This window comes from Tympanuchus pallidicinctus, unplaced genomic scaffold (genome assembly GCF_026119805.1).
Source record: "Tympanuchus pallidicinctus isolate F22 unplaced genomic scaffold, pur_lepc_1.0 scaffold20, whole genome shotgun sequence".
Classification (NCBI taxonomy): Eukaryota; Metazoa; Chordata; class Aves; order Galliformes; family Phasianidae; genus Tympanuchus; species Tympanuchus pallidicinctus.
This window is the reverse complement of record NW_026294722.1, coordinates 11,076,333-11,144,248: the sequence shown is the minus strand read 5'-3', so window position 1 is coordinate 11,144,248 and position 67,916 is coordinate 11,076,333. Positions and strand designations below refer to the sequence as shown.

At 49.4% G+C, this 67,916-nt stretch overlaps 6 protein-coding genes across 35 annotated transcripts in view; 5 read left to right on the top strand and 1 right to left on the bottom strand.

Moving 5' to 3' along the window:
- The first annotated feature begins 13,274 nt into the window (after positions 1-13,274).
- SLC32A1 (solute carrier family 32 member 1) lies at positions 13,275-20,294 on the top strand. Of its 2 annotated transcripts, none has more exons than XM_052684059.1 (3): positions 13,275-14,156; positions 16,637-17,406; positions 18,131-20,294. In XM_052684059.1, exons 2-3 carry the CDS (start codon positions 17,029-17,031, stop codon positions 19,316-19,318), a joined length of 1,566 nt encoding a protein of 521 aa, XP_052540019.1. In that variant the 5' UTR covers positions 13,275-14,156; positions 16,637-17,028; the 3' UTR covers positions 19,319-20,294. The 2 variants fall into 2 exon arrangements, with proteins under 2 accessions (XP_052540019.1, XP_052540020.1); XM_052684060.1 differs by lacking the exon at positions 13,275-14,156 and adding an exon at positions 14,258-14,373.
- Positions 20,295-21,705: 1,411 nt separating this feature from the next.
- LOC128080817 (serine/threonine-protein kinase Sgk2-like) lies at positions 21,706-35,924 on the top strand. 6 transcript variants are annotated; one of them, XM_052683508.1, is made up of 16 exons: positions 21,706-21,802; positions 23,830-23,915; positions 24,857-24,929; positions 27,636-27,705; positions 28,634-28,691; positions 29,184-29,233; positions 29,780-29,837; positions 30,403-30,486; positions 30,782-30,913; positions 31,717-31,829; positions 32,291-32,327; positions 32,875-32,961; positions 33,492-33,587; positions 33,848-34,003; positions 34,411-34,500; positions 34,716-35,924. In XM_052683508.1, the coding sequence occupies exons 2-16, from the start codon at positions 23,865-23,867 to the stop codon at positions 34,869-34,871; spliced, it is 1,311 nt and encodes a 436-aa protein (XP_052539468.1). In that variant the 5' UTR covers positions 21,706-21,802; positions 23,830-23,864; the 3' UTR covers positions 34,872-35,924. The 6 variants fall into 6 exon arrangements, with proteins under 6 accessions (XP_052539468.1, XP_052539471.1, XP_052539472.1 ...); XM_052683511.1 differs by lacking the exon at positions 24,857-24,929 and having other exon boundaries at positions 21,712-21,802; XM_052683512.1 differs by lacking the exons at positions 23,830-23,915; positions 24,857-24,929 and having other exon boundaries at positions 21,734-21,802.
- Positions 35,925-36,035: 111 nt separating this feature from the next.
- Positions 36,036-65,228, top strand: IFT52 (intraflagellar transport 52). 24 transcript variants are annotated; one of them, XM_052683490.1, is made up of 14 exons: positions 36,036-36,221; positions 55,248-55,335; positions 56,157-56,286; positions 57,029-57,104; positions 57,191-57,262; positions 57,805-57,931; positions 58,802-58,957; positions 59,745-59,831; positions 60,439-60,507; positions 61,262-61,416; positions 62,513-62,600; positions 63,729-63,837; positions 64,322-64,467; positions 65,014-65,228. In XM_052683490.1, the coding sequence occupies exons 1-14, from the start codon at positions 36,055-36,057 to the stop codon at positions 65,053-65,055; spliced, it is 1,512 nt and encodes a 503-aa protein (XP_052539450.1). In that variant the 5' UTR covers positions 36,036-36,054; the 3' UTR covers positions 65,056-65,228. The 24 variants fall into 24 exon arrangements, with proteins under 24 accessions (XP_052539450.1, XP_052539445.1, XP_052539446.1 ...); XM_052683485.1 differs by lacking the exon at positions 55,248-55,335 and adding an exon at positions 36,527-36,614; XM_052683486.1 differs by lacking the exons at positions 55,248-55,335; positions 56,157-56,286 and adding exons at positions 36,527-36,614; positions 37,436-37,565.
- On the top strand, positions 47,362-54,258 carry LOC128080819 (serine/threonine-protein kinase Sgk2-like). The gene is given in 10 exon segments (XM_052683514.1): positions 47,362-47,463; positions 47,759-47,890; positions 48,694-48,806; positions 49,268-49,304; positions 49,852-49,938; positions 50,243-50,338; positions 50,599-50,715; positions 52,687-52,725; positions 53,133-53,222; positions 53,438-54,258. Coding segments are annotated over 10 exon segments (969 nt in total). The 3' UTR covers positions 53,594-54,258.
- A 2,162-nt stretch (positions 65,229-67,390) lies between the features above and the next one.
- Positions 67,391-67,916, top strand: part of MYBL2 (MYB proto-oncogene like 2) — a 16,892-nt gene continuing 16,366 nt past the window's right edge. The window contains exon 1 of the mRNA XM_052683479.1: positions 67,391-67,508. The gene's annotated coding sequence lies outside the window, so the exon portion shown is untranslated. The remainder of the gene's footprint in view (positions 67,509-67,916) is intronic.
- LOC128080818 (uncharacterized) overlaps positions 67,520-67,916 on the bottom strand; it is a 1,913-nt gene continuing 1,516 nt past the window's right edge. Inside the window, exon 2 of the mRNA XM_052683513.1 lies at positions 67,520-67,916. This exon is cut by the window's right edge and continues 660 nt beyond it. Coding sequence (XP_052539473.1) covers positions 67,871-67,916 — 46 coding nt within the window. The 3' untranslated portion in view covers positions 67,520-67,870.

Genomic DNA, 67,916 nt, shown 5'->3' with positions numbered 1-67,916 from the left:
GCATCCCATGGCAGAGCTCTGCAGCAGCCTTCCACCTGTGAGCTCCTCCCAGACTGTCCAATTCCAGCACTTGATAAGATCAGCATTGATAACAGGCCTTGCCCTGCTTGCATTTCCTTGCTGGAAAGGCTTAAGCCTGCAGCATCTGCACCCAGGAGGGACTGAAGCCCCATGAGGGGTCGGTTTGGTTCTGGTGTTGGTCTCACGATGAGAAGGGACTGAAGCCAAACCTGTGGCACAGCGTAATTTTGGGACAGCTGCAAGTGGAGTTGCAGGGAGAGCAGAGGATAACCCATCCCACAGCCTCTCCTCACCCGGGTGCATTTGGCCACGCTTTGGGGCCGTGGCTCAGTGCCCTGTGTTGTTCCCTACATGACAAACAAGCACTTCTTCCTCCCGTGCTTGCTTACAGTCAGGAGACAAAGCTGCGATCATTGTTTTTATCTGCTCCTATCTGCTCTTCTTGATAGATTAACATCACACTTCTGGCTGCTCTAATTTGATGAGGAACGTGTGGTATTGGTGTCTAGAAATCAGAGTGGTGGGTGCTTTACAAACATCTCGATGTCTAAAAATAACTGCAGTGCTGCTCAGGCATTTCAAGCAGAAGAACATGCAATGAAAGCCCAGCAATGCTTGAGGGAATGGCAAACTTTCCATTTAAGGCAGTATTATTTAATTGGATAATCTGATTAAATATATAGGTTATGTGAGGACTTGATTCCAACTCCCCTTAGAAACTGCTGCACACATGTGAAAATGGAGTAACAGCCAACTGCGTGCCAGGGAGAATGGCAGTAAATGCTGTTCTTGATGCAATGGCTCTGGCGAATCAGAGGCAGATGCGTTCTGCTATTTGGATAAAGGGCTCTCCACACAAATAGCTTTATGAACTGCTGTGAATTGTCCTTTCCCAAAGTAACTGATTAAATCTGAGTCATCAGACTTGAATTTGCCGTGTTTTCTTTATCCTTTTATTTATTCACTGGGATTGTGTGCCAAATGTACTCCTGTGATGACGCGGCAATGGACCTAACTGAAAGTCATGGAGGTTGCTGTTTGATCTCTGGTTTTGGCAGCAGTCGTGCCCTGCTCCTGTGAGTTAAGCACAGTGAATACATTTGCCCTGCTGTTCTCCTGTCCCGAAGCAAGGGGTTTGCCATACCCTATGGCTGGCGCTTTATTAGCATAGCTTAATGGCCAGCTATAAATAGAAATGCAGGGGGATGCAGATGGAGACCTGCCTGCCTGGGTCCCTGCCTGCGGTCGGTCTCTGTTTTTTTCCCTCTCTCTCTTTTCCACAGCGATAAATAGTTAAAAGGCAATTACAATGTTAATTTGTCGTGTTAATGTGCTGCAGCAGGAAGCGAGGGAACGCGCGGGCGGCCGCAGGACCCATCAGTTCCCATTAACCAGCCTGGCTGCCGGGGGAGTTCTGTGCTGTGCAGAGACACGGCCGGCGTGTTATCAAGTCTGACACTGCAAACGATGCAATCATGGTCAAGTGTCCCAGAAGGACCACGGTGCTGAATAAAGATAAAGCCACTCAGCACTTTCTTTCTTCGCTGAGGTCATTGGTAAGGGAAGGATATCATTAGCCCAGCAATAAATCTCACTCCTGAGGCTTCTCTTTTTGGCTTTCTCTCCCACAACTTCTGTTTTGCACTTTGAGGGCAGTGCTGGGATGGGGGTGGCACCCAGTCTGTGGCTTCATCCCCAGGGGGAGGCACCGTGGCCTTGCGGTGAGCATCTGCCAACTGTGCCAGGTCGCTCCTCTGCAGCTTGTTGCTGCCAGATGTCGTCCTTTGCAAATCTTGTGAGCATCCCGTGCTCCCCAGCATCCACTGGGATGCCCTGTCCCTCATCTGTCCTCACCACAGAGCCTAATGGAGACCCTGGGGCAGTGTCAGGGCTTGGATGCTTTGGAGAGACAAGGTTTCTCAGCCCTGTCTGGCCAAGGAGAGTTCCAGCGCCCTTTGCAGGGCTCTTGGTGACTCCTGGGCTCCATCAGCAGCCATAAAGCCAATGTTCAAGTGTGTGGGGGATCCTTGAAGGGAATGTCACATCCTCCCTCAAGGATCCCCATTTTCTTTGTGTCATATCCCAGCTTTCCTCCCCACGAAGGTTATGAGGCTGTGACAATTCCTCTTGCCTTTCTATGAAGGCATTTGCTGAGGATGAAGAAGAGCAGCTCTCCAGGTTGGGGACATGCTGTAGGACGTTATCATCCTGTGGCCAGAGGATGGCTGGGCATTGCCAGGCTTTAAATGTTTGGTGAGAATTAGGAGAGCTCCCCTGGCATTGTCTATCTCCATTGCTCCCTTGCGTAGTGAGTTTTATTGGAAGAATTTACAGCAGAATTTTCACTGGATATTAAAGGATATTAATGTGAGATTTGCAAACCCGGACTATGGGCAAACATAGCAATACTCAGATAAAACCCCACGCTGTATGTTGAGACCTGAAATATTATTCTTAGTTTCAGCATGGAGCAACACCCAGCTGATCTCTTCATGGCTCCTAGGCTGCTTTTGTTGTGTTTTAGCACCCCACTCTGAGCACATGAGACGTGTAATGTTTGAGAGTGCCGGCACCTGAGCGCAAATCATGGCTTTTGGCTCACACGTTTGTTCTCTTTCCCTGTCCTTGCTGATGGAGTAAACTTGCAGTATTCCATGTAGAGTGGTCAGGCACTGGAATGGGCTGCCCAGGGAGGTGGTGGAGTTGCCGACCCTGGAGGTGTTCAAGGAATGTTTGGATTTTGTGTCGAGGATTTTGTGTTTAGTGAGAACTATTGGTGATAGGTGGATGGTTGGACTGGATGATCTTGTAGGTGTTTTCCAACCTTGGTGTTTCTGTGATTTCTGTGATTCTGTGATTTCCTGAATGATAAAACAGCCTTAATCAAATGGTTTTTGGTCAGGACATACATGCATAGAGGAAACCAGCCTGCAAACCAGATGACTTGTTACTGAAAGAAGCACCCCTTTTACAGAAGGAGCTAACCTTCTGAGGTATTAAAACTCATTAGCCTCTCCCATTTAGGGAAGAAAAAAAAGGCTTTTAAACATCAATTTAGAATCCATTTGCAAGCTCTCTCAAGGCCTTTTATTGCCACTTAGATCCTGTGAGAGTTCTCACTAATAAACAGCCCAAAACTGCAGAAAAGCAGTTATGGTCTTTGTGGGAAATGGAATTTCTGATTTATTTATTTGTTTATTTGAACTAAAATGGATATTGGTTTATTATGTTAGCAATTGATAATAAAACATCTTTCGGGGTTCCTGTGAAGAGGACAGAGAGAGAATTACCAAATGCCAAAGCCCCAAAGGACAAAAGGCACATTCCTGCTCCTCGCAGCCCTGGCCCAGCACTGTGCTCCCCAGAGAGGATGGGCAAAATGTACTGGCACTAAAATAAATATTATTAAGTTGAAGGTTATTTATTTTCATAGAAAATCATAGAATCACGGCACAGTCTGGGTTGGCAGTGTAGCTCTTTAACCACCTGTAGATGCATTGATGCTCTTCTTTCCCTATTCTGTGACTCGATGTTCTGAGACTGGGTTGTTCAGGGGTCCAATGACCCAAAAATGCAGATACTGCCAATTGAGTTTGGATTTTGAACATAGCAGTCGTTTCATAACGCTAAAATCCACTTAAAATCCGGTGCATCTTGAGTTGAGTGTATAACAAAGAGCTGTACTCTGTTATGGCCATGTCCTCCTCAATTAAAACAAGAAATGTTGCTATTCATTTGCTCATTAGTCTTTCCATGTGTAGGAGACATGAGGAAAAGGAGTGTTGGTAGGAAAACTGTATTCTGGATTTGCTTAGAGATGCTGAATTATGGCTCTAGGCATAAAATCAGCTCTGATGCCTTTGGTTGCCTATGGGCTTCCATTTGCGATGGTCATGAAGCTCTTTGAATGCTTGAGTATTTTCTTAGCAAGAAAGTTATGCTGGACTTTGGCACCCTCTATGAAAGGCAGTAGGCAATGTGCTGGTGTGAGTGTGAAAGCTGAATGTGTTTAAAAAGCATTAGTAAAGACTGTCTGTGTCCCACTGGCATCTGCAGGAGTAGTATTTAATCCTCAAAAATAAATAAACAAATGAATATGCATACATATATATAGAGAGAGAAAGCCCTAAGAAGAAGGGCAGAGGAAGTAGGAACATCAACACAACGTTCCTGCTTTACAAAGGTGATGTACTGAGATGCCTCCATATACTTTCTTTCCCCTTACTGCCCGCTGCTGGGACAACTTGGGCTCTGCCCGCTTTATCACCCAAACGCAGCCTGTGTTCCCAATGCTGGATCTGTGTGAAGCTGTTCTGTATGGAAGAGTCTCAAGTTAAGAGTTAAGAGACCCAAGGTGGGTGTAAGTTGAAATCCCACAGGGAAAAGCCATCTTGTTTGTGGTCTCAGTGAAAACAGTGGCTGCAGTGCAGTGCCGGCGTCCTCATGGAGGCCATGCTGGGCTCACACACCTGCACCACTGCTTGCCCTTTGGTTGAACAGACAAAAACAAGGATCAAACCGGGGTGTTGCTTTTACGTATCTTCCCAATAACATCCTGCTTATGGGTGGCGGATCGACGCAATAGTAAGGTCCATCCTTTGCAAATGATGGTTATTTTATTTTTCTTCACGTAGATTTAAATACCCTGCTGTATTGGCCAAAAGAGACAGATTGTCCCCTCCTTGGTGCTCTGTGGAGCCACACAGCTGGTGTGGATTTTAATATCATCATCCTCAATTTAAAAAAATTAAGCCAATTTTAGACGAGAAATAAAAAAGGATTTTTCACCCCCTCTCCCCCCCCCTTAAGATGTTATAAATAGGAAAACATCATCAACAAACTCCGTCACTGTGCAAGAGCCTAATTTCTTCCTCTCCACTGGGATCTGGTGTGTTTTTCAGCCTCTGTCATTAATTGTGCTGTATTGTGTGCATTTTCTGCTTCACTAGTTAGTCAGATAGGCAGCAAATGGAGTCGGCTCTAGGTCACGGAACACAAAAAGCCAACTCCTGCTGTCTCCCAGTCAGGTAGAGATATTGAATTGAGCTTCACATAATTGAAAACATTAGCAGGCTGGAAAATAAGCCAATTCTTAAACACAGGGAAAAAGAAAAAAAAAAAAAAAAGGAGAAGGTCTGAAATTCCTGATGGAGCTGATCCAAGTCCCACTGAAAGCTACAGAAATTCTGCCATCTCTTGCGATGGGATCAGGTTGAGGTGACTGGGAGGAGGCGCTGAGAGCACAATGATACAGCACAAATAAAATAAAATTCCCCAAAACCTGTGAAGAAAATAAGGTTTAGTATTCCTATATTTTTTTGTATAGACATGCTGAGGCATGGGGGAAAAAGAAAAGGTTTTTGACTGTTGTTATTTTTGAACTGGATGCTAGTGACTTTTCCTTATCCTCAAATAGAGTTCATCGATGCATTTTATTTATCCTATCCTGAGCTTTTTCTTTTCTTTTTATTTCTTTTTCCAGCTTGATGCCCAGAACTTGCTTGTAGTCTATTTCTGACCAAGGGATTTCTGCAGGGCAGACAGTGCCCCCTGTTCCACGGTGGGCACTGCCCTGCCTGTGGGCTTCTGACTGACACCTGCACCTCCAGCTCATCCCAGTGTCACAGCTTCACCCTGGGCTGGGTGGGACTTCTGTGCCAGACTCCCATTGTGGGGCCTTTTTTAAGCTTATTCCTAATAAACTTGGGTGAGTAGGTAAATATTTCAATGCCTTTATGTGCATAGGGTATACCTTTAGCACAGTGTAGCTGTAAGCTGTCCATCTTTTTTGGTTTTGTGGTTTGAGTCAGTGGTGACAGAGCTCACTCTGGCTGTAGGAGTGTGCAGAGGAAGAGGCTATAATGCCTCAGAATGCTTTGCTTCTTATTTACAACATAACACTGTTATAGGAGGAAGCCAAAGACTGCATTCAGGCCGAGTATATGCTGCAGGTAGGGCAGAAAGCAGCAGCTCCCAGCTGCTCTACATGGAGCATCTCCGGGTCCCTTCATACAGACTCATTCCTGGTGTTAAAATACAGGGCAGGAGGAAACAGGGAGGGAAAGAGGCTCGATTTTCTGTGCAGACAGATTTCTTCTGGGATAACTATAGCATTTCTTCCCGCTGAGCACCATGCAGCATTCAGCATAACCTTGCACTTTACACTGCAGCGTGCAAATATCAGAACTCTGTGCCTGGCCTCCTCAGTGCCATGACACCAGCAGCCAATACGTGCATTTTAATTAGAATTAATTTGCATGTGCTTTCTTCCAAATCTCCTTAGATCTAAGGAGTGCAGAAGAACCGTCGTGGCTGTGCAAAGCGTGTAAGGAAAGGAGCTGTACAAGGGTACAAGGGTGGTGGAGCGTCCCTTATCGGGTGCCAGTGCTGGCAGATGCATCCTCAGGGACGTGTGTTGGGAATGGCAGGAGCAGTGACGTGCTCTGAGCAGAGGAGATAAGGCGAGGAATAATTCCTCATTGCCTCCTGCTGCTTTGGGCTCGCTATCTTACATCATCACACCCCCTGCTCTGTGTGTGCGCAGTGTTCGGCGCTCCGGCCCCACAATGCCTGTGCAGCGTATCAGCAGCACAGCAAAATGTCTTAGGTTTGGTGCTCTGAATCTGCTCAGCTCCACGGCTCTGAAAGGGGTGAGTGTCAGCTTGCTGCTCTGTGTTATTGGCCCCAGAAGAGTGATAGGATTCTCTGAACAAAGAGCCACCGGGGTGCACGTGGATGGATGTGGATGAGTGGCTGCAGCTCCTGCCCAGCAGCAGATCAGTGCTCCAGAAGGAACCCAGAGGAGAGAGGAACAACTCTTTCCCTGTGGAAAAGTAAAAAGGAGTATTCACTGTATTTATACATATAGCAGTCTCTTGTTGGTACAGGGCATACCCGTACATTTTGTCAACTTCCCCTTTTAAAGGACAATCCATTTCGTTACAGCTCTGGCAATAAGGTTGTTTCTTCCAAAGCAGTGCTCTGCAGCAGAGTGCCTGCCCACTTCACAACCTCACGTTATAGTGGGCTGTAAATCCAGAGCTGATGAAATCGGTGTGAGGTGTTAAATGCAGCTTTGGATTTTACTCAGTGTCTCTCTACAGCCCACCTCAGAGCTGCATTCCCATCTCTGACAGCTAACTGCTGGGGAGGACAAGAGGGAAGCACAGCTATTATGAAGGTAAATATATTTAATGCTGTTGACGACGCAAGCAGAAATCCCTCATCTGTGGTGATGCAGAGGGCAGATGGGAACATCTGAAAATAGCTTCATGGGATTCTGTTACTGCTGCACACCTCACTGCTGCCTAGCACTGGTTGTGCAGCACGTGGGCTGTGAGGATCTCAGAGAAACAGCTGTTAGCAAGTCACCTTCATTAGGTTTCAGAGTAAACACCACATCGGGGTGAATAAGGTCATTCACACTGCTCAGGGAATAGTGGAAGGTGTTGATTTTAGGCTCTGTAAAGATTTCAGGAAGGTGAAAATGACTCTGCCCTGACCAGGCTGCATGCTTCTGCTCCTGGTGCTGGGGCACAGCAGCAGCTCTGTGCATGCAGTGCCTGTGCTGTGATCCTCTGGGACTGTGGTGGATGGCTCCTGGCTCCAGCCCTGTGCTTCTATGGCTGCTGAAGCCTTGGTGTGCTCCCCTGCTCCGTGGGTAGCTGTGTCATCTTCTGAAACAGGCTGCCTTGTATTCCAGGCCACATAAGCTACTACATGTACATATAGTACTATAGGACTAAAATCTGAGGCTGATGCATCCACTTGGAAATATGAGGTTAAAATAATGCTTTTCAGTGCTGTCACTAGGACACGGGGTTGGAGCCTGGCAAATTTTGTTTGTGTGTGTTCTCACACTGGCAGAATGAATTTGTCACTCACTGAAAATCAGAAGAAGCTACCCAAGAATAACAAGGAACTGGGGAAAGGAAAACAAAGAGAGAGAAAGAAATACAGATTTTGTTCATAAGATACAACTTGAATTCTTATAAAGCCTTGGATGAGATGTAAGAAGTGCAAATATTTGCTCTGCCTCTGACCTTCTCAGGCAAATAGTGCATCAGGCCCTGGCGGGCTGCAGGCATCACACTGTAGGGAAGTGAGAAGTCAACGAGCAGCAGCTGACTGCTGCAGGAATCCTGTGAATTCCCTGAGTTCCAGCACAGGGAGAGGCTCTTATGTGGATGGATGTGCCCATCTTTGAGCCCCATCTGTCCCAATGAGACATGCCCTCCCTGCACAGCTGAGAGACCACTGGGTCTGCTGGCACCTGCTTTGCCTCCATAAGAAACCTCCCTTATCAAACCTCTTTATGTCTAGGAAGTAATTATTATGCTTAAAGGGCTTCAATGGCAGTATGGGGTCAGCCCGAGATGCACAGCGAATGTGGAGGACTGGGCACCGTGGATGGGCTTGCCACCATTACAACAGAGTTGCAAAGGTGTTTGCAAAACAAGTCACAATGCATAGCTCTCCAAGAATAGGAAGCTCTTTTGTACAAATTCTGAAACAGTTGCCCTCGTATTCAGATTTACTGTAAACTTTACAAAGCTCAAAAGGAAAACATTCCCTGGGTTAATAGTTTTTTCGGCACCAAAATTGGTTCATTTTTGTACAGTCATCCATCACTGCTGCTGGGGACAGATTTGTTCTCAGTGCAAGTCTAGAAGTGAAATTTTAACATCTTGGGCTGTCCCATCACTACTACAGAGAATGGTTTTTGATGTTTTGAGCTGAGAAATGACCCCTTAACAAACGTCGGTAGCGTGTGCTATTGCTTTGCTGTAGGCAGCTGTCTTGGCCTGCCCGTGGATGCAATGGGGTGGCACTCATGCAGGGGGTTATGCAGGGGGTGGCACTCATTGGAGCTGGACAGGGTGAGAATCACTCTGGGTTTATCCACCGCCTTGGGAAGTGATGGTACCCCTGACACAAGCAGCTGGGTTAGAAGGACACGTGTCACCACAGCTCCTGGCTCCTCACTGCGTCCCCCCTGTCCCTCAAGCACCCCAGTCTCGAGTCGGCATCCCCATTGGCAGCTGTCTTCATAATGATGCCATTCATGAGCAATCTTCCAGGATTAGAAGTGAACTGTGGCTGCTGCAGCTTCCACCTTTGCCGCATAGCAACGAGAGTGGAAAGTCAATTAATTACCTTCTCGCTGGAATCCGGGGGCCCTTTCGTCCCCGGCTCAGCCATGTGTGTAATGGGAAGGGAGCGCGGCAGGCTGCGGCTGGCCAGCGGGGAATTGCATGACAGAGTGAACGATGAGCTCGAGGACAGGAGAGGGAGGGCATGGGGGAAATCCTACAGGTTCATTCAAAAAGTAAGAGGCCGCTGATTAGCCAATTATTGGCTCATTTCCCCTCTTTCGGCACCAGTGACGGCTCCATGGACACCTCTGAGGGCACCACCTGAGCTCCAGCAGCAAACATGACTTGGTTGCAGCGCTGGTCTGCTTGCAGCCGGGCCTTCCAGAAGTTTCTTCCCAAAGCAATGCTCCTATTTGGGTTGCCATCACCTCTGACAATCTCTGTTCACTTGCTTTCAGAGATGGTTTCACAGCGACCACCTTATTTTTCTTCTGGGTTGTTTTTAATAGGCAGAGTTAATGGAAATAAATGTTTTAAAGGTTGACTTTCCTAAAAAAAGATTTACTGATGAGTACAAACAGAACTGAGGAACCATGGGTGACGATCTGAACCAGCCCTAGGTTTTACTCAGAGCAAGAGCACATGCTTCTCCTATGGCTTGTGTGGGACACAGGGACTTGCAAAGTCACAGTGAGCAGGAGTCCTTGAACAGAGTCTCAGTCTGAGTCAATCTGGAGAAATGAAGGAAGGTAAGGATATTTTAATGTCAATTTGTCAGATCCAGCAGCTTTGGACCTGTCTGTGGTTGCCTGTTGGAGTCAATTCATGTTGTCCTCCACCTGCCTGCCTTAGCAGTGCCCCTCAGGTTGGGAGCAGGGATGTCGTGAGTGACACCTGGGATGGGAAAGTGGCTGCGGGAGGGGAACACGTCCTGAGGGTCTTTGAATCACAGAACCACAGAATGTCCCAAAACAGGAGAGATTCACAAAGATCACGGGGTCCAACCCCCTGCTCCACGTGTGACCACCCAAACCCTATGGCTGTAAGCTGTGTCCCAGTACTCCCTGTTCCGTGCCATGCCCACCGCCCTCTGGGGCAGAACCTTTCCCTCACAGCCAGCCTGAGGGAGAGAGCCAGCCCCAATGCAATTTAATGAATACCTCAATCCTAAGATGGAGCATTTCAGCACAGGAACAAAGTTCACTTGGCGCTCACTTGGCACATCCTCACCTTCAAGCTGGCAGTGCTCTGTTTTCAGGTGCTCCAGAAGTGGCAGTAGCTTTCAGTCTCACTGCTAATTTATCCCAGCCTTAATTTACGTGTGTGCAGGGGGGCTAATCACACATTTACCTTCCCTGCTGGCTTTTTTTTCTGAGATTTTTATGCTCTCCAAATTTCTTTCTTTCTTTTTTTTTTATAAATCAAATTAGCTAAATTGCTTAAGAAGCACTTTTCTATTAAAAGAAGATACTGTTATGGTGCCTGAAGGTTTACTATGAGAACTGTCCTTTTAATAGTAACACTTTGAGGTTATGAACTGCTGTCTTCTCTTCCAAGTTTCAGGGTTTTGTGCCTGCTTAGGGTTCCCCCGAGAAATGAATATTCCAGAATGCACTTGCAGAGGTCTAAACCAAGTTATAAATGACTGAAAAGTCATAAATATGGCTAAAAGAGTGGCTCTGGAGTGTGGAGCGAATGGCTGCCTCCTGCTTTCCAGTGAAGCTGGGAGAAGAGCAGAAATGCTGCTTTGGTGCAGGGGGAGCACTGCAGGGTGCTGCGTGGTCACTGTTTTGCTGGGATCTTTGCTGGGCTGGGGATTTGTAATGGTAAAACAGAGTCAGCATGAGAGAGAAGAGAATAAAAATATATCCCACAAGATGATGATGATGATGATGGTTTTCAGGCTGGAAGACAAGGGCATTTACAAAGGAATCAGCCTTGGGGTTCAGCCCTTTTTGTCCCTGTGATGTAGACCTGAATGTCTGCACACAACACGGTGCTGAACTGCAGCTCTGGGCAGAGGAGAGGTGGGCCCACCTCCCCACACCTGGGTGAGGACACAGCTGCCCACGCCGGCCCTGCGATCCTGATCTGAAACACTGATAGAAGAACTTTCCAGGTCGGAGTGTTTTAGAATTTCTACAGAAAGGCTCCACGTGGGCTCTAAGCTGTGAGCCCTGTGAGTGCACCCAGAATCAGCAGGGAGTGCCTGCAGTACGGCGTGCTGCTCTGCTGTGCGGGCGTGCAGCAATGGGTGAAGGCTCCAAACTGCTCATTTCTCCATGCCATGAAGGAAATAAGTGGTTCTCTACTGCTTGAATTGGACATGTAGCTGTATTCCCTGTATTTATCCCCAGACAGATGCAGGCAGGCTGGTTCTGCTGTGTGCTGAGCCCTGTTTTGGCTGCTGGAAGCCCGCTAGCCTCACCTCTGCACTCAGCAGTGTTGCACCATGTTTTGCTCCTTGCTTTTCCTTAGACACCACAGTGCCTTTGCACAGCGCCTTACAGTGCTGGCTGCATCCCTTTCGTGGCTGTATTTTTGGCCTCTAGCAGGACAGAACTCACGGCATCAGCACACAGAGACTGCAGATCTGGAAACAGCAGGGGGTGCAGAGCTGTGCTCAGAGCCGCAATTCACCACCACCACCACTCCCTGCATGGCTTTATTGCACCCTGTGCCATCCCAAAACCCCAGGCGAGGTCCTGCTAAGGGAAAGCACAGAAGCTTGTGCCCGCTGCTGTCCCTTGGTGCCCTCAGCTGAGCCGCCAGCAATATCAGAGCAGGGGGCTGCGTGTTCCCAGTGTGCCGGAGGTGCTGCGGGAGCGGAGGGCACTGCGCTGTGTGCTTGCTGTGCCTATTGCAGCAGCAGGCATGAAATGGAAAGGGAAAGCGAGCGGATGGGGGGTGGACCCTGCTGACATTGAGCCCCAAAGGCAAAAGGCTGCTAGAGCAGTGCTCTGCTCAGCTGCACAGGTCTAAAATAATATGAATTAAAAAAATAAAGAAAATAAAGCACACACTGAGCATGTGACTGAGCCCTGATTTGTGTAAAATAACCAGGAAATAAAATCCCCAAGAGAGCTTAACTTCATGCCGGGGGAAAACAGCGGATCTGGGAGCAGGGAGAGTGTTCATTTGTTCTGGAAAGCAGCTCTGACTCTACAGCTGTAGAGGAGAAGTGCTTTGTGCATGAAAATTGAAATGAAAATCTTGGCACGCATGAGGGATGCTTCTCCTGGTTCCTAGTCGGTTCCTACGAAACCCTTCAGCTCATACACACACGTATTGAATTTGACAGTGATGAAGTTTACTTGTTTTGTCAATGGAAATGCAGTTAAGCTCATGGGAACAATACAGTTTGTGGGAATTCGACGCTGCAGGTAACCAAGGACTTTCACTTCATTTTCATGACAGCAATAAAGGCAAACCCTGGGCTAGATTTAATTCCAATTAATCGGAAGCATTGTTGAGGAGGTGTTGTGGTCAGATGATAGCAAGTGTTTGGTCTGTAGATGTGACTGCTGATCGGGGCTGGGCTGGGATGTGCAAATCACAGAAATCCCTGCGCAGCCACCTCCCACAGTACAGATCAGAAGCTGATCTGTATTTATTTTGTAAATAGTGAGCTTGGAGTCTTGCTGAGTAAAGTCTAAAGAAGCCTTTACTTTGTTTTCATGGATTGTTCAGGTGAATTCTCCCCTGGGCACAGTCCCAAGCCGTGCTCACTGGTGATGTCCGTTCCCGGCCCCTCATCTCTTTGTTTGACATCTCTCCAATTTAGGCAGCCATTTTGCATTCAGTTAAAGAAAAAACACAAACGAACGATTAAATGAGGAGGAGGCACCCATCGTGGGCATGAGTGCTGATGGCCGGGTCAGGAGGGAGCAACGTGGGGCAGAGCTGTTCTCTCGGTGCCACGGGGCTGCTTGAAGGCTCAGGGCGCTGTGCTGAAGCATCCTCTCTCCCTCCCCACCACCTCACAGCCACCGCTGCTTTTCCTTCCCTATCCTCCCGAAAGTCCCCGAGCTATTAAGTAGGTCACGAGAGCTGGTCCCCATCCAGCAGTTTGTCTAATTGCCTTTTTATAGTCGCACCGTGCCGCTCTTCATTATGCTGTCAGCGCTGCGGGAGGACGGGGCAAGGAGTGAGCGGAGCTGGGGGCGACGGTTGCGGGCGAGGGGAGCGCGTGGGGCTGCGGCCATTGCTTTGCTAAGGACACACGGGTGGGTCTGGGAGGGGATGCGGCCGAGGAGAGCTTTGGTAGGGTGAGGTTTCTCCCCCCCTGGCCTTCTCCTTGCAGTGATGAGACGCTCAGCAGCTGCTCTTGGGGGTTTCTATGGAGTTTCGTGCCACGAGGAAAGGATGTGTGCGGGGATCGGGGCGCTGCACCCAGGACCTGCGTGGGCTGCGGGGCGAGGTTGAGCATGCAGGGGTTGCTTTCGATCCCTTTCTTTCTTATGGCTGTATTTCATTTTCAGACGTGGTTTGCAATGTGCTGTGTTTGAGGAAGAGCGCAGCTCACTGAAAGCCATAGGAATGAAATGCTTTGAGGTGCGGGGGCCTGGCCCGGGGAGCAGCCCCTCCTGGCCCGGGTAATTGCGCTGCTATGGTGCCCCGCAGCTCGGAGAGGGGCTGGCAGCGAGGGCTGCAGAAGCAGAGCCTGCTTAAGCTCAGCCTTTCCTGCCTCCCTCAAACGATTTTTAAGCACGAGTAGCTCTTTTCCCTTCACTTTGTTAATCAGAAATCCCAGCCCTAACCCCTGAGCCTGTTCTGTGCAGATAAGGCAGCGTCTCTCCTCCATCTGCACCTGCAGCCAGGGGGTCCGGGAGGGCTGCTCCCCCGGGGCTGCTCCTCGAGCGGTGCCGGGACCCCACACCCCTCCCTTCTGCGGGGGAAACGACGCCCGAAGCCCCCAGCGCCAGGCAGAGGGAGCGCCCGGCAGCCGAAGAGCAGGAGCTGCAGCTCGTTGCTGTGCTGCTTTTAGCTCCATCTGAGATTTGCGGCTCAAACGCTCCCCCGAGACCCGCTAACCTTTGGGTAAGGTTTGGCTCCGTGATCTTGCTTGGGTTAAATAGGAATTAGGGGGGGCACAGGAGAGACGCGGCTGCAGCCCCGCACCCCCATCCCCACATCCTCCATCCCCGCAGCCTCCATCCCCGCATCCTTCCATTCCCCATCCCCGCATCTCCCCATCCCACGTACCCATTCCTCCCAGTCCCACTCCCGGCGGAGCAGCGCGCTGCGAGCAGCAGAGGTAAATGCCTCCTCTCCATCTCTCCGTACCTCTCCTTTTCTTCTCTTCCTCTGCCTCTCTCCTCCTTTTCCTTCCTTTTTCTCTTTTTATTTCGCCTCCTTTCGCTGCGTTCTATCCCTATTTTCAGCCGCCGGCAGAAGTTCGGGGCGATTTTTTATTTCCAGGAGCAGCCGAACAAAATCTCCTTCTCCCACCTTCGGACGCGAGGCAGCGATCGGGGCTGCCCTGGCTGCGGTCCCCACGGGGCCGGGGGAGGGTGTGTGTGTGTGTGTGTGTGGGGGGGGGGGGGGCTCAGCGATGCCCCAGAAGCGGGGGGGAATTTCGGAGTCGAAGAAGAGCCCCGGCGGCCCGCATCCCTCCTGTGCCCGCAGCGTTGAGCCCGCCGGCACCCCTCACCCTCCCCGTTTATCTCCGTGTCTCGGCACGTGTACGCCGGGGCTGTGAGGCGTTTGTGGGGGTACCGCTGTATCCAACAGTGGCACAAAGCCCCGCGCCCCTGCCCAGAAGGCAGCCCCCGGGCCGGCGCTGCCTTGGGACACGTTTGTCCCCCACCGGACCGGGGTCATTTTCAGGCTCCGTGGACTTTTTCCGGTGTTTTTAATAATGATGATGATCGTCATTGTTTTAATGATGTTTCTAAATAGGTTTCCCGAGCCCGACGCACCGTGCGGGGCCTCAGCGGTGCAGGGCCGGGGCTCTGCGGGGCGAGAGGTGGGGAGGAGGGGGGAAATGCCCCAATGTCCCCGCAGCACGCAGCGAGTTGGGCGAATTTTCGTTGTTTCGTCCCTGACGCCCTCTGCGCCCCCCGAACATCGATCTTCGCGTCTTTTGCGATAAACTCATCGCAGGTTACGTGGGAAATCATAACAATAATAACGAAAATTTTCTAATAATCTCCGCATGAAAGCCGAGGTGTTCATCTGCGCAGTCTGATGGTCCGGCTTTTCCTGGTTTTTTTTTGGTTTTTTTTTCTTTGTTTCTCGACCTATTTGTGCACTGATTTGTGTTAATCCCCGCCCCGGCGCAGCGCGATTCCCATTGGGGTCTGGCCCGGAGGGTAACGGCGACCGAAAGACCCCCGTGAGGCGCAGCCCCTCTGCGACGACGGCTCTTTTTGACGCATTTCATCCGCTTTGCACCTAATTCCCCTCCTGCTTCCGTCAGAATGAAAATAAATAAATAAATAAATAAATAAAATAAGGGGGGGTCGGTGGCGGCGGTATTTGAGGCGTTTTCTGGAAGCTCCGCTCCGTGCCGCACCCCAACCGCAGCCCTCCCCTCTGCCCCCTCCTTCCCATTCCAAAGAACGGCATCAGGAAATCATTCAGCGTTGTGTTTTCCGTTGTCTGTAGTAAAACAGAAATGCTCGTTGTAACCTCCGAAAAGCAGCGAACCAAACAGGCGCTCCCCCCCACCTCCACTCGGGAACGTCTATTTATTTATTTATTTGTTTATTTATTTGTTTGTTTTCTTCTCCCGATCCACAAAACCTCGGCGATCCCAACGCAGTGCCGCAGCGCTGCTGTTTCCCACCAGCCCCGAACCCCAAATGCCGTCGCTCCCCCCGCGCCTTCCCGGATCTCCCGTGGCCGATATGTGCAGTGCGGGCTGCGCACCTCGGGGATAATTAAACAAAGAACACTCGCGAAGGGCTTTTCTGTTCAATATCAGTATGTGTGTTCAGGGGAGCAGAACGGAAAAATTAATTTTTATGAGGAAAAATGGGAAATGGCTCCGCGAGACGGAGCGGAGCCCGAGGAACGCCCCGGTGCCGCCCGCGGAGCAGTGCGGGGCAGAGCGAAGCCCGGGCGCGGAGCGGAGCAGAGCAGGACCGCAGCCGTCGGTGCTGCCGCTGCGTTCCCGAAGCGGTGCTTCTCCCGGTGCCTCAGGGCTCCGATGGGGGTGCGAGGGGTTTTGGGTGGAAAAACGACAAGGGAGGGGCTGCGAGGAGGCGAAATTCGTTGAGAATCTGTCGAGAGCCGTCTGTCCGCACCTTCAGTGGGGCCGTATTCCCTCTGCTGCTCGGTTCGCGGGGGGAAGGGGCTAGGAGCAGGGCTTCTGGGCTGCGGGTCAGGGGTTGCGGAGGGCTGCGGGGGGCTGCGGGGGGCTGCGGGGCCGGGGGGAGCCGCGCTGCGGCGCTGCTGGCGGGACCCGGCGGGCGTGGGTGTCACCGTGCCGGGGGGGGGGAGGCTGGGCTTGGCCGGGGCCGCTGGTACCTCCCCCAGAAATGCAGCAATCCTCTCCCCTCTCTTCTCTCCGCGAGGTGGGCGCACTGCGATGGAGACGCGGCTCTCTCCGCCAGGGGTTTGCGCCGGCCGCCCGCTGACAGCCGTCGGTTGCTGACAGCCGCAGACCTGTGACCACCGCAGCTCGGCGACAGCCGCCGTCCGGGAGGGACCGGCGGAAAGGAGCGGAGCGGCGCGAAGCGGGGCGGGAGGGCCCGCGGCTTCCCGCAGCGGTGGCATGCCCCAGGGCAGCCTGCAGCGCAGCCGTTCGCCCTGCGCTCGGGAGCGGAGGTAGCGGCTCGGCAGAGCTTCCCTCAGCCGCCGCCGCCGTCGCCCTTCTCCCGGCGCCGAGGTCTCGGCCTCCGCCTAGCCGCCCGCCCACCCCGTCGGGTCTCTGCGTCTCCACGGCCCTCCGAGCCCGACAGCCGCCATGGCCACGCTCCTCCGCAGCAAGCTGTCCAACGTGGCCACCTCGGTGTCCAACAAGTCCCAGGCGAAGATGAGCGGCATGTTCGCCAGGATGGGCTTCCAGGCGGCCACGGACGAGGAGGCGGTGGGCTTCGCTCACTGCGACGACCTGGACATGGAGCACCGGCAGGGGCTGCAGATGGACATCCTCAAGTCCGAAGGCGGTGAGGAGGGCGGCGAGCAGCCCCTGGAGGGGGACATCCATTACCAGCGGGACGGCACCGGGCCGCTGCCGCCCTCCGCCTCCAAGGACGCGGGGGTCTGTTCCGAGCTGTCCGGGCAGGGCAAGCCCAAGATCACGGCGTGGGAGGCGGGCTGGAACGTCACCAACGCCATCCAGGTACGGCCGGGCACCCGCTGCCACCCGCGCCGGGACGCGAGCCCCGATCCCAGCTCCGTTCCCATCCCCGGGCTCAGCCTTCGTCCCCTTCAGCAGTGACGGGGTGCAACACCCTTTGGCAGAAAAAGAATGGAAAAAAGAAAGGGGAAAAAAGAATAGAAGAAGAGAAAGCGGGGGAATAGGGAAAAAAAGAAAAATGGGGGAAAGAGGGGAAAAAAAAAAAAAAAAAAGGGAAACAATAATCTCCCTTCCCCAAATTCAAAACAAAATGTCTGTATCGCTTTGCTCTGCCGGCCCCCACGGCAGCATGCGGGATGGGGGGGCTGAGGAGGGATCTGTGCTGGTCCCCCCCGCGATAGGATGGCACTGCAGGGTGATGGGTTCTTGGTGCACGGAGGGTGGTGGGAACACACAGGGTGGAGATTTGGGTAAAAGCTGGTGCTTGCTTGTTGTGGGTGCTCTGGGGTGGATGCTGCGGGTGTGCATGGGTGTGATAGGTGTGATAGGTGTGATAGGTGTGATAGGTGTGATAGGTGTGACGGAGTGGGCGGCATGTTGGAGAGAGAAGGGTGTGCGTGTCATCGTGAGCACACGGTGTGACTGTGGGGCTGTGGGCTGTGCCATTGGTGTCACTGCATGTGGCTGAGGCAGCGGGTGTGCGCCTGCTCACTGCCTGGCCCCTCCATCAGGAGAGCAACACGGTTTCCATTTTGTCTCTTTCTAGGGGATGTTTGTGCTGGGCCTGCCCTATGCTATCCTTCATGGTGGATACCTAGGACTCTTTTTAATAATTTTCGCCGCGGTGGTTTGCTGCTACACTGGAAAAATCCTTATTGCCTGTCTTTATGAAGAGAATGAGGATGGGGAGATAGTCAGGGTGAGAGACTCCTACGTGGACATAGCAAACGCGTGCTGCGCGCCTCGCTTCCCCACGCTGGGGGGCAGAATTGTGAATGTGGCTCAGATCATTGAACTGGTCATGACCTGCATCCTCTACGTGGTGGTCAGTGGGAACCTGATGTACAACAGCTTCCCTAACCTGCCCGTATCCCAGAAGTCGTGGTCCATTATTGCCACAGCCGTTCTCCTGCCTTGCGCGTTCTTGAAGAACCTGAAGGCAGTCTCCAAGTTCAGCTTGCTCTGCACATTGGCCCACTTTGTGATCAACATCTTGGTGATCGCCTACTGCCTCTCCCGGGCACGCGACTGGGCGTGGGACAAGGTCAAGTTCTACATAGATGTGAAGAAGTTTCCCATCTCCATTGGCATCATTGTCTTCAGCTACACCTCCCAGATCTTTCTGCCTTCCCTGGAGGGGAACATGCAGAACCCCAAGGAGTTCCATTGCATGATGAACTGGACGCACATAGCAGCTTGCATCCTTAAAGGACTCTTTGCCTTGGTTGCCTATCTGACCTGGGCTGACGAGACCAAGGAGGTCATCACAGACAACTTGCCATCCACCATTAGGGCAGTAGTCAACATTTTCTTGGTGGCCAAAGCCTTGCTCTCCTACCCCTTGCCGTTTTTTGCAGCTGTGGAGGTCCTGGAGCGATCCCTTTTCCAGGATGGAAACAGGGCGTTCTTCCCCAACTGCTACGGAGGTGACGGGCGGCTCAAGTCCTGGGGGCTCACTCTCAGGTGTGCCCTGGTGGTGTTCACCCTGCTCATGGCTATCTACGTCCCACACTTTGCCCTCTTGATGGGTCTCACTGGGAGCCTCACGGGTGCGGGCCTCTGTTTCCTGCTCCCCAGTCTTTTCCACCTCAAGCTCTTGTGGAGGAAGCTCTTGTGGCACCACGTCTTCTTTGACGTCGCCATTTTCGTTATAGGAGGGATCTGCAGTGTCTCCGGGTTCATCCACTCTTTAGAAGGCCTCATAGAGGCATTTAGAACCAATGCTGAAGACTAAGGAGGGGCCAGAGCTGGTGGCAGTAGAATAGCATCGAACATCCGCATAGCCGTGAGATTCTGCGTCCCTTCAAGGAGGAGTCATTACTTTCGTTACATCCAACAAATCCTACATTATAGAATCTGCAAATTAAATGAAATCAGAAGAGATGAAAACGCGTGCCCTGCCGTCTTTTTAAATAAGCTAAGATTAAAAATATATATATTTATTTTTCTGTTCTTTCAAATATTTGGAAGGAAAATCCACGGTGCCCCACCCCGACCTCCTCACCGGTTGCCTGAAGCTCAGCCCCACGAATGAACCATCGGGAAAGGATAACAGCTCCCAGCACTGCCTGCAGATCTGCACTGCAGTGCCGCAGGAGCTGCCGACCCGATGGGGTTGTGTTTACAGATGGAAGCAGACAGGCTGCGGGTGCTGGGAGCAGCAACATTCCTTTACATACACCACGAGACAGACGTAGATGAGACCTAGACTGTAGGAATAGCCCAGCAACCCACGCTCCGGCCGACGGCCAGCGCTGCAGTCATCTGCAATGTTTACACTGTAGTCACATCGATGTCAGACTGCTTAATTCTTCCACCCGGATTGACACGAGGAATGGCGCTTCCCATTGATTGCATTTTGCCTCTGGTTCAACTCACAGACCTGGAGTCCACTTCTCAGTGATTTTATTTTATTTTATTTTATTTTATTTTTTGGTTGTTGTTGTTTGTTTGTTTCATTTTAAGAATTATTTCTGAATAATGAAAAGAGAAAAATAAATATTGTTGGATTTGACGTCGTTCAGGATGCAGGAACAAAACCAAGACAAAACTCATTCTGTGCAATCTACCAGATCCGTGGAGCTGTTTCCAATGTATGTGTGGTGTCATTGTGGTAAATAAGATGAAAAATGTATATCAGAAAAAAAAAAAGTCTATCTTTAACATATAATGTGGTACATAAATATATCAAACAATAAAGAGAAAACATATCCGAGGAGCTGGCCTGCTTCGTTGGGCTGGGCAGGGGCAGGGTTGGGCACCAGGTTTGTGGGTGTTGGAAGGGAAAGGGGAGGGGGCCAGTCCCCAAATCCCTTACAACCAAAGGTAGAGAAGAGGGAACAAACCGAAATATGGGACTTGGAGGAGCCCTGGTTTGAGCTGAGCTCCTGACTCCCTTCCCATGGGTTGTGCCCAGCACTGGGACAGCCTTGGCAGGAGGGCTGGGTGCTGCAGCATTGCGGCTGTGCTTCACATCTGCTTTGCACCCTGCAGCTCCGGGGCCCTTCTCTCACTGCATTCCCCATTGGGATCGCACTGTGCTCTGTCCTTGGATGTTCATGGGCCCAACACAGCCCTTTGTTTTGTATTTGTTAGGGGCCAAAGGGCTGCTGTTAGGGGCACAGGCTGACGTAAGCTGCGGGAAGTGCTGTATTATTCTGGGAGCCCCCCTGGGCTTCGTCTTGCTGTCAGTTCTGCTCAAGCGCTTCCCTCTGTGCTTCTGTCGGGTAATGCATGAGCAGCTCACAGAGCGAGCCCAGGCTCTGTCCTCTCAGCATGGCTGTGGCCGTGGTGGAGCCCCTGTGGTGGTACTGTGGTGCAGGCAGCCCCCACCTGCCCAGCACACATCTCAGTGCTGTGCTAGCAGTAGTGACAGCACATGGATTCGGCTCTGCTGGGGATGTGCAGCCTTTCAGCAAGAGATGCAATGGGCTGAGCAAAACAAAGCCCAGAATAGTAGCAGAAATGGAAGAAAAGGATGGAAAAGGATGATCTCCATGGCTTCTGACTGCAGATATGTAGCTTCTGGTCATGTGCTGCAGCATCCTCCAGACCTTCTCATTCCAAAAACGAATGGCACAAAGGCCTTATCTGCACCAGGGGGGAACAGGTTTCCTTATTGCTCTGTGTCTTTGCAGCCCTGGGAGCAGAGGCTGACCCCCACCTCGCCACAACCTCCTTTCAGGGAGTTGCAGACAGCAATAAGGTCTCCCCTCAGCCTCCTCTTCTCCAAACCGAACCATCCCAGTTCCCTCAGCCTCCACTCCCCATAAGACCCTGTTGTGCTCCAGACCTTCCTCAGCTTCCTTGCCCTTTTCTGAACAGGTTCCAGGGTCTCATTGTCTTTCCTGTAGTCAGGAGCCCACAGCCGAGCACAGCACTTGTGCCTCAGACCTGCAGACTGCCCTGCATTTTGGATCGGGAGCTGCATGCCCTGGTGAGCAGCAGTGACTCCTGCTCTCACCCTCTGCTCTTTTCTGGAGCCAAGCTGTCCTCTGGTTGCCCCACTGAGAGATTTTCCTCTCCCACCCACCTCTTTCCGTCCCTTGCTAATCATTTACTCCTACCACAGGCCACTCATTTACTCCTACCACAGGCCACTCCTTTTGACTTCTCTTTCGACCTTCAGACTGAATCACCGGAACAAAAGCCCAGGGCAGGTAGGAGGGGAGCACTGCCTCTGCTGCTGCTGCAGGACTGCTGCCCCACGCTGCTGCAGGTAAAGGCATTGCTTTCTCCACGACTTTCCCTTCTTCTCCTGAGGGCTGAGCCAGCTTGGGACAATCACAGAAGTTTTGGTGGAGGGCTCATCCCTCACTGCTGGGTGAGTTGGTGGGCATAGGATGGGGGTGCAGGGGAGGCAGCTGGGAGCAGGAGGGCTCAGGTATCCTGAATCATAAAATCATAGAGATACTTAAACTAAAAGAGGGAAAATTCATGTCAGATGTTAGGAGGAAATTCTTTACTCAGAGGCCTTGGCAGTGCTGCCCAGAGAAGAGTGGGTACCCCATCCCTGGAGCTGCCCAAGACCAGGCTGTGTGGGACCCTGAACAGCCTGCTCTGATGGGGGCAGCCAATCCATAGGCGAAGTTGGAATGCAATGGGCTGGAAGGGCCCTTTCTACCCAAATAGTTCATGATTCTGTGATTTTATGATTAAGGTTGCAAAAGACTGAGATCATCAAGTCCAACCCCACCCCTCCCCACCATGCCCACTGACCACATCCCTCAGTGCCACATCCCCACACTTCTTGAACATCTCCAGGGATGGCGACCTCACCACCTCCCTGGGCAGCTGTATCACTGCATCACCACTCTTTTGGAGAAGAAATGTTTACTAGTATCCAACCTGAAATCAGGCTCATTTCCCAGGAATCACAACAGCTCCAGAGAGGAGAGAAATAGCATCCTCACCCTTGGAAATACAGCAGGAGGTGACAAGATTTCTTGTATTAAATGTGCACCAAAGATGGAGTTTTGATCTCACGGAGCTCAAGGTGGCTGCGTTCACATCTCTGCAAAGGGACAGCCTCTCTTGGGCACTGGGAGGGGCTGCTCATGGGACGTGAGTGCCCTTAATGAGGGCAGCACAGCAAGGCTCTGGAGGCAGCTCACAGAGCCGTCACCGTGCTGCTGAGCCCTGCTCGATCCGGTGCAGAACTGCTGCTCTGCCCTTGTCCTCAGGGCCAGTCCTGCACTGCTCTAAGATTTTAGAGAACCGCACTGTCCATGTACAGTCTGTTCAGCCTTTGTTGAATCCTCTTAGAGGAAGAAATGGGCTCAGATCTTTTAAAGATTTTCCTATCCCTGTCCCACTTGACTCTGTCCCACCTCATCCCTCCTGCAGCACTGATAACCCAGCCCCAAAGAGCCCCTGCTGACACCTCGAGTGCTGGGGTCACCTTTCACTGCTGTCTGAAGGAGGCTGACACAGTGCTTTCTGCAGAAGTGTTTGTTTTCCCCTTATCAGAGCCCTTCCCTGTAATCCCAGCTGCTTGGCACCATGCGCTTCCTCTGCAAGTGACACATTTATGATTATGGGTATGGATATTGCCTGATAGGGAGATGAAGATAACATGCCCTATCTTAACCACACACATTCCCTACGCAATAGCTGCTTGAAACAATTCAAAACAGAGCATACACACGCGATGGGGCAGGGGGTCCTTCCTGGATAGAAGCTGCATGGCAGCAGGGCAGTGACCCCCTGCTCCCCAGACAGTGATGCTGGCAGCACCTGGAATTCATTTCTTCTCTTTAGGAAACCAGGCTAACCCGCACCAGGGGGACCTCTGTGACTGCTATCCCCCCAGGGCACATGGGGACAGCCAGCTTGGGGTGATGCTCCCTCCATGGGGCTGATGTCCCTGTCTGTGTCCCATAGCTGTCAGGGTGTCCCCAGGGCTGGGAGGTGACACTGGCAGGGCTGAGGAGCCTGGCACGCTGTCACAGTGGGACCAGCAGCCATACGGCAGTGTCCTGCTGCTTCACTGCCATGGAGCTCTGTTGGCCGATGCTTAATTGCATCAAGGGTTAACGATTTAAGAGCTGAGTTTCAGTGCCAGTTCCCACCCACACCATGGGGGACACATGGGGACACAGCGTGTGGGGGATGAAGGGTTCTGTGTGCCTTGTGCACAAGGTGTGTGGCCCTACAGGGACGTGTGCCCATATGACACATGTGCCCTCCAGCACAGCCACCCACAATCATCCCTCCTTTCACCATGTGCTCTTTGCCTTCACACAGGGATTGCCTAAGGACACCCAGGGCTGGCTGCCCTGATGCCCAAGTCTGGATGGAGCCTTCCTCCAGCGCCCTGGGGAAGACAAAGGGTAATGGGTGGGAAAAGGCTCTGGGGTGGGAGAGAAGGGCAGTTGTGGGAGCAGTCATGAGGGCTGGGAGGGAACAGCTCAAGCACTGCTCCCATCACGCTCCCATCAGGCACACTGCAGCAGCGAGCACAGCCCTGACATAGAGCGTGGGGTTCCCTCCATCACTGGTACTGCAGCACCCACTGCTGGCACTGCAGCACCCACAGCCCCATGGCAGTGCACACCACCAGGCAGAGCTGCTGCTGGGTGGGTTCCGCTCCTGCTGCAGGCACAGTCAGGAGATGTTATAGGAAATGACAACAGAAGCCGAAGGAGACTCTTTTATTTTTAATGATGAGAGAGAGAAGACACCAGCCCTTCTGCAATTTTGCTCAGAGCTTTGTCTCTGGTTCTCCTTCTCCACATGTCCATGTTTGCATTTAACCACACACCACAGGCAGGAGGAGTACTCTGTAAGGAACTTCTAGGTTCAAGCACTTCTAACCTTCCTCCCAACCACATGACCAAATGCCCAGCTGACTAAAACAAGCAAAATATTGCTCTAAAGCACCTGACAGGACCCCAGCAGCCCACAGCCCATCACCCTCAGCTGGGCTCCAGCCCCTGACTATATCTGGCAGGTGCCTGGTCATGCTAGCTGCTGACGAGCTTTCCTGCTCTCTCTATAAGGCTGCAGTGTACCAGTAGCACTCAGAGCAAGGAGGGTGCCCATGAGCTCTATGCTATGCTGCAGGCAGCCCTGCTGCTCCCTGCTGGGGTGTGGGGATGAGGCCCCTGGGGCTACAGAGCTGCTGGGGGTGGGCTGGGCTGGGGCAAGGATGGGGAGTGAGGGGACTGCATGCTCACCTCCTGCACAATGCTTCCTGTGCCTCCCAGCGCAGCCTATGCTGGGCAATGTGCTCCCAGGTGTGTGGCTGATGTTTTGTTGTCTGTTTTTGCAGGTTTTTAGTTTTAAGTTTTTTGTCTTCATCTTTGCAAAGTGCTGCGGGCTTCAGCCACCTGCTGTTTTTCCAGGTTTGCACACAGCTTTCTCTCTAGAATCCTGAAGGCTGCTGTCTGTAGGCTCTAGCTGGAGCTGGGACTGCTCAGCTTGTACCTTCCCACTCTGCAGTGCTGTGTAGGCGTCAGAGATGGGATCCCCAGGAGATAACTGGGTGAGGAGCTCTGAGGGACAGCTCAGAGCACTTCCACAAGTGAAGGAGCCCTTAAAGCCTTCTTCCTCCTCTGTGTTCTCACCTTCCTCTGGCTTCTAATAAGTGTGGAAGCAGTGCTGGCCTGCAGCTATCTTTCAGATCTGTAGCAGAGGGAAGCTGAATGTTTCCTTGCCAGCGGAACACTGTGCCTGCAGAAGTCCTTCCCACCACCTGTGCTCCTGCTCTGTGCTGAAACTGGGACATCCCCCCGTGCTGTGTGCAGGATGGGAGCTGTGGGCTGCCCTGGTGGCTCCTTCTAAGTCCTGTGCTCCTTCCGAAGCCCCGCTGGCCATCCTGCCTTGCGTTCCCAGCATGGGAGTGGGTTTGCAATCTGGGTTAGGTATGAAGCAGTGCTGAGAGTGCTGACATCAGGAGGAGGGGGGGAGGCAGCCGCACATGACGCGTCCATGAGGTTGCCTCTCTGCAAGGTACGCCTTGCATTGGTAATGTGTTTGTAGCAAATAATGCTGGGCTGGCATGGGAATGTGGGTCACCGCTGGCAGAGCTGCTGTAGGAAGAGGGAGCTGCTGCTGTGTGTTAGGAGTGTTACTGAGGGATGCTTCTGGGGAGAGACTGCACTGCAGCGAGTGCTCCTGTAAGTAGCAGCTCGGTGCTGGGTGTGATGCTAGCTGGGGAGGGCTATGGTGTGCATGGTTTGTGCTCCTGGCATGCAGTAAGTCACTGTGCCACAGAACTCTTCAGGACTTGGTGATGCTCCATGGCCCTGTGCCTGGAGCATCCCTACTGCCCCGTGTGTGCAGGGAGTGATGCAGCCAGGCATGGATAACCCGGAGCTCCTGTGTGCTTCCCTGACCTAGTTCTGATTCCGTTGTTCTGTGTATGTGTGCAGCGGGAAATCTCTGTGCTTTCGGGGGAGAGGGGTTTGTTAGCAATAAGGAAAAGCCTATTGGGCTCTAATCCACTGAGCAATCAGGAGCTGGCCAGGCTTTGCAGGTGAGTTCAGGCTGATGGTGGAAGTGGCTCTGGGTCTGAACAGAAGTGGAATAGGATGGGGATGGACATTGCCTAGTGCTGTGCATGGTGCCTCAGTGCAGAGAGATTCCTGCCTCAGAGAGCGTGCACCTGATGGAGTGCTGCCTGTGGTCAGCGGGGACTTGTTGAACATCTCCACTGGCAGCGGAGGAACAGCAGAGCAGAGTGGAGCATGGGGGTGTGGGGTGGGGAGAGGGGGTGGAAATACATGCATGTCCCTGTGGAACTGCCTGCCTTTGTTCAGCAGCGCTGCTGTGCCTCGCTGCAGCTCCCAGCCCCTCCTGCCCAATGTCCCATGTTTCCTGCAGGTACTGCTATATGGATGTTATTTCTGTGCTTTGCTCACGTGCTCCCCAGTCACCCGCACTGACCCTATCCCCAGCTTTGGGTCAGGGCTCAGCTTCCTGCACTGTGCCTGCACTATCCCAGTCTGTCTGCCAGCATGTGGGGCAGACAGTAAATGACTCAGGTGACCTTCAGCAAACCTCAGTGGGCTGGGGAGGCAAACAGGGAAACGAGGACTGTGCCCGGTGGGAGGGAGCAGGCTCAAGCTGCCCGGGTGCTGCCCCTTCTGGCGTGTGCTGCAGGGCTGCTGTATTCACTGCATGGTGAGGTGCTGCCAAATGCCTCATGGGGTTTGCTTTGAATATTTGCATTTCCTGTTGTAATGTGAATGGGCTCTACAGTTTGGCTTGGGCTTGTTTCCTCCCAGAATGTGTCATCCTACTAGCCTCTTGTTTGGGGAGGTGTTTTCTGGCAGCCACTGCTTTGGCCATAGTAGAACTATTCTGGTATTACAGCTTGCTTGTGTCCACAAAAGCACTTGTTTTTAAGGGAGGGGAGGAAGTACACGTGTGGATGTTTTAATCTGTCCAGAGGGTGAGAATGAGCCTTAGAATTTTTCTGTTATCTGCTGCTGAGTAAACAGAGAACTCCCATGCTCAGGTTGAGCTCCTGAGGCCATCCCATGTGCAGTGTGCTCAGGGCTCTGCTCTTCCTCCAGGGCGGAGGTGATGGTGATGATGATGGGTACTGGCAGCTGCTCCTGGGTGGGGATCCTGATGCTGGCTGCATTCCCTTGGCCGAGGCTCTGGCTCACCTCCTGCAGGCCTTGAAAGGTCTCATTCAGGCCCATCGTTACTTGCAGAGCCCTGAATGAAAGTGGCCGTACGTGTGCCAAGTGTGCAATGTGTCTCAGCACAGCAGCAACCTTGTGAGCGTTGCTCATCCCTCCGGGGGTCAGAATAGCTGGCAGGGGCTTGGTGGTGCTGCGGGAGCCCTGGTCCTGCTCTGTCCTGGAGGAGGGGAGCACCTGCTTTGGGGCTTCTGTCCCCATCCTGGGAGCTCTTGAGGGCTCTTGTGTTGGGAGGGAGCTGTCCTGGTTCCTGTAATTTCGTGGTTATTTTGGTATGTGGGTGGGAGGGGAGGAAGGCGGCTGTGGGGAGAGGAGCAAGGTCAGTGAAGAACAAACATGCCTCTGTGCCTGTGATTGCACTGCCTGCTGATCAGCTCTGTGCTCCAACTTTCCTCATAGAATTCATCAAGCACGGCCGTGAGAGGATAGAACAAACCATCAAGGCATCCGGCTCCAGGCTCTGCTCATAGTGAGTATGGAACCCACTGAGTCCGGGAGCCCTTTAAAAGCTCAGCCTGATGATGCTGGTGGTGGATGGCACTGGCTGGCACTGGTCGGATGTGGGCTGTCCCAGGGATGGCCGCCAGTGCCTGCTGCCACCCTGCAGCTCCAGCCCTGCGCTGCCCTGCTGGGTGTGGGGTGACCATGGGTCTGTGTATGGGGCGGAGAGGGGCACTGCTGACAGGTGAGATTTTGGGGGGGCTGGTGGGGACTTCAGCGTGCCTTTGTGCATGGGGTGAGGCAGAGAGAGGGTGGGAGAGTGGGGAGGGAGGAATGTTCAGAGCTGCTCTGCCTGGGATTCAGAGCCTTAGGGGAGGGGAGAGAAGGGGGGAATAACGCTTTCTGGAGCAAGGGAGAAGGAACAGATTTTGGTTTTGTCCCCCTTCCTGTTATCATCCCTTTAATCCTGACTTTTGCAGAGCCCTTTAAGCTAACGGGAACTGCTGTTGTGGCAGGACCCAGCAATGCTCAAGCAGGACAGGTCTAAGCCAACCAGGGCACCAAGGAGCTTCACCTGGCTGCACTGCAGGGCTGGGGGCTGTGGCATCCCTGTGCAGTGGGGTGGGTGCCTGAGGCTCTGCTGGTCTCCGTGTATCGATGCCCTGACCAGTTGCTGCCATCCCAAACTGAAGGCCAGCCATGGTGTTTAGGAAGTCTGTAATCTTTCAAACTCCTTGTGCACCTGTGAAGCTTCTCTCCCCCCCCCCCCATCTCCTGTTGGTATGTTTGATGTGCCACTACTGTCCTGCTTCCCACCACACTCACTCCTCTAAGGAGTTAGCTGGGAACCTCAGCTGATGTTCTGTGATGGAGGCATGATCATACCTGGTCAGTAAATGGTAGGAAGCTGCTTCTATTGGATTTGGTTTTCACTGCTCCCTTGCTCTCTTCCCCAGTGCTGAACGAGTTGCTATTTTAATGGATCGTTCCCGGACCCCAGACAGCAGTGCCCAGGTGAGATCCCAGCTTGGAGCTGGCAATGCCTACCATGGGGATGGAGAGGGGAAAGTTACCATAGGAGAAAGGTGAGGGATTGCCTGGGTTAGCCTGCTGGCAGATCCAGTTCTGCCCTGTCCCTGGGGGTGATGCTGGTGGGGAAAAAAAGAGGAAGAAGCCCTCTTGTAGTCTTTTTTGAGTAAAGCATAATGTCCCCAGAGTCTGTGAGAATGAGATGAGGGCGATGTATTTGTCTGATGTGTATGTAGTGAATTTCTCACTGGGAAGAAGGAGGCCGCACCTGCAGTGCTACTATGCGTAAGGTCGCCTCCAGCTTGGGCATGATATTGCCACAGTGCATAAATCTTCCCTTTCTCCATCACTTAGTTTACCAATCTCATACATAACTCACTGAAATGCCTATTAAAGATAAGGGGTGCTATGTTAAAGGACAGGAAAACACAAAATGCAGCATGTTCTTGTGACTAAAACTGCTGTTCTCCTCTCTAGCCTACAACACCAACTGACAACATCAACCTTGGACCTTCTGCTAACCCAAAGTAAGCTCCCTGCAGAAGCCAGGTAGGGTGTGGAGCTTTCTGTGAAGAGATCTGGCAGGGGGAAGCAGGCACTCCCTGTGTCCTGCAAGGGTGGTATCTGCAAAAGATTTAACAGCTACATCACTTAGCTTTTAACACTGTGCATCAGGTTTCAAGACGCTCAGCTACAGCTCATTCCTGTTCCATGATCATCCTCTGTCCATGTCCCCTGCAGCCTCTAATCACATCTCCCTCTTCTGATGGATAATAGGGTGAAATTTTCCCCATTACTACTGGCTTCCAAACTGATTTTTCACGCTACAAAGGAGGGTAAGCTACCTCAGAAGGTGGCTTCCTGAGAGGCTCCTTGCCCTTTGCTCAGTGCACTGACATGTAGTTTGAATCCCCTGCTTGCTGACTGCTGGCTGGCAGGGCCACCTGTCTTGTGTCCTTCAGTCACTTTCACAAATGCTTCAGCTCCCAAGAAGGATGATTGCATTGCTAAAGGAGCTGCTGTTGCATGTTTTTCTTCTGGAAACTTTAACTTCTTTCATTCTTGCTCAACAGTGCCAAGCCAACAGACTTTGACTTCCTGAAGGTTATTGGCAAAGGAAGCTTTGGAAAAGTAAGTAGGCTTTCGCTGGTGGGCCATAGCTTTTTAGAGATGCCCTAACTGAAGGAATTTGTCCTTTGCTTGTACCTCTCCTGAGGATCTTGGCCATGTTTGGAGGGGGACTGAGACAGGATGGGACTCGAGAGTGGTTTCCACAGTCCATTCTTACTTTGAGCTCCCCCGCAGCCACTCTAGGAAGAAGTTGGGGTGTTTCATGCTCAAGGTGGTGATGAGCAGCACTTGACTGAAAAGAATGATTGTAATGGAGCCTCAGGTGGCTTCAATTAGCAGAAGGTGTCTAGGCAAAGTTGTGCTTCATAAGATGTCAGTGATGAATTTGAAACAGGACTGCCTCTAAATGTTCTGTTACCACTTTCTGTCCAGTGTGTAAGATACTTGGAGATGCTGAGTGTCTTTTTCTGGCAACTTGCAACCCCTGGGTGGGGGAAGACAGTAGGCTGGAGCCAGGTTTTTAAAACTTTGTACCTGACCGTCCAAAGCTGTGTAATCGCTTCCAAAAGCCCAGCTAGTGGGGAAGGAGTCAGGGACTCAAAGCTGTGACGTGATTCTGTTGCAGGTTTTCCTGGCCAAACGCAAGTGTGATGGGACTTTTTATGCTGTGAAAGTCTTGCATAAGAAAACCATCCTAAAGAAAAAGGAGGTACGTCTGCTCTCCTCGGCCATGCATACACACACAGTGGTGACTGGTATCTAAGCAATCCTGGTAATGCAATTGAACCATCTGGTGGCTGAAGTGAGCGTTCACGTCAACAATGCACGCAGTAAGCATGGATTTATCTGTGAGATGAAGCAAAGTTAGAGAGGGGGGGAGTACTTTCATCTTTGGGCCTGGATGTGACCCGTAGGGTTCTCGGATTCCTCATGGGTTCAGAACAACAGGGAGTCTGTAGAGCAGACTGTCCTGGACAGCTGTCTCCTCTCCTGCTTTTTTGCAGCAAAACCACATCATGGCAGAACGCAACGTGCTTCTGAAAAATGTCAAGCACCCCTTCCTTGTGGGCCTCCACTACTCCTTCCAGACCTCGGAGAAGCTTTACTTTGTGCTTGATTATGTAAATGGAGGAGAGGTGAGTACCAACTTTAAATCTTCTGCTCAGTTCTTCCCAGCCATTCTGCTTTATTGCCTGAAACTTTCTTGTCAGGAGATAACAATGGTGAAGCATAACATTACTTTGTTGGAAAGAACAGCTAGGAGGGGCTGGCAAGCATCTCACTTATAAGTGAAAATACTGCTGAGGATGACCTGTGCCAGCTGGTTATCAAGACAAGTAGGCGGAGAAAAAAGTTAGGGACGCTTTAGAATCCCATGGAGAGCATGAGAAATTCCAGCGTTGGTGAACTTCGTGGAAAACTCACTCGTGCCAGCTCTCAGTCCCAGGCTAGAGCTGATGTGATGCTACTGCAGTATGTCAGGCTTCTTTTTCTGAACTGTAACAGCTGCTCTCTCTACAGCTGTGCCTCTCAGTGCTCCCTGAAACAGGCTGGGAGGTGCTATTAACACCGATGTCTTGTTCACACAGAGTTCTGACTCGCATGGGATTTTTAGGTTAGCACTGTTTTGTGACCATACTGTATGTACACCTATAACTGGCTCATGAGTTAGAGCTAGCAAGGAAGCTTAACTAGACCAGCAGATGGCCAGGTTTTGGGCAATGACTTCTTAGGTGCAGGGCTGATATGAGGAAGACAAATGCAACAGTTCCCGGGAAGGTGCTTAGATAGTGAAATAAGGCTTCTTGGTTTGGGCTTATTTGGTGCTGTCTGTGTGCCTCTTGCTATAAATCAGCTTTCCCTTGAGTAGCTGGCTTGTGGGCCAGAAGATAACTTTCTGCTTTTGGAGTGGCCATAAATCCTCTTGTCTGTGTCTCAGCTCTTCTTCCACTTGCAAAGAGAGCGTTGTTTCCGTGAGCCCCGTGCAAGATTCTATGCTGCAGAGGTTGCTAGTGCAATTGGTTACCTGCATTCCTTAAACATCATCTATAGGTAAGGTACACGTCCATGCTGGGGAGAGCAGGGGCAACGGATCCACCAGCCAGCTGGGTGCAGGGCTGGGGAGGGAAAGGAGGTTTTTAGGTCTGTGTGAAGCATAGTGGCATTCAGCAGCGTGAGGGACCTGCTGGGCAATAAACACCCCCAGCCCCGTAGTGGGGACAAGACAGTAGCTGCATACAAAGATTTAGGATAAACCTTACTAAGGAAATAAGAATTTCTGTGACAAATCATGCACAGTGAAATGAAAATTAATATCTGACCCTGCATGAGAGCAGTTCTACATTAATATGTAAATTTTAATGCCCAAGAGCAATGGGAGTTTGCACTTTGAAAAGGTCTTGGTGAGTTGGCTGATGAAGTCTTGTTAGCTCCCCCTTTCACCTGATGCTGTTGCTGTTTAGGCCGGATATTTAGAAAAGCCTGATCTGCTCAAAAAGTTTTTTGCCTTGCAGGGATTTAAAACCTGAGAACATCCTCCTGGATTGCCAGGTATATGCACCTCTTGTGCTGCCTTTTCAAAGCATTGGCATCGTAACCAGAGAGCTATGGTTTGACAAGCCGTGGCTCATTCCATCGCATGGATTTTTGCATCTATGTACCACTAAGTTTCTGTCCAGGTCTTGCAAGAGGGAGCAAGCACACGCTCTGCAGAACTCCGCATACAAAACACTCTGCTTGGTCCCAAGAGCTGGGACCTGGCTTGAGGGGAGGGACTTGAGTGCTGAGAGTAAGTCACTGCTACTCTGGTGGTGACACTATGCCACCTGGCTTTGGGATAAGGCAGTGCTGAGGCACAGAAGCGTTGGATGTCATCACAGTGGTGCAGCTGTAGCGAAACTTTAGAAAATGTCTGTACTTACTTATTTTCTCCATAGACTTCCTACTTGCGTGATAGGACACCCAGGAGGCGAGGGGAAGGAAAACAAGTGACCAGTGGGACACTAAAACATAGATTGGGTTAAATGTGGTGGCCAATGCTTGGCAATCCTGCTGTTTCTCATGAGAGAGTGGGCCAGGCTGAAATTCTTTTTGTCAGGGACACGTGGTGTTGACAGATTTTGGACTCTGCAAGGAAGGAATGGAGGAAGAAGAGACTACCTCTACGTTCTGCGGCACTCCTGAGGTATGGCCCGTGTGGAGCTCTGCTATGAGCTGAGGGGGAGAGCCTCGTTGATACAGGGAGCCCGATAACATGGAAATGGTCATATGTGAGAGCAGACTTGATGTGCTGCTTGTCCTGCAGGCCACATGAATGCTTACCTGTTGCACCTGGGCTCTGAGTAGTTTCATTGCTTTGGATAGACCTACTGGGTACGGAAACTGCAACCACCTCAGAATGACAAGAGGCTGTTAGAATATAATACGTCAGGGTGGGGCAGGTTTGCTGGTTTTCTTGGTGGGTGGCCAATCCCTGTACAAACTGTTTCTAGGGAGAAAGCACTCTGTAGCCCAGGAAAGCGACTTTTTTTCTGTGGGGAGTTGGGTGTTGGTGGGTGTCTCTGCAAACGGAGAATCCTTGTAAGCCTATTTGAAGATGCCGCTGTGTTCTTCCGAATGGATTTGCTGAACTTGAACTGCAGTCAGGTTTGCATACTTACAAAGGTGAACCCCTTCCTGTGTGGGTGGACTACAGTATCTACTTCTGACTTCCAGTACTTGGCTCCTGAGGTGCTAAAGAAGCAGCCGTACGACAGGACAGTAGACTGGTGGTGCCTTGGAGCTGTCCTCTATGAGATGCTTTTTGGACTGGTAAGTTTAGAAGACATTTTACTTAGTGGAGAACTTATTTTCCAAATGTGTGAAGTGATGTCAACCTCATGTTCCTATGGCACTTGGTATGGGCAACTGAGGCAGGTAACTGCATGCAGGATTCAATCATGCCCTTAACCATTGGAACAGAGTTCAGGTTGCCCTTAACTTCTCACTGTGGGACACATCTTGGCCAAGGATGTGTGGTTCCTTACCACAGCTTATACTTGACAGGCTGCTTCTCTTCTCTTTCAAATTAGCCTCCCTTTTATAGCCGGGACGTGTCTCAAATGTATGACAACATTCTCCACAAGCAACTCCAGATCCAAGGAAGCAAGACTGTGGCAGCCTGTGATATCCTGCATGGACTTCTCCACAAGGACCAGAAGAGGAGGCTGGGTGCCAAAACAGACTTTGTAGGTGGCCTCTCTTATGATTAGGAGGGAGGATGGATAAGAAGGCTTCCTACGATGAGCTTTATATATGTTTGTGGTAACAGCACTGCCTTGGGAAAGGCTTTCCATGTAGGTAGGTCTTTCCAGTTCCCTGAAAGAGGTAGATGGGGTTGGCTCATTCCTGAAGGGAAATGCTATGATTCAGGATGTGGTGGCAAGCTAGAATACCTGCAGTGGTGTCATCTCATCCCTTCCAGGTATTACAGGACTATGACCCTCGTGGATTAAAGACTTACTACACGTCCACGTAGGGTTCGTGTGGCAGCTCCAAGTCTTGTTTCAATGACTTACAGCTACGAAACTAGCTGGCAGGTGCTGAGAGAGAAGCGTTAGCAGGCAACTGACATCTCCTCCCCCTTTCCATGCAGCTTGAGATAAAGAACCACGTATTCTTCAGCCCAATAAACTGGGATGACTTGTACCACAAGAGGATTACCCCTCCGTTCAACCCTAATGTGGTAAGTGGGCATTTAATTGGGGGTCTGCCTTATAGCGGCTGGCCCACAAGGAATTGAGGCTGCAAGGTCAAAGGCTCTTCCCCAGGCGTCCCTCAGTGATAGCGAGGGATGCTGAAGTGCAGGTTACACACTGCAAGGGTGGCGATAAGGGCTGGGCCACAAGCAGGTGCTTGGGCTCTGCTTGCCCAACATGATGCGTCCCTCTGCCCCTGTAGGCTGGCCCAGCTGATCTGCGGCACTTCGACCCAGAGTTCACCCAGGAAGCCATCTCTGCCTCCATCACCCACACACCTGACTTAGCAGCCAGCAGCTCCAGTGCCTCAGATGCTTTTTTAGGATTTTCTTATGCACCAACTGAAGAGGACTTCTAGATTTTATACAGGCTTTCAGAAGCCAGGTTTTAACTGAATGCAATTTTACGTTTGCTGTTATTGCTGTGGCTTTTCTCGTTTCAGTTTCCGAAAGGAATAGTAATGTCACTTTCTCATGGTCTAAACCAGGGGACTAATACACTAACTGGGTGGGATGGAACGGAGCTCTTAGTTTGTGCTGCTTGGTGGATTTGCCTCTAAGTGGGTGTTCCTGTAGCAAGGAAAGTGAGACACTAACAATTATCTCTGTACTATTTGGTAGGGTTGTATTCACCGTGGTTGTATTTATGACTAAGATATATGTACCATCACGCACATCACAGCCACATCTCTGGAACAGGTCATTTCTATGGTGTGGAGCTAACGCTGCCTTGTAACAAAGGGAAACTTCACAGCACAGCAGTGGGAAGCTCGTGGGCTTCTTCCTTTTGAAGTAGGATGCGCTCATCTGAATGGCTGGGAAAAGGACGATCTGATCCCAGGAGCAAGGCTGGAGTTCAAGCAGGGCGGTTCAGCAAGCCTTCTGCGCAGGGCCACTACAAAAGCTCGTAGCTGCAGGCGTTCCCCTGCTCCTGCCTGGAGGTGCTCGTTGGATTTCAGTACTTCAGAGCAGAACTGAGGAGCTCAGTGGACGCCGCTGAAGAAGCAGAGCCGCCTTGGTGGAAGGAGGGAGCGCTGCTGGGGGGAGGACAGAGCAGCCTCGTGCTGGGCTCAGCAGCTGTCAGTCGCTGCTGGCAGGGCTGCGGATCCTGTGCTCTCCTAAGGGCTGCTCCTCAGCAGCAACAGAAGCCTTGGGGTGCGCGCGTTGCTCTGGCGCTGGCTGTCGCGATGTGCGCACGATCTTTGTTCTGCCTGAACGTAAATGCCGGTGTACTGCTTGAGCACCGCTTCCCCCCTTTCTTTCCTCGACTCCTTTTCTTACTGCTGCTGGGAGGAGGAAAAAGGGGGCGAGTGCTGTTGGCGCTGAGGAAGCTCGTACGGAACCTTTCTCTTGTACGTGCGGCAGCGCCGCAGCCACCACGCGGTTTCAATTAAAGCGCAACGCACCGCCGTGCGCTCCCGCCTCCTTGTCTCCGGGGGGACGGGGGTGGCTGGACGGCGCAGCGCCCCCTACCGGCGGCTGTCGGTACGATCCCAGCCGCAGTGTTTCCTGGGAGACGCAGCCCAGCGCGGGCTGCTGCGCATGCGCGGGCGGTGCGTTACCGGGCGGCCGTTAGCCGTTGCGTGCGGTATGGCGGAGTGCCCGCGGACCGCCGTCGTCTTCAGCGCTTCCAAAGGAGAAGCCTTCACTCCCGCCAGCAGCTACAAAGCCTGGCGTAAGAGGCTCCGAGGGAGCTGGGAGATCCTGAGGTGAGGGCCGGGCCGCCGCTCTCCCCGTCCTGGCGGTGCTGCGCAGCTCGGCTGCCCGGCTCGGGGTGTCGGGGCGCAGAAGGAAGGGCCTTCGTTGGCACGGATTTTGCTCTGTGTGAGGGCCGGGTTGTGGCTGTGCCGCGGGGCCTCGCTGACGGCGCTTTGTGTTCGAGAGGTTGTGAATTCGAAACCGAAACGAAGGGATTGAAGCGACTGGAGTGATTCGCTTAATGCTTATTTGTCAGTTCTCAGTAACGTTGTGGTTCAGGGCAAGAATGCCGTGTCGTTTTGTTGTCCGTTTGTAGCTTAAAAGGTGAGATCACGTCTGAGAAGCTCCTCGGAGTGAAACTGTGGATAACAGCTGGTCCGAGAGAAAAGTTCAGCGCTGCTGAGGTAAGAATCACAGAGTGACAGAATGGCCAGGGCTGGAAGGGACCTCAAGGATCGTGAAGCTCAACCCCCCGGCCGCAGGCAGGGCCACCAACCTCCACACTTAATACCAGCCCAGGCTGCCCATCCAGCCTCCAACACCTCCAGGGACGGGGCATCCGCAGCCTCTCTGGGCAGCTGTTCCAGCACCTCACCGTCATCTGTAAAGAACTTCCCTCTGGCATCCAACCTAAATCTTCCCTCCCGCCACTTAAAACCATACCTGTTTGCACGTAGGCTGTGCATTAAGCAAATCTTACAACAAAATAGGAAATAACAGCGTAGATGATTTTGGACGTTGCTGCTTTGTATGAATTTACACAGCTTGAGATTGGAATGCTTTTCTCATAGCATCAAATTCACTGCAGTTGTCAGAATCACCTCAGTGTAGCTTCTTCCGGTACTTGAAGGGAGCGTGTAAACAGGAGGGAGAACGGCTGTTTATGAGGGGGGATGGTGATAGGACAAGGGGGAACGGTTTTAAACTGAGACAGGCGAGGTTTAGGTTGGATATTAGGAAGAAGTTTTTCATTCAGAGGGTGGTGGTGCACTGGCACAGGTTGCCCGAGGAGGCTGTGGATGCCCCATCCCTGCAGGCATTCAAGGCCAGGCTGGAGGTGGCTCTGGGCAGCCTGGTCTGGTGGCTGGTGGCCCTGCACACAGCAGGGGGTTGAACTGGATGAGCGCTGTGCTCCTTTGCAGCCCAGGCCATGCTGTGATTCTTGCAGTCTTGCTGTTGTCTTCTTTCGCTTCCGATTTTCTTCTGGATGCTTGTTGTCTTTTAGTTTTCGGTCCTGAAGAAATTCCTGGAGGATGGTGGAGCCATCCTGGTGATGCTCAGTGAAGGCGGCGAGTCCAGACGTGGCACAAACATTAACGTTCTGTTAGAAGAATACGGGATCGCTTTCAATAACGGTAGTGGGGCTCACTGACACCTTTTATTCTTTCATTTCCTAGGAAAGCTAAGGGCAGTGCAGTCTGTAGGGTGTGAGCTCTGCAGGTCCTGCACACAAAATGTGCCCTTGGATCTTTTCAGGCTGCGTTTCTCTTGATATCTGTATGTGCTCTATAGAGTAATGCTGAGGCACCCCGAGGGCTTTCCACAGGCACAGCAGCTTGGTAACAATTTGGCCATCCCCGTACCTCACCTGAAGCAGCTGTGGCACTTTCTTGGAGGAGACCAGTGCCGTGCAATCCATTTTGCACTGCCAAAGTGTAAATCAACCGTGTGCCTCGGCGTACAGGAAATATCTGTAGGCTCTTTGATGGCATCTAGGCTGGTATTTTTTGTTTTCCTTTTGTTTGCTCTCTGTTTTTTTGTGCGTCAGTGCTATTGGTCATCATCGTGCTTTAGGAGATGTATTAAAAGCTTTGGTAAGAATTCTTTTAACTTTTTTTTAATCTAAGAACATGCAGAAGACATGTGGTCGTTTTTCATAGTTTTATTTTGCAAATATGCTGCTGGTCTAAATCTTTATGTCCGGAAGGAAGCAATAGTGAAGACTGACAGGAACTTTTCTGGGGGCCACGTGCCAGCTTGGCAGTGTTAGAAAGAAACATTCAAGGGAGCCCAGAGCTAAACTCGTTTACATGGCTACGTTTAGCATACTGACCAGTTAAGGTACAGATTGCCTCTTATTTCATTTTTTTATCCGAGATGCTGTTGTACGAAATGTGTATTACAAGTACTTCCATCCAAAAGAAGCACTGATCACTGATGGAGTTTTGAATAGGTGGGTATTTTGGCTCTGTGCATCTTCACAATGAACTCTTTTAGCCCGTAGTGTTTTCAGTAGGCTTTGCTTTCAATTTGCTGTAGGGGAATCAGTGAAGCTGCAAGAAAAACAGGGCTTGAGACAACAGGTGAAGATGGGGACGGGCAGGACTCACAGTAAGTGTTTTGCTTTGGGGCAGCTGGTGTGAAAAGCTTTGGCCTCCCTGTCCACTGATAGCCTCCGTGGGCAGGAATTTATTTAGGAATTGATGCTGAGCTTTTCTAATGTATGTATGTCAGTTAGCTTCTTGCTTCCCAAGGCTTTATCTGGAAAGAAGGCTGTTCAGTGACTCTTGATAGCAAGTAAAGAGCAGGAATGATAGATAGATTTTGAGGGGAATTATTACTTCCCTGACCAGATATTTCCCCCCCCCCCCCCTCCCCTTCTCTCTGTATTTGAGTTTGATTGAACATGAATAGGCACGAGCTCTGGTTAGTGAGTGCTCTAGCTGTAGAGAAGAGGAACCCTGTTTCTTTCTAAAGAGAAACACCTCCTGGAAAGTCATGTCATTGCGGTGGTCTGAGTTTCTCAAACGGGGCTCTTGGCATTCCACCATCAGCGCACGGTTGAACTTCTCAGCTTAGGCAGATAGTCTGTTTTATAGATGAGACGAGCCTATCTGATGCATGCAGGCACTTAAGGAGTCTGTATTTTCTGCAGGGCTCTCACTTTTGTGTATCCGTTTGGTGCCACACTAAATGTGATGAGACCAGCAGTGGCTGTTCTGTCAACGGGATCGGTGTGCTTCCCCCTCAAGAGACCTATCCTTGCGTTCTATCAGCACGAGGTAGGATTGTGCATGAAGCAAGCCATGTAATTTGAGCATTTAATGAGACTGTTACTTAGTTAACAGTGGATGAAGAAAGAGGACCATCAGCTCAGAGCTGGTAGATGTCTGTTATCTGTGCAGCTGTCTTAGTTCATGAAACAAAAGGAAACTACGAGTAGTGGATGGGTGTAAGGAATTAGTATTGTTAGTGAACATTACCATGCTCTTTACTGTGTGTATAACTTGCTGACACTCTTGTGGGTTGGTTGTTTTTTTGTACCTTAGGAAGGAAATTTGTCTTGATTTTCTTACTGACGATGTCTGTCTTCATTCCCCACATGGTGTCTGAAATGCACGCCGTAAATCAAAGTCAATACAGCAGTGTGAGTGAACTTACACGTGCACTTACTGCTTGTATTTTGTGTGCAGCTGTTGGAATAAGATGCAGTAAAATCCCTTCCCCCGACACAGCATGTGCACGTAAATCCAATGGACCTGTAGCCGATGTCTAATCTCACACCCACGATGATCTTGCAATTGTTTGCATTAATGCAGAGATGTCTTCTTGTGACATGTTTGCCAAAGTGACGTAAAGCCTCGCTGGGATCAAAGCTTGCTGGTCAGTGTTCTCATGTCAGGAGCGTGCTTGTTTGCGTGAAGTTCCACGTGCTTCAGCTCGTGGGTACAGAGAAGTGTGTTTTCCTCTGAGAGATGCAGCAAATGCACTGCGCTCCAAGTGACACCCATGTAACTTCTTTGTACCTCCCAGAGATCTTCCGCATGGGTTGGTCACTGAGATGGAAACAGTGCCATGTCAGCGGGTAGTTCTTCCTGCATCGTAACACTGCCGTGTGAATTCAAAGAGATGGCATCATTTTTCCTGTCTAGCTTGCAGAAACTGTAGGAACAAAGGTAGAATACGAAGCCAGAGACAGAGCTTCTTTCTCAGGCAGAGCAGAGCAACGTGCCAGAAGGAAAACAGAATCTATGGAAGCAAAGAGGAGATGCGGTAAAGAGCAGCAACCAAAACTGAAGGAGTGGAAAGTAAGAGCAGGGGATGCTGTCTGGTTTGGAATCAAACATTTAGAATTCAAGTTGAGCTTGATTTGCAAAACGTGGAGGATATCAGCAGCTTGTTAGGCAAAGTGGAGCTCTGAGCATCTTCAGTGCCAGTGCAGCAGTCTGTATGGCTGTGTTATGCCTTGAGCTCCATGCACAGCTGGTGCAGGAAGCACACGTGGTGTCTGGGTGTGTTGAAAGCTTCCTGTTTCTTGTGTGTGCCCTCGTGGAGGGCAGGAGGGGTAATCTGGATAGAGAAGAACACCAAAGTTGTTTCGTGGATGCCTTTTTATGCACATTTGATTTGGCTGAAGAGAAATAAAGGAGCCTGAATATTTTGCATTTTATATTAGAAGCAATGAAATTGTCCAACTCTTCTGTTGGCTGATGTACTCACGTGCTGTGCTGACATGCACGCATGTTGCTGTCCTTTAGGTTTCCATTTTTTGAACTTCTGTTTTTGCTTCATCAATAGAAGTGTTCTTTTCACTGCCAAAATGACAGAAGTGCAGCTATTGTTGAGGATACGGGGTTTTTTGTCTTTCTAATGCTCAAAAAGATGAGTATTTTACTGAATTTCTGAGCCTGCAGAGCACGTGCTGTGATAAAGAATGCTGCGCTCTTGTGAGCTCTCCGTGTTTGAAACTGCCTTTGGTGCTTATTCCAACATTTCTCATTTGTTTCAATTGCTTTGCAATTGGATGCCATTAACAAGTGCCTCTAAAACTGCAAGTAGGAATGTTTTTTTTAATATTGTGCTCTTTCTCAATAGAGCCAAGGTGGAAAGATGGCAGCACTGGGATCTTGCCACATGTTCAGCGATGAATACTTAGATAAAGAAGAAAATGGTAAGATCCTGGTAAGTGCACAAGTGTGTGTATTTCACAGGGTTAGAAAGGAATTTGAGCTGAATAGCTTCCTCTTGGCCAAGAGAGCTGTGAAAGCGATGTGGTGTGAGTCTCACCCATTGCTAACAGCTGACATCCTGGAGGCTTTGTCACAGCACAACTACCAGAAAGGAGTTTTTAACAGGACGGGGTATTGCTTGTGCTTCAGGACTCTGACAAGCGTTTCCTCCTCCTGTTCAGCACTCGTTGTGATGAAAATGGATCAGGTCTCTTGTGGTCTGTGACTTCTTGGCTTCTTGAGTGCTTGACTTTTGGTTCGTGATTACTAATAAACCTTTGTGTGTGTGGCTGCTGATGGGTTGTAGTGTGCTGTCCAAGGTGTAGTGCATAGTGCCCTTATTGGTAAGAAGAGGGTTTTCCTGAAAGCACACATCTCACACAGGCTGTGCTTCTTGTTGTGAATCACTGCTTCCACGAGCAAATAAAAATCCAAGTTTGTCTTTTCTCTCTAGATTTCCTGTGATTTATTCCCCACTTTACTTCTTTTCTTGCTGTACGTTATTAGATTTAATATGAATGAACTTGGGCCTTCCTGCTTTTAATAAAGTTCTCCCCTTTTCCAGGATGTGCTTTTGCAGTGGCTCACAACATCAGACATTCGTTTAAACCAGAAGGACATGGAAGACCCTGAGGTAAGAGAGCTCCTTCAGAAGGCAGTAAATAACAGAGAGGGCCAGCAGTGCTGGTTTTGCCCAACCGTGATTTAGTGCAGAATAGCTAACAGCCAGATGAGTGCAGTTGTTGTTACAGAGCCTTTATTTTGGATAGAAGCTGAAGATTTCCTAGTCAGACTAGGAGAGAAAATGGAGAATAAAAAAATGTATGTATTTCAGTCTGGGGTTGGTGCTTATTCCTGAAGCTGGCTGTGAAAGACCTTTCCCAGTTTGGCTGCTGGGGATTTTTTTGCTGTTCAAACTGAACCAGTTTGTGCTTCAGCTTTGAGCCTTCAGTCGAGAGAAATGTGTGAAGCAAAGACAGATTTTGTTTATCTGGTTAAACATCAGCCTTTGTATCAGTTTTAGTTGTGGTTATTTTTTTTTTTTATATCTGCATATGCAGAGATTATTTTTTCTTTAGAAATACACATGACACAATTGTAGACTGTGTGTGCGAAAAGAAAGAGTCCTGCATGGCTGAGTGTTAAGCTGTCTCTTGATTTTAACAAGAACTGACAAATTCAGCTGCAGTGTCTGTGCAGCTGTGAACAGGGTGCAGCTGAGAACGGAGTCTGCAGTTTTCTGGTGTAAGCTGCACTGCAAGGGGTGGTGCCTGGTGGAGAATGGAGTAATTATTTCTGGGTGGCGTTAGGAGAGGTGTAAACTAGTAAGAGACTGTAATTGGTTTGGTCTTCTTAACAACGTGCTGTGTGTCTGTGTGTGTGTTCAGGTTTCAGACTACACCTTGCTCCCAAATATAGCTGCACTGTCTGAGCAACTGCGGGTCTGTCTGCAAGAAGGAGATGAGAACCCAAGAGACTTCACACAGCTGTTTGATACGTCCCTGTATGAGCTGGACACAACCACCCTCCCTGCAGTTCTCAAGTCAGCAGCTCTGAACTCATTCATTTCTTCACGTGCTGCATTCTTTTTCTTTTCTTTCTCCACTTTCTGCTTATTTTGTGCTTATTGTGACCACTTAGCAGAAGAACCTGAACTGCGTGCCGCATTCTGACTGTGGATATAGCAGGGCTCTTAGGGTGATAGTGTGGTCTTTTCTTGTTGTGCAGGTGTGTTTCTTTTTCTGGTTTCCCAGGTTTTCTCTTTGATAGGAATTTTGCCGTAGTTTCTGACATTCTTTTTTACTTCTTCTATCAGTTGTTGCCTCAAGGAACTGGTACTTTTTGTAGAACTGCGTGCAGCGATGTTGGGTACTTTCTGGAGGGGTAAGAGGAGATACTGTCTGAGAGCTGGTTGTTTTTCCATTCATGTATTATTACTTGGCATTTACTGAAGCTCTGTTTTTCCCATCTTTGCATTTCCCAGCAAATTCTCTGCCTGAAGATTTATCTGCTGCTTGGTTTCATCACTTTGCTATCACTAGCAGCTCTGCCCCATCTAACTTATGCTCCTCAGATCGTGTAAGAACATGTTGAATAACAGCAGGCTTGGCACAGATTCCATGAAACTCCACTGCTTGCTGGACATCTCTTCTTACTCTGTGTTGTTTCTATTTTCCCTAGATGTGAATTCGTACTGGAATGTCCCTTCTGATCCCATAGCAAATCATTTTTTAAATGGCTTTTGTTAGGAACTCTGAAGAACTGTTGAAATCCCCAGTCAGCTCCTTTTGACCTGGATCGCTTTTTCCTTTGTGCGTCCATCCCTTCAAAAGCTGTTTGACTAATGGAGAGCTGTGACTTCCTTCTGTTCTGTCATTCTGCATGTCCGTCTGTCGTTGTCTGCTCTGCCATAACTTCAGTTTGCTTGCTTTCACAGTCAGCTATTACTCATGTAGTGCTCTGGGTTCCTTTGAACAGTGGGTGCCCATTTTTTTTGTGCCGTTATTTCTGCAAAATGTTGACCTTTGTGTCTTTGTGGAAAATTAACTTCTATAGTCCTTAATGCACGCAAGTACAAATGGTGTTGTTTCTTTCCTCATGCTTTGGGTTTTTGTTTTGTTGGTTTGTGCTTACTGCAGAGCTTATGAAGAGTTGAATGTGAAGCATGAACCTCTCCGACTCATTGAGCCTCAACTTGAGACTCCTCTGCCTCCCTTGGAGCCAGCTGTAAGTATTCTTGCTGACACGGGACCTGGAGGGTTTTTGTTTCACATGGACACACTGTGTGTTGTTTCTGTGTTTCTTTCAAGAAAAAAAAGGGAGAGGAATACTGATCTTGCCACATATTTGACTCTTAAGAAGTAGCTTTTTTACCCTTCTGGTTTTAGTTTTAGTCAGCAGAACTTGAAAGTGTGGCATCTGGTGTGGTACAGAAACTCTCTAAATCTCTACGAATGCCTTGCATGTATAATCACTTGTGTAGCTGCTCCTGGCCCTGGAGGGCTTTGGGTTTGTGCTTTCACTGTGAAAACAGGTGGTGGTGTTTCAGAAAATAGTGGTGTTGTGATCAATGGAATTGTACTGCTGGGGGGGAGCCAGTCAGTTCCACTGTTCTCTGAGCTTCTGCATTTTCGGGGGAAGAAGAAAATCAAGTGTTGGTCTTCTACAGCAAGGGCTGGCCAAACTTTTACTTGCAGAGATTTGGACTGGCCCCAACACCGTGAGCTTCAGTGGTGGCACACTTAGTGTTATGTCTGAGCTCTGCCACTGTGGCTTGTGCTTTGGTTTGACCACTGAAGAAATGTTGCTGTGATAACTTACAGCTGGTTTCAGGGGTCAACTGGAAGTAATATCTCTTGCAGTGCTCTTTGCAAACAGGTTCATTTAGCAATAGAGTGCTCTTTTAAGCACTTGTCAGCCCTGTTCAGTGCAGAGTCCCAGTTGTGGCACACGTGGTGACTGCATGAGAAAGCAAATACCCTCATCCCAATGAGCACAGAAATGCTTCAAGGCGAGTTGTGATGGTCTGTTTAGTACCTCGACTATCTCAGTACTAAATGGAATCACCTGGATGTCCTGGAACAAAAGTAAGACCAAACTGCAAATACAGCATCTGCAGTTGTTCTAGGAGATCATTCTGGCATTCTGGAGACTAAACTCTTGAAATATTGAGTTATTTTTGCAAACCACACGTGAGATTTTTGAAAGGATGTACGTTTGTACGCTGGGCTTTGGAGTTGCTTCTGATTTAATAGAAGGTTTACTGAAGTGCAGTCTAAAACTGTTGCCTTGGAGATTTTTGAAGTATAAGGAAAATAATTGTCAATAAAACATGCTCTCTCAATTCTCTTCCAGGTTTTTCCACCTTTTTTCAGAGATTTGCCTCCTCCTCCTCTGGAGCTGTTTGACTTGGATGAAATATTTTCCTCTGAGCAAGCTCGTCTTGCAGAGATTACAAACAAATGTAAGCAGAGCAGACTGATTTTTCACACGTGTCAATGCAAGTTTTTGTAAGAAAATAGGTGTTGGACCTGGTCATGATTTATGGAAAGGCACTTTTGTAATCCTGGGCCAAGTATGCTTTGAGTGTTGGAAGCTGGTTCATGACTTACAGCTCGACACATCGGTTAGCAGCAGCAGATCTTCCTCTTCCTATCCCTGTCTTTTCCTCTTCCAAACGGGCTTTGATTTGTAAGCCTGCTGTTATTTTAGAGACTTGCTGGCCTCCCTTTCTATTCTTCTGGGGACTGGATTTGAAGTCAGCAGTTCAGTGTCTGGTACTGACCAGATGAGAACGTACTGGCTGCAGGAATACATGATGGCTAGTTCTGTGAACCTGTTTGTATCCCCAGGATGCCAGAAAGGAATGGAGACTGGCAGTATGTTTTTGCCCTGCTGGTCCAGATGTGTGATGCTCAGCTGCCTCTTTGCTTGCGATGCTTGTTTAGGTACTGATGATGACCTGGAGTTTTATATTCGAAAGTGTGGGGATATCCTAGGAGTAACAAGTAAGCTCCCAGAGGATAAGCGGGATGCCAAACATATTCTGGAGTACGTCTTCTTCCAAGTGGTTGAATTTAAGAAACGGAATCAGGTATTTTCAATAACAGAGTTACAAGTGAATTGTTGATACTGCCAGCACTGGGATGATGCATCCTTGTAGCAGCTGCTCTTGTCACAGGGAGGAGATACAGCAGTGCGTAAAGGCACTTGATGGACAATAAAGTCCGTCGACGCCTGGTGTTTGACACAGAATACTTACAGTGGTATAGATTGCGTAGGGCTGTTTACTAAGTCTCCCATTTGTTTTAATTGGGGGGTACTGATAGTGCAGTTTGAGTAATTCCAGTCATTGGCATGCACAACATGTAGAAGCAGCGTGCCCTCATGGGTGCTCCTATGCTTGCTAACGAAAAATGTAGATGTGAAACCTGCGTTGTTACTTACAAGGAGTATTGTGTTCAAATTGGCAGTGAAGAAGTACTTTATGCTTATAGGCAGACCAGCTGTTTTTACTAACAAGTGTCTCAAACAGCTCAGTTAAGGTCCAAATCTGACACCAGTTGTGCAAACGATAGCATATAATCTGTACAGTGAAATGTTTTGTTCTGATTTTGTTCCTCCTCTCCTCTTCCCTAAGGAACGTGATACGGACGCAAGTGAAGCCCAGAATGGTAACTGAGACCTGGCTTTCCCCGGATGGAGAGGATCTGTTAAAAACAGACTTAGCAATTTTCTTCAACCTCTGTGTTCAGTACATTGATTGAGACTGTCTGAGTATTTCACTGAATGTTCGCATCGGTTACATGCAGTAGTTGGGATCACTAATGCCTTTTGAGGAAATGTTTGTGTTTTCCAGGTTATTTCCTGTTTTTCTGTTTCTTTGTTGAAACTGCAATTTTGTTATATTTATATATATATATATATATGTATATATATATAAATAAATCTTATGCTAAGAAAATGTAAGTTTGGTCATTTCTTGCTCTGGTATTTATTTTCTTCTACTCGGTTTTACTGTGGGCCCTTTTGGCATACATGTAGTCCTTAACTGCACGGTGAGAAAGATCATTGCTCTGATTGGTGAACTGGCAAAAGAAAATACAGCAGTAAATATAGGAGATGCTGAAGATATCTTACTGTAGCCCCCCAAGGCAGTCTCCTTTTGGATCTCTGCAAAAATGAACCAAGGCGAGGTAGGTTTGTGACTGTAGGAGCAGAAGGTTTCTTTGCAGGGAGGGGAAGAGTTGAAATCAGACAGTGATGATGCTACAGACTGCTGCCTTGTTCAAGGTTGGAAGGACGTCGCGAATGGTGTTGGGATTAAAAAGTTAAGATTTAATGGATCTCTATTAGGAAAGGCTGCTACTGTGCAGGAAACTCGGGGAGACATTAAACCAGGTATTGCACAGGAATGGAAACTCACGTGGAATTCATCATCCGTGAGAGATTGAAGCTCAGTGCACGGTGGCAATATAGCCAAGGGTATAAGCAGTGAGAGGAACAGAGCTGTCACTGTCATTAACACTGTGTGTCAGTGCTGCTGGAGATTTTTAACAACTCTCTGAGGTTGCCCTTTGATATTTGCAGAGTTCTGTATTTCATCAGACACCCCGACTGTAAAACTTGATTTGTGCCCCACTCGAGCACTTTGTAAGGCCTTTGTGCACTGGTGCCTTATCTTTATCTGCCATGTTTTTTAATGTGAAAGCTGCTGCTTTTCCAGAAGGCCAAACGCAAGTGTGATGGGACTTTTTGTGCTGTGAAAGTCTTGCGTAAGAAAACCATCCTAAAGAAAAAGGAGGTACGCCTGCTCTCCTCGGCCATGCATACACACACAGTGGTGACTGGTATCTAAGCAATCCTGGTAATGCAATTGAACCATCTGGTGGCTGAAGTGAGCGTTCACGTCAACAATGCACGCAGTAAGCATGGATTTATCTGTGAGATGAAGCAAAGTTAGAGAGGGGGGGAGTACTTTCATCTTTGGGGCTGGATGTGACCCGTAGGGTTCTCGGATCCCTCGTGGGCTCAGAACAACAGGGAGTCTGTAGAGCAGACTGTCCTGGACAGCTGTCTCCTCTCCTGCTTTTTTGCAGCAAAACCACATCATGGCAGAACGCAACGTGCTTCTGAAAAATGTCAAGCACCCCTTCCTTGTGGGCCTCCACTACTCCTTCCAGACCTCGGAGAAGCTTTACTTTGTGCTTGATTATGTAAATGGAGGAGAGGTGAGTACCAACTTTAAATCTTCTGCTCAGTTCTTCCCAGCCATTCTGCTTTATTGCCTGAAACTTTCTTGTCAGGAGATAACGATGGTGAAGCATAACATTACTTTGTTGGAAAGAACAGCTAGGAGGGGCTGGCAAGCATCTCACTTATAAGTGAAAATACTGCTGAGGATGACCTGTGCCAGCTGGTGATCAAGACAAGTAGGCGGAGAAAAAAGTTAGGGACGCTTTAGAATCCCATGGAGAGCATGAGAAATTCCAGCGTTGGTGAACTTCGTGGAAAACTCACTCGTGCCAGCTCTCAGTCCCAGGCTAGAGCTGATGTGATGCTACTGCAGTATGTCAGGCTTCTTTTTCTGAACTGTAACAGCTGCTCTCTCTACAGCTGTGCCTCTCAGTGCTCCCTGAAACAGGCTGGGAGGTGCTATTAACACCGATGTCTTGTTCACACAGAGTTCTGACTCGCATGGGATTTTTAGGTTAGCACTGTTTTGTGACCATATTGTATGTACACCTATAACTGGCTCATGAGTTAGAGCTAGCAAGGAAGCTTAACTAGACCAGCAGATGGCCAGGTTTTGGGCAATGACTTCTTAGGTGCAGGACTGATATGAGGAAGGCAAATGCAACAGTTCCTGGGAAGGTGCTTAGATAGTGAAATAAGGCTTCTTGGTTTGGGCTTATTTGGTGCTGTCTGTGTGCCTCTTGCTATAAATCAGCTTTCCCTTGAGTAGCTGGCTTGTGGGCCAGAAGATAACTTTCTGCTTTTGGAGTGGCCATAAATCCTCTTGTCTGTGTCTCAGCTCTTCTTCCACTTGCAAAGAGAGCGTTGTTTCCGTGAGCCCCGTGCAAGATTCTATGCTGCAGAGGTTGCTAGTGCAATTGGTTACCTGCATTCCTTAAACATCATCTATAGGTAAGGTACACGTCCATGCTGGGGAGAGCAGGGGCAACGGATCCACCAGCCAGCTGGGTGCAGGGCTGGGGAGGGAAAGGAGGTTTTTAGGTCTGTGTGAAGCATAGTGGCATTCAGCAGCGTGAGGGACCTGCTGGGCAATAAACACCCCCAGCCCCGTAGTGGGGACAAGACTCTGGTTGCATACAAAGATTTAGGATAAACCTTACTAAGGAAATAAGAATTGCTGTGACAAATCATGCACAGTGAAATGAAAATTAATATCTGACCCTGCATGAGAGCAGTTCTACATTAATATGTAAATTTTAATGCCCAAGAGCAATGGGAGTTTGCACTTTGAAAAGGTCTTGGTGAGCTGGCTGATGAAGTCTTGTTAGCTCCCCCTTTCACCTGATGCTGTTGCTGTTTAGGCCAGATATTTAGAAAAGCCTGATCTGCTCAAAAAGTTTTTTGCCTTGCAGGGATTTAAAACCTGAGAACATCCTCCTGGATTGCCAGGTATATGCACCTCTTGTGCTGCCTTTTGAAAGCATTGGCATCGTAACCAGAGAGCTATGGTTTGACAAGCCGTGGCTCATTCCATCGCATGGATTTTTGCCTCTATGTACCACTAAGTTTCTGTCCAGGTCTTGCAAGAGGGAGCAAGCACACGCTCTGCAGAACTCCGCATACAAAACACTCTGCTTGGTCCCAAGAGCTGGGACCTGGCTTGAGGGGAGGGACTTGAGTGCTGAGAGTAAGTCACTGCTACTCTGGTGGTGACACTATGCCACCTGGCTTTGGGATAAGGCAGTGCTGAGGCACAGAAGCGTTGGATGTCATCACAGTGGTGCAGCTGTAGCGAAACTTTAGAAAATGTCTGTACTTACTTATTTTCTCCATAGACTTCCTACTTGCGTGATAGGACACCCAGGAGGCGAGGGGAAGGAAAACAAGTGACCAGTGGGACACTAAAACATAGATTGGGTTAAATGTGGTGGCCAATGCTTGGCAATCCTGCTGTTTCTCATGAGAGAGTGGGCCAGGCTGAAATTCTTTTTGTCAGGGACACGTGGTGTTGACAGATTTTGGACTCTGCAAGGAAGGAATGGAGGAAGAAGAGACTACCTCTACGTTCTGCGGCACTCCTGAGGTATGGCCCGTGTGGAGCTCTGCTATGAGCTGAGGGGGAGAGCCTCGTTGATACAGGGAGCCCTGTATCAGCCCTTTCTAGGGAGAAAGCACTCTGTAGCCCAGGAAAGCGACTTTTTTTCTGTGGGGAGTTGGGTGTTGGTGGGTGTCTCTGCAAACGGAGAATCCTTGTAAGCCTATTTGAAGATGCCGCTGTGTTCTTCCGAATGGATTTGCTGAACTTGAACTGCAGTCAGGTTTGCATACTTACAAAGGTGAACCCCTCCCTGTGTGGGTGGACTACAGTATCTACTTCTGACTTCCAGTACTTGGCTCCTGAGGTGCTAAAGAAGCAGCCGTACGACAGGACAGTAGACTGGTGGTGCCTTGGAGCTGTCCTCTATGAGATGCTTTTTGGACTGGTAAGTTTAGAAGACATTTTACTTAGTGGAGAACTTATTTTCCAAATGTGTGAAGTGATGTCAACCTCATGTTCCTATGGCACTTGGTATGGGCAACTGAGGCAGGTAACTGCATGCAGGATTCAATCATGCCCTTAACCATTGGAACAGAGTTCAGGTTGCCCTTAACTTCTCACTGTGGGACACATCTTGGCCAAGGATGTGTGGTTCCTTACCACAGCTTGTACTTGACAGGCTGCTTCTCTTCTCTTTCACATTAGCCTCCCTTTTATAGCCGGGACGTGTCTCAAATGTATGACAACATTCTCCACAAGCAACTCCAGATCCAAGGAAGCAAGACTGTGGCAGCCTGTGATATCCTCCATGGACTTCTCAGAATCACAGAATCACAGAATCACCCGGGTTGGAAGGGACCTCAAGGATCATGTAGTTCCAAGCCCCCTGCCTAGCAGGGCCACCAAACATACACATTCAGATCAGGTTGCCCAGGACCCCGTCCAACCTGGCCTTGAACACGTCCAAGGACGGGGCATCCACAACCTCCCTGGGCAGCCCGTTCCAGGGCCTAACTACTCTCCTTGTGAAGAACTTCCCCCTAACATCCAACCTAAATCTTTCTTCCTTCAACTTGGATCCATTTCCCCTAGTCCTGCTGTTATCAGCCCTTCTGAAGAGTTTACTCCCCTCCTGGGTGTAGGTTCCCTTCAGGTATTGATAGGCTGCAATGAGGTCGCCCCGCAGCCTTCTCTTCTCCAGGCTGAACAAGCCCAACTCCCTCAGCCTGTCCTCATAGGGGAGGTGCTCCAGCCCCCTGATCATCTTAGTCGCCCTCCTCTGGACCCTTTCCAAGATCTCTATGTCTTTCTTGTACTGAGGGCTCCACACCTGGACACAGGACTCCAGGTGGGGCCTCACAAGAGCCGAGTAGAGAGGGACAATCACCTCCCTGTCCCTGCTGACCACCCCTCTCCTGATGGAGCCCAGGATCCCATTTGCCTTTCGAGCTGCCAGAGCGCACTGCTGGCTCATGTTCAGTCTCTCGTCCATCAGGACCCCGAGGTCCTTCTCTGCCGAGCTGCTCTCAAGGCACACTCCTCCCAGCCTGTACGGGTGCCTGGGGTTCTTCCGGCCCAAATGCAAAACCTTGCACTTTGCCGTGTTGAACCTCAGTAGGTTCACCCGAGCCCAGCCCTCAAGCCTGTCGAGGTCCCTCTGAATGGCATCCCTTCCTTCCACCGTATCAACCGCACCACTCAGCTTGGTGTCGTCAGCAAACTTGCTGAGGGTGCACTCAATTCCTTCATCGATGTCATTAATAAAGATGTTAAAGAGCACCGGTCCCAAGACAGACCCTTGGGGGACACCACTTGTTACCGGCCTCCACCTGGACATAGAGCCATTGACCACCACCCTCTGTCTGCGGCCTTTCAACCAATTGCTTATCCATCGGGTCGTCCACCCATCAAATCCACTTCCCTCCAATTTGGAGATGAGGATGTGGTGGGGGACCATGTCAAAGGCCTTGCTCAGGTCCAGGTAAATGACATCGGTCGCCTTCCCTTCGTCCACCAATGCCGTCACTCCATCATAGAAGGCCACAAGATTAGTTAGGCATGACCTTCCCTTGGTGAAGCTGTGCTGGCTGTCTCGGATCACAGCTCATTCTTTATGTGATCGAGCATGTTGTCCAGGAGGATCTGTTCCATGATCTTCCCAGGCACGGAGGTGAGACTCACCGGCCTGTAGTTCCCCGGGTCCTCCCTGCTCCCCTTCTTGTATATGGGAATGACGTGACCCTTCCTCCAGTCATCCGGGACCTCACCTGACAGCCACGACTTCTCAAATATGATGGAGAGCGGCTCGGCAACCACCTCAGCCAGCTCCTTCAGGACCCTGGGATGCACGCCATCCGGCCCCATAGACTTGTATTCATTCAGTCTGAGGAGGCACTCTCGGACTTGCTCTGCCCTTACAGTGGGGAGGGATTTACCTCCTTGGTCCCCACATAGAGGTTTGGGGATGCAGGGTTCATGGACGTGAAGAAGACTACAATCCTGGCCACCAGTGAAGACCGAGGTGAAGAACTCATTCAGCACCTCAGCTTTCTCTTCATCTGTTGAAGCCAGTTCTCCTTTTAAATTTACCGAAGTAGGTACGCCCGTTTTGGCCTGTCTCTTCTGGCCAATGTACCTGTAGAAGGTTTTCTTATTGTTTTTCACGTCCCTTGCCAAGTTCAGTTCTGCCTGCGCCTTGGCTTCCCTGATCCCACGTCTGCAAGTCCGGACGGCGTTCCTGTACTCTTCCCAGGTGACACAGCCTTGTTTCCAGAGCAATCCAGACTTCTCCACAAGGACCAGAAGAGGAGGCTGGGTGCCAAAACAGACTTTGTAGGTGGCCTCTCTTATGATTAGGAGGGAGGATGGATAAGAAGGCTTCCTACGATGAGCTTTATATATGTTTGTGGTAACAGCACTGCCTTGGGAAAGGCTTTCCATGTAGGTAGGTCTTTCCAGTTCCCTAAAAGAGGTAGATGGGGTTGGCTCATTCCTGAAGGGAAATGCTGTGATTCAGGATGTGGTGGCAAGCTAGAATACCTGCAGTGGTGTCATCTCATCCCTTCCAGGTATTACAGGACTATGACCCTCGTGGATTAAAGACTTACTACACGTCCACGTAGGGTTCATGTGGCAGCTCCAAGTCTTGTTTCAATGACTTACAGCTACGAAACTAGCTGGCAGGTGCTGAGAGAGAAGCGTTAGCAGGCAACTGACATCTCCTCCCCCTTTCCATGCAGCTTGAGATAAAGAACCACGTATTCTTCAGCCCAATAAACTGGGATGACTTGTACCACAAGAGGATTACCCCTCCGTTCAACCCTAATGTGGTAAGTGTGCATTTAATTGGGGGTCTGCCTTATAGCGGCTGGCCCACAAGGAATTGAGGCTGCAAGGTCAAAGGCTCTTCCCCAGGCGTCCCTCAGTGACAGCGAGGGATGCTGAAGTGCAGGTTACACACTGCAAGGGTGGTGATAAGGGCTGGGCCACAAGCAGGTGCTTGGGCTCTGCTTGCCCAACATGATGCGTCCCTCTGCCCCTGTAGGCTGGCCCAGCTGATCTGCGGCACTTCGACCCAGAGTTCACCCAGGAAGCCATCTCTGCCTCCATCACCCACATACCTGACTTAGCAGCCAGCAGCTCCAGTGCCTCAGATGCTTTTTTAGGATTTTCTTATGCACCAACTGAAGAGGACTTCTAGATTTTATACAGGCTTTCAGAAGCCAGGTTTTAACTGAATGCAATTTTATGTTTGCTGTTATTGCTGTGGCTTTTCTCGTTTCAGTTTCCGAAAGGAATAGTAATGTCACTTTCTCATGGTCTAAACCAGGGGACTAATACACTAACTGGGTGGGATGGAACGGAGCTCTTAGTTTGTGCTGCTTGGTGGATTTGCCTCTAAGTGGGTGTTCCTGTAGCAAGGAAAGTGAGACACTAACAATTATCTCTGTACTATTTGGTAGGGTTGTATTCACCGTGGTTGTATTTATGACTAAGATATATGTACCATCACGCACATCACAGCCACATCTCTGGAACAGGTCATTTCTATGGTGTGGAGCTAACGCTGCCTTGTAACAAAGGGAAACTTCACAGCACAGCAGTGGGAAGCTCGTGGGCTTCTTCCTTTTGAAGTAGGATGCGCTCATCTGAATGGCTGGGAAAAGGACGATCTGATCCCAGGAGCAAGGCTGGAGTTCAAGCAGGGCGGTTCAGCAAGCCTTCTGCGCAGGGCCACTACAAAAGCTCGTAGCTGCAGGCGTTCCCCTGCTCCTGCCTGGAGGTGCTCGTTGGATTTCAGTACTTCAGAGCAGAACTGAGGAGCTCAGTGGACGCCGCTGAAGAAGCAGAGCCGCCTTGGTGGAAGGAGGGAGCGCTGCTGGGGGGAGGAAGAGCAGCCTCGTGCTGGGCTCAGCAGCTGTCAGTCGCTGCTGGCAGGGCTGCGGATCCTGTGCTCTCCTAAGAGCTGCTCCTCAGCAGCAACAGAAGCCTTGGGGTGCCCGCGTTGCTCTGGCGCTGGCTGTCGCGATGTGCGCACGATCTTTGTTCTGCCTGAACGTAAATGCCGATGTACTGCTTGAGCACCGCTTCCCCCCTTTCTTTCCTCCAGTCCTTTTCTTACTGCTGCTGGGAGGAGGAAAAAGGGGGCGAGTGCTGTTGGCGCTGAGGAAGCTCGTACGGAACCTTTCTCTTGTACGTGCGGCAGCGCCGCAGCCACCACGCGGTTTCAATTAAAGCGCAACGCACCGCCGTGCGCTCCCGCCTCCTTGTCTCCGGGGGGACGGGGGTGGCTGGACGGCGCAGCGCCCCCTACCGGCGGCTGTCGGTACGATCCCAGCCGCAGTGTTTCCTGGGAGACGCAGCCCAGCGCGGGCTGCTGCGCATGCGCGGGCGGTGCGTTACCGGGCGGCCGTTAGCCGTTGCGTGCGGTATGGCGGAGTGCCCGCGGACCGCCGTCGTCTTCAGCGCTTCCAAAGGAGAAGCCTTCACTCCCGCCAGCAGCTACAAAGCCTGGCGTAAGAGGCTCCGAGGGAGCTGGGAGATCCTGAGGTGAGGGCCGGGCCGCCGCTCCCCCCGTCCTGGCGGTGCTGCGCAGCTCGGCTGCCCGGCTCGGGGTGTCGGGGCGCAGAAGGAAGGGCCTTCGTTGGCACGGATTTTGCTCTCTGTGAGGGCCGGGTTGTGGCTGTGCCGCGGGGCCTCGCTGACGGCGCTTTGTGTTCGAGAGGTTGTGAATTCGAAACCGAAACGAAGGGATTGAAGCGACTGGAGTGATTCGCTTAATGCTTATTTGTCAGTTCTCAGTAAGGTTGTGGTTCAGGGCAAGAATGCCGTGTCGTTTTGTTGTCCGTTTGTAGCTTAAAAGGTGAGATCACGTCTGAGAAGCTCCTCGGAGTGAAACTGTGGATAACAGCTGGTCCGAGAGAAAAGTTCAGCGCTGCTGAGGTAAGAATCACAGAGTGACAGAATGGCCAGGGCTGGAAGGGACCTCAAGGATCGTGAAGCTCAACCCCCCGGCCGCAGGCAGGGCCACCAACCTCCACACTTAATACCAGCCCAGGCTGCCCATCCAGCCTCCAACACCTCCAGGGACGGGGCATCCGCAGCCTCTCTGGGCAGCTGTTCCAGCACCTCACCGTCATCTGTAAAGAACTTCCCTCTGGCATCCAACCTAAATCTTCCCTCCCGCCACTTAAAACCATACCTGTTTGCACGTAGGCTGTGCATTAAGCAAATCTTACAACAAAATAGGAAATAACAGCGTAGACGATTTTGGACGTTACTGCTTTGTATGAATTTACACAGCTTGAGATTGGAATGCTTTTCTCATAGCATCAAATTCACTGCAGTTGTCAGAATCACCTCAGTGTAGCTTCTTCCGGTACTTGAAGGGAGCGTGTAAACAGGAGGGAGAACGGCTGTTTATGAGGGGGGATGGTGATAGGACAAGGGGGAACGGTTTTAAACTGAGACAGGCGAGGTTTAGGTTGGATATTAGGAAGAAGTTTTTCATTCAGAGGGTGGTGGTGCACTGGCACAGGTTGCCCGAGGAGGCTGTGGATGCCCCATCCCTGGAGGCATTCAAGGCCAGGCTGGAGGTGGCTCTGGGCAGCCTGGTCTGGTGGCTGGTGGCCCTGCACACAGCAGGGGGTTGAACTGGATGAGCGCTGTGCTCCTTTGCAGCCCAGGCCATGCTGTGATTCTTGCAGTCTTGCTGTTGTCTTCTTTCGCTTCCGATTTTCTTCTGGATGCTTGTTGTCTTTTAGTTTTCGGTCCTGAAGAAATTCCTGGAGGATGGTGGAGCCATCCTGGTGATGCTCAGTGAAGGCGGCGAGTCCAGACGTGGCACAAACATTAACGTTCTGTTAGAAGAATACGGGATCGCTTTCAATAACGGTAGTGGGGCTCACTGACACCTTTTATTCTTTCATTTCCTAGGAAAGCTAAGGGCAGTGCAGTCTGTAGGGTGTGAGCTCTGCAGGTCCTGCACACAAAATGTGCCCTTGGATCTTTTCAGGCTGCGTTTCTCTTGATATCTGTATGTGCTCTATAGAGTAATGCTGAGGCACCCCGAGGGCTTTCCACAGGCACAGCAGCTTGGTAACAATTTGGCCATCCCCGTACCTCACCTGAAGCAGCTGTGGCACTTTCTTGGAGGAGACCAGTGCCGTGCAATCCATTTTGCGCTGCCAAAGTGTAAATCAACCGTGTGCCTCGGCGTACAGGAAATATCTGTAGGCTCTTTGATGGCATCTAGGCTGGTATTTTTTGTTTTCCTTTTGTTTGCTCTCTGTTTTTTTGTGCGTCAGTGCTATTGGTCATCATCGTGCTTTAGGAGATGTATTAAAAGCTTTGGTAAGAATTCTTTTAACTGTTTTTTAATCTAAGAACATGCAGAAGACATGTGGTCGTTTTTCATAGTTTTATTTTGCAAATATGCTGCTGGTCTAAATCTTTATGTCCGGAAGGAAGCAATAGTGAAGACTGACAGGAACTTTTCTGGGGGCCACGTGCCAGCTTGGCAGTGTTAGAAAGAAACATTCAAGGGAGCCCAGAGCTAAACTCGTTTACATGGCTACGTTTAGCATACTGACCAGTTAAGGTACAGATTGCCTCTTATTTCATTTTTTTATCCGAGATGCTGTTGTACGAAATGTGTATTACAAGTACTTCCATCCAAAAGAAGCACTGATCACTGATGGAGTTTTGAATAGGTGGGTATTTTGGCTCTGTGCATCTTCACAATGAACTCTTTTAGCCCGTAGTGTTTTCAGTAGGCTTTGCTTTCAATTTGCTGTAGGGGAATCAGTGAAGCTGCAAGAAAAACAGGGCTTGAGACAACAGGTGAAGATGGGGACGGGCAGGACTCACAGTAAGTGTTTTGCTTTGGGGCAGCTGGTGTGAAAAGCTTTGGCCTCCCTGTCCACTGATAGCCTCCGTGGGCAGGAATTTATTTAGGAATTGATGCTGAGCTTTTCTAATGTATGTATGTCAGTTAGCTTCTTGCTTCCCAAGGCTTTATCTGGAAAGAAGGCTGTTCAGTGACTCTTGATAGCAAGTAAAGAGCAGGAATGATAGATAGATTTTGAGGGGAATTATTACTTCCCTGACCAGATATTTCCCCCCCCCCCCCCCCCTTCTCTCTGTATTTGAGTTTGATTGAACATGAATAGGCACGAGCTCTGGTTAGTGAGTGCTCTAGCTGTAGAGAAGAGGAACCCTGTTTCTTTCTAAAGAGAAACACCTCCTGGAAAGTCATGTCATTGCGGTGGTCTGAGTTTCTCAAACGGGGCTCTTGGCATTCCACCATCAGCGCACGGTTGAACTTCTCAGCTTAGGCAGATAGTCTGTTTTATAGATGAGACGAGCCTATCTGATGCATGCAGGCACTTAAGGAGTCTGTATTTTCTGCAGGGCTCTCACTTTTGTGTATCCGTTTGGTGCCACACTAAATGTGATGAGACCAGCAGTGGCTGTTCTGTCAACGGGATCGGTGTGCTTCCCCCTCAAGAGACCTATCCTTGCGTTCTATCAGCACGAGGTAGGATTGTGCATGAAGCAAGCCATGTAATTTGAGCATTTAATGAGACTGTTACTTAGTTAACAGTGGATGAAGAAAGAGGACCATCAGCTCAGAGCTGGTAGATGTCTGTTATCTGTGCAGCTGTCTTAGTTCATGAAACAAAAGGAAACTACGAGTAGTGGATGGGTGTAAGGAATTAGTATTGTTAGTGAACATTACCATGCTCTTTACTGTGTGTATAACTTGCTGACACTCTTGTGGGTTGGTTGTTTTTTTGTACCTTAGGAAGGAAATTTGTCTTGATTTTCTTACTGACGATGTCTGTCTTCATTCCCCACATGGTGTCTGAAATGCACGCCGTAAATCAAAGTCAATACAGCAGTGTGAGTGAACTTACACGTGCACTTACTGCTTGTATTTTGTGTGCAGCTGTTGGAATAAGATGCAGTAAAATCCCTTCCCCCGACACAGCATGTGCACGTAAATCCAATGGACCTGTAGCCGATGTCTAATCTCACACCCACGATGATCTTGCAATTGTTTGCATTAATGCAGAGATGTCTTCTTGTGACATGTTTGCCAAAGTGACGTAAAGCCTCGCTGGGATCAAAGCTTGCTGGTCAGTGTTCTCATGTCAGGAGCGTGCTTGTTTGCGTGAAGTTCCACGTGCTTCAGCTCGTGGGTACAGAGAAGTGTGTTTTCCTCTGAGAGATGCAGCAAATGCACTGCGCTCCAAGTGACACCCATGTAACTTCTTTGTACCTCCCAGAGATCTTCCGCATGGGTTGGTCACTGAGATGGAAACAGTGCCATGTCAGCGGGTAGTTCTTCCTGCATCGTAACACTGCCGTGTGAATTCAAAGAGATGGCATCATTTTTCCTGTCTAGCTTGCAGAAACTGTAGGAACAAAGGTAGAATACGAAGCCAGAGACAGAGCTTCTTTCTCAGGCAGAGCAGAGCAACGTGCCAGAAGGAAAACAGAATCTATGGAAGCAAAGAGGAGATGCGGTAAAGAGCAGCAACCAAAACTGAAGGAGTGGAAAGTAAGAGCAGGGGATGCTGTCTGGTTTGGAATCAAACATTTAGAATTCAAGTTGAGCTTGATTTGCAAAACGTGGAGGATATCAGCAGCTTGTTAGGCAAAGTGGAGCTCTGAGCATCTTCAGTGCCAGTGCAGCAGTCTGTATGGCTGTGTTATGCCTTGAGCTCCATGCACAGCTGGTGCAGGAAGCACACGTGGTATCTGGGTGTGTTGAAAGCTTCCTGTTTCTTGTGTGTGCCCTCGTGGAGGGCAGGAGGGGTAATCTGGATAGAGAAGAACACCAAAGTTGTTTCGTGGATGCCTTTTCATGCACATTCGATTTGGCTGAAGAGAAATAAAGGAGCCTGAATATTTTGCATTTTATATTAGAAGCAATGAAATTGTCCAACTCTTCTGTTGGCTGATGTACTCACGTGCTGTGCTGACATGCACGCATGTTGCTGTCCTTTAGGTTTCCATTTTTTGAACTTCTGTTTTTGCTTCATCAGTAGAAGTGTTCTTTTCACTGCCAAAATGACAGAAGTGCAGCTATTGTTGAGGATACGGGGTTTTTTGTCTTTCTGATGCTCAAAAAGATGAGTATTTTACTGAATTTCTGAGCCTGCAGAGCACGTGCTGTGATAAAGAATGCTGCGCTCTTGTGAGCTCTCCGTGTTTGAAACTGCCTTTGGTGCTTATTCCAACATTTCTCATTTGTTTCAATTGCTTTGCAATTGGATGCCATTAACAAGTGCCTCTAAAACTGCAAGTAGGAATGTTTATTTTAATATTGTGCTCTTTCTCAATAGAGCCAAGGTGGAAAGATGGCAGCACTGGGATCTTGCCACATGTTCAGCGATGAATACTTAGATAAAGAAGAAAATGGTAAGATCCTGGTAAGTGCACAAGTGTGTGTATTTCACAGGGTTAGAAAGGAATTTGAGCTGAATAGCTTCCTCTTGGCCAAGAAAGCTGTGAAAGCGATGTGGTGTGAGTCTCACCCATTGCTAACAGCTGACATCCTGGAGGCTTTGTCACAGCACAACTACCAGAAAGGAGTTTTTAACAGGACGGGGTATTGCTTGTGCTTCAGGACTCTGACAAGCGTTTCCTCCTCCTGTTCAGCACTCGTTGTGATGAAAATGGATCAGGTCTCTTGTGGTCTGTGACTTCTTGGCTTCTTGAGTGCTTGACTTTTGGTTCATGATTACTAATAAACCTTTGTGTGTGTGGCTGCTGATGGGTTGTAGTGTGCTGTCCAAGGTGTAGTGCATAGTGCCCTTATTGGTGAGAAGAGGGTTTTCCTGAAAGCACACATCTCACACAGGCTGTGCTTCTTGTTGTGAATCACTGCTTCCACGAGCAAATAAAAATCCAAGTTTGTCTTTTCTCTCTAGATTTCCTTTGATTTATTCCCCACTTCTTTTCTTGCTGTACGTTATTAGATTTAATATGAATGAACTTGGGCCTTCCTGCTTTTAATAAAGTTCTCCCCTTTTCCAGGATGTGCTTTTGCAGTGGCTCACAACATCAGACATTCGTTTAAACCAGGAGGACATGGAAGACCCTGAGGTAAGAGAGCTCCTTCAGAAGGCAGTAAATAACAGAGAGGGCCAGCAGTGCTGGTTTTGCCCAACCGTGATTTAGTGCAGAATAGCTAACAGCCAGATGAGTGCAGTTGTTGTTACAGAGCCTTTATTTTGGATAGAAGCTGAAGAATTCCTAGTCAGACTAGGAGAGAAAATGGAGAATAAAAAAATGTATGTATTTCAGTCTGGGGTTGGTGCTTATTCCTGAAGCTGGCTGTGAAAGACCTTTCCCAGTTTGGCTGCTGGGGATTTTTTTGCTGTTCAAACTGAACCAGTTTGTGCTTCAGCTTTGAGCCTTCAGTCGAGAGAAATGTGTGAAGCAAAGACAGATTTTGTTTATCTGGTTAAACATCAGCCTTTGTATCAGTTTTAGTTGTGGTTATTTTTTTTTTTTATATCTGCATATGCAGAGATTATTTTTTATTTAGAAATACACATGACACAATTGTAGACTGTGTGTGCGAAAAGAAAGAGTCCTGCATGGCTGAGTGTTAAGCTGTCTCTTGATTTTAACAAGAACTGACAAATTCAGCTGCAGTGTCTGTGCAGCTGTGAACGGGGTGCAGCTGAGAACGGAGTCTGCAGTTTTCTGGTGTAAGCTGCACTGCAAGGGGTGGTGCCTGGTGGAGAATGGAGTAATTATTTCTGGGTGGCGTTAGGAGAGGTGTAAACTAGTAAGAGACTGTAATTGGTTTGGTCTTCTTAACAACGTGCTGTGTGTCTGTGTGTGTGTTCAGGTTTCAGACTACACCTTGCTCCCAAATATAGCTGCACTGTCTGAGCAACTGCGGGTCTGTCTGCAAGAAGGAGATGAGAACCCAAGAGACTTCACACAGCTGTTTGATACGTCCCTGTATGAGCTGGACACAACCACCCTCCCTGCAGTTCTCAAGTCAGCAGCTCTGAACTCATTCATTTCTTCACGTGCTGCATTCTTTTTCTTTTCTTTCTCCACTTTCTGCTTATTTTGTGCTTATTGTGACCACTTAGCAGAAGAACCTGAACTGCGTGCCGCATTCTGACTGTGGATATAGCAGGGCTCTTAGGGTGATAGTGTGGTCTTTTCTTGTTGTGCAGGTTTGTTTCTTTTTCTGGTTTCCCAGGTTTTCTCTTTGATAGGAATTTTGCCGTAGTTTCTGACGTTCTTTTTTACTTCTTCTATCAGTTGTTGCCTCAAGGAACTGGTACTTTTTGTAGAACTGCGTGCAGCGATGTTGGGTACTTTCTGGAGGGGTAAGAGGAGATACTGTCTGAGAGCTGGTTGTTTTTCCATTCATGTATTATTACTTGGCATTTACTGAAGCTCTGTTTTTCCCATCTTTGCATTTCCCAGCAAATTCTCTGCCTGAAGATTTATCTGCTGCTTGGTTTCATCACTTTGCTGTCACTAGCAGCTCTGCCCCATCTAACTTATGCTCCTCAGATCGTGTAAGAACATGTTGAATAACAGCAGGCTTGGCACAGATTCCATGAAACTCCACTGCTTGCTGGACATCTCTTCTTACTCTGTGTTGTTTCTATTTTCCCTAGATGTGAATTCGTACTGGAATGTCCCTTCTGATCCCATAGCAAATCATTTTTTAAATGGCTTTTGTTAGGAACTCTGAAGAACTGTTGAAATCCCCAGTCAGCTCCTTTTGACCTGGATCGCTTTTTCCTTTGTGCGTCCATCCCTTCAAAAGCTGTTTGACTAATGGAGAGCTGTGACTTCCTTCTGTTCTGTCATTCTGCGTGTCCGTCTGTCGTTGTCTGCTCTGCCATAACTTCAGTTTGCTTGCTTTCACAGTCAGCTATTACTCATGTAGTGCTCTGGGTTCCTTTGAACAGTGGGCGCCCATTTTTTTTGTGCCGTTATTTCTGCAAAATGTTGACCTTTGTGTCTTTGTGGACAATTAACTTCTATAGTCCTTAATGCACGCAAGTACAAAAGGTGTTGTTTCTTTCCTCATGCTTTGGGTTTTTGTTTTGTTGGTTTGTGCTTACTGCAGAGCTTATGAAGAGTTGAATGTGAAGCATGAACCTCTCCGACTCATTGAGCCTCAACTTGAGACTCCTCTGCCTCCCTTGGAGCCAGCTGTAAGTATTCTTGCTGACACGGGACCTGGAGGGTTTTTGTTTCACATGGACACACTGTGTGTTGTTTCTGTGTTTCTTTCAAGAAAAAAAAGGGAGAGGAATACTGATCTTGCCACATATTTGACTCTTAAGAAGTAGCTTTTTTACCCTTCTGGTTTTAGTTTTAGTCAGCAGAACTTGAAAGTGTGGCATCTGGTGTGGTACAGAAACTCTCTAAATCTCTACGAATGCCTTGCATGTATAATCACTTGTGTAGCTGCTCCTGGCCCTGGAGGGCTTTGGGTTTGTGCTTTCACTGTGAAAACAGGTGGTGGTGTTTCAGAAAATAGTGGTGTTGTGATCAATGGAATTGTACTGCTGGGGGGGAGCCAGTCAGTTCCACTGTTCTCTGAGCTTCTGCATTTTCGGGGGAAGAAGAAAATCAAGTGTTGGTCTTCTACAGCAAGGGCTGGCCAAACTTTTACTTGCAGAGATTTGGACTGGCACCAACACCGTGAGCTTCAGTGTTGGCTCACTTAGTGTTATGTCTGAGCTCTGCCACTGTGGCTTGTGCTTTGGTTTGACCACTGAAGAAATGTTGCTGTGATAACTTACAGCTGGTTTCAGGGGTCAACTGGAAGTAATATCTCTTGCAGTGCTCTTTGCAAACAGGTTCATTTAGCAATAGAGTGCTCTTTTAAGCACTTGTCAGCCCTGTTCAGTGCAGAGTCCCAGTTGTGGCACACGTGGTGACTGCATGAGAAAGCAAATACCCTCATCCCAATGAGCACAGAAATGCTTCAAGGCGAGTTGTGATGGTCTGTTTAGTACCTCGACTATCTCAGTACTAAATGGAATCACCTGGATGTCCTGGAACAAAAGTAAGACCAAACTGCAAATACAGCATCTGCAGTTGTTCTAGGAGATAATTCTGGCATTCTGGAGACTAAACTCTTGAAATATTGAGTTATTTTTGCAAACCACACGTGAGATTTTTGAAAGGATGTACGTTTGTACGCTGGGCTTTGGAGTTGCTTCTGATTTAATAGAAGGTTTACTGAAGTGCAGTCTAAAACTGTTGCCTTGGAGATTTTTGAAGTATAAGGAAAATAATTGTCAATAAAACATGCTCTCTCAATTCTCTTCCAGGTTTTTCCACCTTTTTTCAGAGATTTGCCTCCTCCTCCTCTGGAGCTGTTTGACTTGGATGAAATATTTTCCTCTGAGCAAGCTCGTCTTGCAGAGATTACAAACAAATGTAAGCAGAGCAGACTGATTTTTCACACGTGTCTATGCAAGTTTTTGTAAGAAAATAGGTGTTGGACCTGGTCATGATTTATGGAAAGGCACTTTTGTAATCCTGGGCCAAGTATGCTTTGAGTGTTGGAAGCTGGTTCATGACTTACAGCTCGACACATCGGTTAGCAGCAGCAGATCTTCCTCTTCCTATCCCTGTCTTTTCCTCTTCCAAACGGGCTTTGATTTGTAAGCCTGCTGTTATTTTAGAGACTTGCTGGCCTCCCTTTCTATTCTTCTGGGGACTGGATTTGAAGTCAGCAGTTCAGTGTCTGGTACTGACCAGATGAGAACGTACTGGCTGCAGGAATACATGATGGCTAGTTCTGTGAACCTGTTTGTATCCCCAGGATGCCAGAAAGGAATGGAGACTGGCAGTATGTTTTTGCCCTGCTGGTCCAGATGTGTGATGCTCAGCTGCCTCTTTGCTTGCGATGCTTGTTTAGGTACTGATGATGACCTGGAGTTTTATATTCGAAAGTGTGGGGATATCCTAGGAGTAACAAGTAAGCTCCCAGAGGATAAGCGGGATGCCAAACATATTCTGGAGTACGTCTTCTTCCAAGTGGTTGAATTTAAGAAACGGAATCAGGTATTTTCAATAACAGAGTTACAAGTGAATTGTTGATACTGCCAGCACTGGGATGATGCATCCTTGTAGCAGCTGCTCTTGTCACAGGGAGGAGATACAGCAGTGCGTAAAGGCACTCGATGGACAATAAAGTCCGTCGACGCCTGGTGTTTGACACAGAATACTTACAGTGGTATAGATTGCGTAGGGCTGTTTACTAAGTCTCCCATTTGTTTTAATTGGGGGGTACTGATAGTGCAGTTTGAGTAATTCCAGTCATTGGCATGCACAACATGTAGAAGCAGCGTTCCCTCATGGGTGCTCCTATGCTTGCTAACGGAAAATGTAGATGTGAAACCTGCGTTGTTACTTACAAGGAGTATTGTGTTCAAATTGGCAGTGAAGAAGTACTTTATGCTTATAGGCAGACCAGCTGTTTTTACTAACAAGTGTCTCAAACAGCTCAGTTAAGGTCCAAATCTGACACCAGTTGTGCAAATGATAGCTTATAATCTGTACAGTGAAATGTTTTGTTCTGATTTTGTTCCTCCTCTCCTCTTCCCTAAGGAACGTGATACGGACGCAAGTGAAGCCCAGAATGGTAACTGAGACCTGGCTTTCCCCGGATGGAGAGCATCTGTTAAAAACAGACTTAGCAATTTTCTTCAACCTCTGTGTTCAGTACATTGATTGAGACTGTCTGAGTATTTCACTGAATGTTCGCATCGGTTACATGCAGTAGTTGGGATCACTAATGCCTTTTGAGGAAATGTTTGTGTTTTCCAGATAGTTTCCTGTTTTTCTGTTTCTTTGTTGAAACTGCAGTTTTGTTATATTTATATATATATATATATATATGTATATATATATAAATAAATCTTATGCTAAGAAAATGTAAGTTTGGTCATTTCTTGCTCTGGTACTTATTTTCTTCTACTCGGTTTTACTGTGGGCCCTTTTGGCATACATGTAGTCCTTAACTGCACCGTGAGAAAGATCATTGCTCTGGTTGGTGAACTGGCAAAAGAAAATACAGCAGTAAATATAGGAGATGCTGAAGATATCTTACTGTAGCCCCCCAAGGCAGTCTCCTTTTGGATCTCTGCAAAAATGAACCAAGGCGAGGTAGGTTTGTGACTGTAGGAGCAGAAGGTTTCTTTGCAGGGAGGGGAAGAGTTGAAATCAGACAGTGATGATGCTACAGACTGCTGCCTTGTTCAAGGTTGGAAGGACGTCGCGAATGGTGTTGGGATTAAAAAGTTAAGATTTAATGGATCTCTATTAGGAAAGGCTGCTACTGTGCAGGAAACTCGGGGAGACATTAAAGCAGGTATTGCACAGGAATGGAAACTCACGTGGAATTCATCATCCGTGAGAGATTGAAGCTCAGTGCATGGTGGCAATATAGCCAAGGGTATAAGCAGTGAGAGGAACAGAGCTGTCACTGTCATTAACACTGTGTGTCAGTGCTGCTGGAGATTTTTAACAACTCTCTGAGGTTGCCCTTTGATATTTGCAGAGTTCTGTATTTCATCAGACACCCCGACTGTAAAACTTGCTTTGTGCCCCACTCGAGCACTTTGTAAGGCCTTTGTGCACTGGTGCCTTATCTTTATCTGCCATGTTTTTTAATGTAAAAGCTGCTGCTTTTCCAAAAGGTTTGTCTTATCCTCCTCCCCTCCAAGGAAAAAAAAAAACCACAAAAACAACAGAAAACCAATCATTTTACACTGTTTCATGTTTAGGATGCTTTCCTAAAGCTGGTTTCCCAATGCACCTAGCAGGCTACTAACCAGCTAAGATGTGCCAATGTAATACTGGCAGAAGGGATTATACTGTATGGTTTGCATCTGTATACTTTATGGACAATCCTTTATCATAGCATGTTTCAGGATTTTCATTTTTTCCTCTTTCATTGGTTTTTCTTTAATAATATGGTTGTGATTTTCACTCCCAGAAGCACTTTGTATGTTCTGGCTCTGGATTTACATAATAAGCCTTATCTTTGCCCCACAGTATCAATACCAATCAGTCAACCGGCACCAACTACAGCTGAACCAAATAACTGTGTGATCTTCTTGCTAATTACAGACGTGGTTTGTGCTGTTCTTTTGGTGTTTAGACTGCAAACTGTAAATACACTCTCCCTCTGTGCCCCTTTTCAGAGTTGTTTTTGTCACCTGTTCCTGATGTTGTAACATGATTTTTAGAAAGAAGTCATCTGAGTAGCTAGAGAATACAAGCAGCTTGCTGTTTGCTGTTTGTCTCTTGTGCCATGCTGACAGCTGAAGAACAGCTTTTTTTTTTCTCCCCCCACTGAATGGAGGTTGTTTTGGCCAGAATGTGTGCTACGAACTGTGTGCAGAGGCAATAGCTGCACTCTGTCTTTCAAAACTTCCCTTTGGCCCTTAGAATAACAGTTTAAACGCTTCCCATGAACAGAAATACTGCTTTGGGCAAGGAAATAAAATACATGTAAGCTGATTGACAGAAACTGGAAGGAGTTTGATGCAATGAAGGCTTTCAGTAAGTGAAGCTAGCCATCAGAAATGAAGGCACCCAGCAAAGGTAACTGGGCTTAACAGTTGCTGCTGTTGACGAAATTGGATACAAGTTACTTTCCCCTTTTACTCTCATGTAGTATTTTACCACTTCTCCTTTCATCCCTGAAAGGAGAGAAGCAATAGTGTTTCTTCTGAAACCTGTAAATGCCCTGAAAGCTGGCGTTAGCAAGTAACTTTAGAGACAAAAATGAGTGGAAGCGCGAGGTAGGAAGAGCAGCTCCAGCAGCTGTAGGAGTGCGGTGGGAGCGCTCTGCCAGGCTCAAAGCTGAAGCACAAACTTAAGTTCGTACAGCAAGAACATCTCAAACAGCTCGCAGCTGGCAGCCCCTGCAGCCCCGCGCTCTGCCTGTGCTTCTCCCCACGTGCCAGAAGAGGGATCCCGAGCCCCGGCCCCGCAGATACCCGCGGGCCAGGCAGCCGCCCGGCTCCCGCATAGCAGAGCCGGGAAGAGCAGGATGCGGCTTTTCTTCTCGCACGGCCGCCGGGGCCGCGGGGCAGGTAACGGCGCGGGACGGGCAGCAGCGCGGCCGGGAGCGGGGCCTGGCCGGCCATGTTGGGGCGGGGTGGCGCGGGGCCGGCCGAGGGCCTTCACGCTCCGTCAGTCAGAACGAGCCCAGGGGGTTGGAGGGCGCTGAGCGTGGCCCGGCCTGCGGAAAGGCGCAGAGGGGGAAGTTGAAAGCTTTATTAGCTTAATACAAAAGACAGCAGTAGGATAGGAGCGGGGAGCTGGGCTGGAGGCTGTGGGCTGCAGAGCATGGGGCTCTGCCGTCAGCTTCCCACCACAGTCACATCCCGCTGAGGAGAAAAACCTCACCGTTACCCCACACCGTGCAGCTGTGACCACTGCCAGGGCTGAGGCATCACGGGGCCTGGCGCAGGAGCACAGAGCCCAGCTCTGCATCGCCC

Excerpts from the sequence above, each read along its gene's own strand:
- SLC32A1 (XM_052684059.1), top strand. The coding sequence starts at position 17,029 with ATGGCCACGCTCCTCCGCAGCAAGCTGTCCAACGTGGCCACCTCGGTG. Across the intron at positions 17,407-18,130 it reads ACGTCACCAACGCCATCCAG|GGGATGTTTGTGCTGGGCCT; the intron begins GTACGGCCGGGC and ends GTCTCTTTCTAG.
- LOC128080817 (XM_052683506.1), top strand. The coding sequence starts at position 24,626 with ATGAGCTCTATGCTATGCTGCAGGCAGCCCTGCTGCTCCCTGCTGGGG. Across the intron at positions 24,822-27,635 it reads GCTGGGCAATGTGCTCCCAG|AATTCATCAAGCACGGCCGT; the intron begins GTGTGTGGCTGA and ends CTTTCCTCATAG. Across the intron at positions 34,004-34,410 it reads TGGGTGCCAAAACAGACTTT|CTTGAGATAAAGAACCACGT; the intron begins GTAGGTGGCCTC and ends CTTTCCATGCAG.
- IFT52 (XM_052683490.1), top strand. The coding sequence starts at position 36,055 with ATGCGCGGGCGGTGCGTTACCGGGCGGCCGTTAGCCGTTGCGTGCGGT. Across the intron at positions 55,336-56,156 it reads AAAAGTTCAGCGCTGCTGAG|TTTTCGGTCCTGAAGAAATT; the intron begins GTAAGAATCACA and ends GTTGTCTTTTAG. Across the intron at positions 62,601-63,728 it reads TGCCTCCCTTGGAGCCAGCT|GTTTTTCCACCTTTTTTCAG; the intron begins GTAAGTATTCTT and ends ATTCTCTTCCAG.